We start from the raw sequence: 72,089 nt of genomic DNA on the forward strand, positions 1-72,089 counted from the left end.
CTACAATAGTTTTAATAAATATAAAATAACTACATTACTAATTTTAAAAATATTTAAATTTCTATAATGTCATATGATACAATACCGAGCTTCTTACAAGCCGAGCTGTTTAAAGCTCGAGCTCGGTTCATTTAGTTAATATACAAGTTTTTTCTAGCCGAGTCTCAAACAGCTCACAAGCAATTTGGTTTGTTTACAGCTTTCAGACCTCCCCTTGTTTATTTTTTGTCATCAAGCACGCTTCTTGTCTATCAATAATTTTTAAGAGAGTGAGGCATAGTATCAAAATTAATATATATATATATATAAGAGCTAAATACAAATATATTAAAAAGCGAAACAAGTTCCTAATATCATCACTTTAGAAGATCTAGGGTGCATGAAGTGCTGCCATACTAGGGAGTGGGTCACCCAATTATGTTCTACGAGAATATATTCAATAGATTAGTTCTGAACAGCCAAAATGCATTGCCTAAATTCTTTGCACTTATGTTGACATGGCCAATTAGTATAATCACCATCATGATTATTCAAGAGCAGATAAATGAGATATAGACAGTTACACATGATCTTCAGACCATTCAAATTAGAGTGCTTAACCTTGATCATAGTAGTTAAAACTACTTGATGTTGCTCTTGAATGAATAACATGAGCCATTTTGCTCTTTTACATTCTTGTGTTGAGAGTGTGAGATGCAAACAGCACCACCCACCTCAAAAAACACTTGACATTAGCTTATAAAAATGGGAAGAGATTGACAAAAACAAGAAAACCTCAAGACAATAATAATAAGATGTGTTTAGCCATTTTCAGGAGACCAACATCAATTGCACTAGTTTATATAAATATTATATTTGCTATGAACTTGTGAGCACAATAACCCTTGTTTGAAAACCAAGTAGCTTGCTTAAATGTCCCACGTCATAATTATTCCTATTTAGTCCAATCCCTCTTTCATTTATTTATTTATTTTTTAACCAATGAAATTGAAACACCTTCCCATAATAACCTTCCCCGGCTCTACTTTAGGCTCCAATCTAGAGATGTCTAGATGTACTCGTTCGAGCAATTTTCTTGGACATTTAGTTCAAAAGAAATAATTATATTTTTAATTAAATTACTAGTTATTTTTTTAATTATAATCAAAATTAATCATATATTTCTCTTCTGATTTGGAGATGACTATCAAACTTAATTTACATTTATTTGACTCCTCCTCTGTTATAATTGGCAGAAAAATGATCCAATGGATTTAGTTCCGTAATAACTACGTGACTCATTGATAGATTAGTAATTATATTTAAAACTTAGTATTTTTTATTTTAAAATTTTTTAAATTAAAATAATTTAACGGGTGATAATTTAGGATTATTTCATCAGACAACCACCTATTGTTGAAGTGTCTGCTCAATATTGATTCTGCTCTGAGTCTTCATCCATAGTTGCTATGTCCCCTGCTGCTTTTGTTTAGGTGTCCTTTAACCATCAATGGTGGTCAGATGTCTCATTTTGATATATGAAGTTTGTGTGCGTCACTCTCTCCTCTTTCTTTTGTAATCCTTTCCTCGGGTCTCTGTTTTCAACCTTTTTTTTAAAAAAAAAATATATATTTTGAGTTATTTATTCACTCTTTTGGAAAAATCGTTCCATCTATCTTTTCCACGTCCTTTTGTTTGGACTTAAATTGTCCTATCACAAGCTTTTCAATATAATCACATTACAGTGTTTTGCACAAACCATGCAAGGCCCATGGTGACCAGCAACGCTAGGAATTTTGTTTTATATACTTATTTATTTTTTTAAGCTACTTAATAGAATATTTACTTTAAATTAAAAAAATATATCTTTTTTACAAATACATATTCTTCTTATTATAAAAATATAATTGCTAGATTGACATTATCAATAGTTCATTGTTTTCATAGTTTAAAAGACGAAAGATTTCCTGTGTCTTTCTTTTGTGTTAATTACCTTTGCCTTTAAATAAATGTGATTTATTGATTTTTTTCCAAAAAAAAAAAAAAAATTCCATGCAAGATTGTTTGAAGAAATTACTAGTGATCTATCTCAGTCTACTTTGCTTATCTCATTTTTAGTTTATTTGCAACATCATCCCATTTCTGTGGTTGTTCTTTCAATTTTTTTAAATAAATTTGTAATTTAATTTTTTTATATTTATTAAATTTTTATATTTTGGTACTAGTGAGCCAATTATATATAACTCAAAATTTCCAAACACAAAGCTTAAGCAAAGGAGGTCAAATGGATAGAGTTAATGCTCTGAACTTGAGCCAGTATCTCATTCACAGCAACCTCATCCTTAACAAGTGACATATGAGAAACACCAGAAACCTTAATCACCTTCAACACCTGTTGCCCCTTCAAACCTGACCATAGAGACTCAAGTGCTAACAAGCTCTCCAAGTTCACAGTCCCATCTCCATCCCCATAAACAATCCCAGGTTGCACATCAAACCCTTGATTCCCATAAACCAACTTCTCCGGTGTCTCAACTCCAGTACCAACAATGCATGTCACTGGAACACCAGGAGCTTCCAAACTATCCAACAATGGTTCAATCCTTGTCTTATAAGGACACACACCCTCCCCAAATCCAATGTCCATCAGAAACTCAGGTACATCTGATGCCATGTAACTCTTTTTCTCAGTGATCACAAGAGGTTTTGCAGCAAAGACTTTGGGTGAAGGCATGAGCCATAAGTTGCTCTCAGAGCTCCTTTGTTCTTCTCTAACTACCAATGGGTTCACAACGGGGATACCCAGAGTGTAACCAGAAGCGAAGGTGAGCATTTGTAGGACAGTCCCACCCCATGGGGCTGACACTGAAATAAAGTGTTTGATGTATTTGTGGCGCCAAGACAAAGGACTCCTGTTGAGCAGTTGGAGCACAAAGAGACCTCCAAGACTATGAGAGACGATGATCACTGGCTTCTTGCCATTGGAAACGAATGCTGATTCTATTAGCTTTTTAAGGTCCTGCAAATATTGGTTGCCAATATGACAAGGGTGCCCTTCAGCTGCAAGACCATACCGGAAGTCATATGGTGCACCAAATAAGTTCTTCCCACTTTCATATCCTACTTCTTCCAAGGAGTTCACTAGTGTGGCCATGTACTCTGTTATGTGCCTACAAAACAGAGATTACTCTATGAAATATCATCCATATTCAGCATTTTTAACTAAAAATACTAAAGAAGAAGAAGAAGATTACAATCCATGTGAGGAATTAGTTGTCTAATAAGCATCTAATGCATATAAGTACATAATCTCCTCACCTTATTCAATATAGGATTGATGTAATTCATCTCTTATATAAAATACTGAAAACCCTTATCATGCTATGAAATGCTAAATTCCTATCATATTATATGTTACTCTAATAAGCTTACTTGAGATGAGGGTCAAGATACATAAGTCCTTCAGTAGAGCCAAAGTGGGGAACTCTTGTCTCAACTCCAGGAGCATTATGGTAGTCATCAAGCTCAGGATCATAGTAGAGCATCATCCTCTCAGCGAAGCACTGTGTAAAAGGAGAAATGATAACACTTGGGCTAAACCAGAGCCTGAACCATGAGCTCTTGGTCTGCAGAGCTGATAACTTGCAAATAAGAGTTGATGGCTTGTATTTTGATGTCAGACGAGCTTCTAACTGGTTGCCTCCACTCCCTGGTACTAGTACTAGTGGGTGAAGATCAACAGCAATTGAGTTGTGGCAAAGGCACAGTGAAGCAACCATTAGGAATAGAGTCTTCATTCTTGTGAAGTTCCTCTTTGTTTACTTTTCCTCTCTTTCCTACTGTTAATTATACTCACTGCCTGAATGATGGATGTCATTTGCTTGACTACTCTTTCTGAGATTGAAGGTGCCGGTGCTTAGTTTTTTAGATTGATGGCATGATAGTGAATGGATTAGTTGTTGATGGATTTGTGTGGTTGAAGTTGCTTTGAATGGTTGACATGTTTTAGTTTTTTAGACTGATAACATGATCTTTAATGGATTAGTTTTTGAATTGATGGATTTGTGTGGTTCAAGTTGCTTGGAATACTTGGCATGTTTTTTGGCCTTGTGTTCATGTTTGAAGTCTCTGTTTCTAAGTTTGTTCTTCTTTATTTATTGTCTCTCTCTTATTCATATATGGGCTTCAATTTGGTTGGACCTGTTTTCTAGGGTCCTTGTTTAGCCTTTATTTATTTATTTATTTATTTATTTATTTTGCTGTGGTGCTTAGACATGAAATGAAAGAGTGTTCTTCTTTATTTATTGTTCACCTCTGCAGGACCAATCCGTGTTGAACAAGCTCAAAGCCAATTCTAATGATTTTATTCATTTGGATAGTGATACTATGACCAAAGCTTGTCGTCGTTTCCAAAACTCGTTGTTTGGAAAATTTTTTGGAAAGCCTCCGGCCTTCGATCAAGTCAAGAAGATACTGCTGAATATGTGGAGTAACTTGGGTGAAACTATGATTTCTGATCTACCGAATGGCTACCTTCTAATTAGGTGTGCCTCCCATGAGTCTATGCAGAAGATACTATTTGAGTGTCCATGGGCTGTGAATGGTATTGTCTTACAGCTTGCTCAGTGGCAACCATTCTTTGAGCCGGCCTTCACCAAGCTTACTACTGCTGCTGTCTGGGTGCAACTCCACAACTTACCTGTGGAGTTTTGGGATGGCGAAACCCTGGAAACTATAACTTCTTGTTTAGGTCAGTTGCTTAAAATTGACGAGTTTACTTGTTCTCTTTCTAGGTCAAAATTTGCACGGGTGTGTGTGGAAATTGATCTGGCCAAGCCACTCAAACAAGGTTTTTGGATTGGAGATGATAGCCACAGGGTGTTTGTGGTTGTCCTCTATGAAAGATTGCCAACATTTTGTTACTCGTGTGGTGTCATAGGTCATGGAACTAACACCTGCAGCCGCCGGAACTTGGAAAACCAGAGCTTGTCATCTCCACCCCTTTGTCCTGACCCTGGTGTCAGACAAAGGATGGCGGTTATGGAAGCTCAAGGTTTACAAGGCACTGGCATGGAGGTAGGTGCTGGATCTATATCGATTGACCTGGAATTGGCTCCAGAAAAGCAGGATAATTTTATTGATTCTGATTATGGTCCGTGGATGCTGGTAACTCGACGACGGGGTCGCGGTGGTGGGCGCGGTGGTGCCGGTGGCTCCAGGCCGGAGTCACATGAGCAGCATGCGAGATCACGTGCCCCGGTTAGCGAGATTACCAAGGCCGCTACCGTTCGCTCTGATGCTGTGCGGGCGCCTCGTGGTGGTCTGCTCAGAGGGAGAGGTGGGCACGTTTCGTCTAGGCCTCGGATCTCTCTTGAACAGTGCTCTATTGCCCCACTTGTAGCTTCCGAATCAAATCAGCATTCTGTTCAAGCTCCTCTTTCAACGGTCCTGTCTCCCACTGAAGCTTTGGAAACAGATAGGGGTGATATGACTGCTCCTTTCTCTAGTCCCAAGGGTTCAGCTGGTCTCAAAGGCAAAGGGAAAACTGGTAATTATGATGTCAATATTTCTCCAGTTCTAAGATCTTCTTTAGATCCGGGTATGGGGTTGGAGTCTGGTGAGCCCTCTGATAATCATATTATGGTTGTTGATCGTCTCGCCGACATTCTTCAACCCTCAGCTCCCTCTCAAGATAACACTTACGTTGAGATGAATGACTCTGAAGATTCTTCGGGCTCGGAATCTGACTATGAGGAAGACGATGATGAGAACGATGCAATGTCAGATGATGTAGAAAATGATGAACCTGATGACAATATGACTCTGGATCAATTCCAGAATGGTATTCGGAAAGAAAATCTTGTCCGCCGGGCTTCTCTTGAGGCTCCGTCTTCTCTGAAGAAAGGGCGGCTTGACATGGGTGTTGAGGATGCTTGATGTGTATCCTTTTCTTCTTCTTGCGTTAGACTCTTCGCTTGTTAGTTTACAAATATTTTGTTCTTGGTGTTCTTATTATCATGTCTTATTATATGATGACTGAAATTACTAATATTGTTTGTTGGAATTGTAGAGGTGTGTCGGGCCGGGACACTACTTCTCGTATTTTGCAAATGGTCAGGAAGATAAGCCCTTTGATTTTCTGTTTGGTTGAAACCAGAGCGGATTCGTCCCGTTTGGAGAGATTCTGTCAAATTCTTGGTACTAGTTGGCACTGGGCTGCGCTTCTTTCGCAAGGCTATTCTGGTGGTATTATCGTTTTCTGGAGGATTAACATTGGTTCTGTGACTCCGTTGGTCAAATCACGGTTTGCTCTTCATCTTGTTATTACCACTGCTCAACAACACTCTTGGGTTCTCTCCATCATTTATAACTCTAATCATATTCATGGCCAACGTATTTTGTGGAAAGAACTCTCTGATATTGCTTCGGCTAACTTACCTTGGCTTGGTATAGGGGATTTTAATGAAGTTTGTACTGGTGAAGAGATAAGAGGGGGATCTTTCTGTAACTATCGTCGCAAAGCGCGTGAGTTTTCCAATTTTATCACTATTAATAATCTATTGGATGTTAGATATACTGGTTCCGATTATACTTGGTGCAATAACCAATTAGGGTTAGCTAGGCGATGGGCCCGTCTGGATCGTTGTCTGGTTAACACTAATTGGGCTGCTCACTTTAATAATTATGTCATCAAGCACCTTCCTAGAACCTGTTCAGATCATGCCCCTCTTCTCTTGACCATTATTCCCAGATCTAACTATTACTACAAGAAAACTTTTAAATTTGAGAATTTCTGGTTAGATTATTTGGGTTGTCACTCTGCAGTTAGAGAGGCTTGGCGATTTTGGCCCCATTCTAATCCTTTACATGCATTTTCTCATCTTTTAGCTCGTACTCGTACTAATTTGTTGAGATGGAAAAAGACAGGTATTAACTCGCTGGATTTTGAAATCAAAAAGACTGAACAAGAGATTGCTGAGGTGGAGGTAATTGAGGATCTCAATAGCTTTGATACTTTTACTCATAGCAATTTAAATGCTCTTTATAATAAGTTTACTGCTCTTCAGAGACAAAACTCTTTGAAATGGGCCCAACGGGCTAGACTTCTTTGGGTTCAAAGTGGTGATTATAATACTTCCTTCTTTCATAATTCTGTTCGTATTAGAAATCATGTTAATTCTATTATGCATATTGCTGATTATAATGATAACTGTTTCACTGATCGGTTTGGGATTGAGAGTACTTTTATCAATTTCTTTTCTGAATTATGGAAGGATCCTAATGATATGTCTTTTAATGATGTCCTTCTTGCTCTTCCTAATGATTTACCTTTTGTTGAATCCATAGACAGAGATATGCTTATCAAAGAGGTTACTAAACAGGAAGTATTTCAAGCTTTGAAATCACTTCCTTCAGGTAAAAAGCCCGGACCTGATGGTATGAATGCTGAATTTTTATCTTTTTCTGGGATGACATTGGTGATTCTTTATTTATGGCTATTAAATATTTTTTTGAGAATGCTTTTTTGCCTAAGTCTTGGGGCCAGACTTATATTGTCTTAATCCCTAAAAAAGCCAATCCTAAGCAAGTTTCTGATTATCGTCCCAATTTCTTTTATGTAATGTGTGCTATAAGGTCATCTCTAAAAATTCTCGCCAATCGTCTTAAAAAGCATTTTTACCTAGTTTAATTGGCATTGAGCAAAAGTGGCTTTTGTTTTTTTGTCGCAGATCCCTTCGATAATATCATTGCTCTGCAAGAGGTAGTGCATTCGATGGATAATGACAATTCCTCCCTCCCTAGGATGATTATTAAATTGGACATTGAAAAAGCCTATGACACTTTGAGTTGGAATGCAATTCTTGCCACTCTTCACCGAATGAAGTTTCCTAGTATTTGGATTTCTTGGATCAATGCTTGTCTTAGATCCACTACTTACTCTCTTCTAATTAATAAGCATCCTTCTAGGTGGATTAATGCTTCTAGGGGCCTTCGACAGGGAGATCCTATCTCTCCTTACCTCTTCATTTTGACTGCTCAAAATTTGACGGCAATCCTTAATTTTGCTTTGCAACATAACATGGTTCCTGGTTTTAGCCATTCCCTCTCAAAAAACTTTAACCACCTTATGTATGCTGATGATTTAATTGTTGTTACCCAGGCTTCTAGGAAGTCAGCCCGTAATATCAAGCTTTGTCTTTCTTTTTATCAACGTCTTACGGGTCAACGGGCTAATAGTATTAAATCAGAAATTTACTTTCCCACTAGATTCAATAAGAGGTTGCAAAAGAGTATTTCTGCTATTCTTCAATTTAAAATTGCAACTTTTCCTTTAAAATATCTTGGTATCTTAGTTGCCCCTAAAAGACTAGCTTTAAGTCATTTTAACAACATGTTAGACAAAATTAAAAGGACTATTGCGTTATGGAATCATTCTAAACTCTCTGCAGCTGGTAAAACTATTTTGATTAATTCCTCTTTATTATCTACTCCTCTTTACTATCTCTCTGTCTATCTTGTTCCTGATACTATCTTAGATGGCATTGCTAAGTATGCTAGATTCTTCTTTTGGTCTAAGAGTGGCAATCGAAAGGGCATGAACTCGGTAAGTTGGACTGATACTATGCTTGATAAAGCTGAGGGGGGGTTATCCATCCGGAACTTGCACTTTTCTAAAATCTCTTTGATGGCCAGAAATGTTTTCAGCTATTTGAATAAACAAAATGCTATTTGGGTTGATCTACTTTACCTTAAGTATGGGTCTTTTAATCCATGGACTGATGCTATTAAATCCAACTGTTCCTGGTTTTTTCGTGGGTTATGCCGTACTGCCAAGATTATCAAACCTAACTGCTGGCTCCTTTATGTGAATCCTTTGCGGGCTTCTTTTCTTTTAGATCCATGGTACTTTGAGATTCCGCTTGCTTTTAAACCTACCTATCTCAACATGGAGGCTAATTTCGACAATCTTCAAATTTCTGATTTTCTTGTGGATACTCATTGGAACCTTCATGCTTTACATAATGTTTTTGGTAGTCATTTAAATTCTGATACTCTCAGTCTTGGCAAAATCAGCTTTGACTTTGACAATTGCTTAGTGTGGTTTCCTAAAACTAAGAAATTCAAACTTGCTTCCATTATTTACTCTCATCTTAACAATTCTCATGTTCAGCAGGATTTTTGGGATGGGTGGGGTAACATTTGGAAGCTTCGTGTGGCCCCTAGAACTAAACATTTCATCTGGCTTGTGTTTCATAACGGGGTCAAAACATATGATTATCTTTATCGTCTCAATCTGGGACCTCAAAACTCTTGTGTCTTTTGCAGATTGGAGAATGAAAACATTGAACACCTTTTATGTCTTTGCCCCAAAGCTTTGCTTATTTGGTCCTATATTAAGCTTCTTACTGGTAAATCTTTCTCTTTTGAGGGAGGTTTCATGTCTGGGAATTGGCTTAGCCCCTCTGTGGCTGGCAACGACTCATTCATTCGTTCTACAATTGCTACAACCGCTTGGTATATTTGGAAAGCGAGGTGCAACATGATCTTTAAAAATGTAAATTTGATTGCTGGTTATTGGCATCTAATGCTGTTGCTCACACAAGTGAATATTTTTTTCTGTGCCTGATACTTTAACATGGAGGAACCTTTTCTTGAACAATTTCACTGCTCTTGACAGTCCTTTTCTTGTAATTTCTGCTGTTTGGAACAATGAGACTTTTGTTCGGGGGCTGGTTTCTATATATGTGATTATAATGCAAAAAAATTTCTATTGCAGGTTGCTTTGGTCTACATGCTGACTCTTTATTTGAAGCCGAGGCTGTGGCGTTGAAATCAGTTCTTCAATATCTATATCAAAACAAGTTGAAGCCTAAGCAATTGTTCATCACCCATGAGGAGTTAGCAAGAACTATTAAGTATGGGGTGCTTCTTCCATGTTGGAGAACCACAACTTTGATGGAGAATATTGGTGCCATGATGACTATTCTGGGAGACATTCAGCTGCATACCATTCCAAAATGCTGGGCCAAGGCTTCTTCTGGTTTTAGCTGTTCTTGGCCGTAATTTACATGAGTTGACTCTTTTTCATCATGGCCGTGAGCTACCAAATTGGATCATGAAGATATTTCAAAATTTGGGTCTTCACTACATTTAGTTTCTAGTCTCTTTTGTGTCTAGTTTTTGTGATTAGCCTGTTTCTCTTCTCTAATTCCTTCTCTTGTAGCTTTTGTTTGTTTAGATCTTTGCTTTCTGTTTTTTGTCGGTTTGTTTTTCTTTGCTATGTTGTTTTCTCTGTTCTTTTTAGTTTTCTGCTAATAAAAAAACTTTTTGAGCTCCTTTTTTATCACAACCAAATTGAGGAAAGTGTGAGATGTTAGCATCATCCCATCCACTCACAATGGTATATTAAAATAATAATAATAATAATAATAATAATAATACAAACTTGAGAATACATTCATTGAATCATTTTTGTTAGCAACCGAGTATCTTGGCAAGTATTTATTTTTAAACCTACTTAATATAATATAATATTTACCCCGAAACCCAATACAAGATCTTGTACTAAAAAATAATGTGTTTATTCTAAAATTATAATTGACATATCGACTCCGTCAATGCTATCACTGTTCTCATGGTTTAAAAGATAAAAGTCAATGCAAGATTGTTTGTAGGCAAAGTACACCACCACCCCTTAATTAATTATTGGACTAGGTAGAAGAGTACTTTTGTTCAGAGAACTGGATTTATGAGAAAGGACACTATAATTTAAGGGCAAGTGTGTCCATTAATCAAGGGCAAGTGTATCCATTGATGTATTAAATGTCAACACCCCCACCAGGCCATCTATTGGGAAAAAAAAAAACATTTAAATTTATATAATCTCTTTTTCAAACTTTAATAGTCCCTACAAGTCCTGTGACTCTTTTTGCAATATCACTAAATTTCTAAATTTAAAATTCATTCTCATTTAATCTGATTTATCTTATAAATAAATTATTTTTTTTTTGGCCAATGTCACCCCTGGTGAGCTGGGCATTTTTTTGTTATCTTGATGCTTCTGTCTGTTCTTTTTTTATTTTTAATGCTAACATACTTGTAGTTTATTTATTTTTTTCAAAAAAATTTATTTTATTTTAAATTACTATTATACTCTTGTTTGATATTCATTACTTTCATCTTACCTCTTATGCCAACCCTAACTGTTTTAACGAGCTCGGTTGATCATGCATAGAGCAAACCTCTAAACTAAGTAAGCTTTAGTTGAGATCAGGATAAACTCTCACGGTTAACATGCGAGCAAGCTCATCTCATCAAATTTGATAAGCTCCTCCCAAATCAGACAAATTCATTTCATTAGAGGCAAAGATGAGCTTGCTAGAATTGGGTGATTTTGCTAGATCACAGTGAGCTTGCCTGAAAATAATAATAATAATAATTTTGTACAAGCAAGACTGTCAAAGTTTAAACTTAAAATCTAAGGGCATCAAAGGTCCGGGTGTGGGCGTACCTCAGTAGATTTCTACATCTACTTGAGCTCCCCTTGTCTATGTCACTCTTATGGAGCGGCTGGAGGTCTACATTACATCCCGCGGTCCGGGTGTTTGGGAATTGGATTGTTAAAGCTTTTGTGTGGTCTATTTTGAGCTTTACGCTGAAATGATTATATCTTTGCTGATAAATGTGATAATGCTCTTGTTGTCATGATGAAGACCGCTCATATGCTGTTATCTTGGTTCTCTGCAGCGCCTGAGGGCTTGAAAGTGAAGCTTCCTGAGCCTATCTCTTCCATCAGGCGTTGCTTAGAGCTTGGTGGACCACGTTCTGAGGAGGTGGAGGTCACTTCCTTGACGGAGGTTGTTCAAGATGGTGGGGAGGAGTAGTGATTTTGTTGATTTGGGTCAGAAAGAGACCCGTTGTTCCTCCTTTTATCTTGCACTTGTTTTTGTTCCACAGCTGAGTGGGACGATCGTGTTGTGTCTTTTTGTTTTTTAATGGATGTGGTTTTATCCACCTTTCCAGAGCATCAAAGATATAAATTAATTTTAATGGCTTGTATGTCTGTTTAAATCTTGGCAGGGACTTTCAACTCACAAAAAGGAGACCAAATTATTGTGGCCTGATTTGACCCGTCCGGCAATCAAATTGGGTGCCATCTAGAAGATGATCCGAAAAAGGCAATAATTCCACACCCTTCTTCAAAAGCACAGCATGAAAGTTATGTTCAAAATAATTATGCAGAACTTCAAGCTAGACAACAGGAACAAAGAAATGAGGTTCCTGGGCGGCGCTCGCGAACCGTACGGAGGTGCTCGGCTACCTATCAACGGAGCTCGCGGCCGCACTAGGAATTCTCTTGGTGGTTCTCGTGGCGGTGCTCGGCCTTTTCATGTTGGACATCAAAGAGGCTCTCATACCTCCGCTCTCTCACACCACTTCATCAGCGGTGCACCTTCTGATTATCCCTCCCAGCCTCATGAAGCTAGACCATCGACAAACAAGAACTCCCCGGTGAAAGATGGCGTCTCCTTCGCTGAAGTAGTTCGTCACTCTCCTCCCCCGGAGAGCTCTCGTCCTCCCCAGTCGAAGTTGGATGCTGGCCCATCTTCCTCGTTGAAGCGTCGCCGCTCATCGGAAAATGATGAAATTTGCAAAAGATGCTTAAGATCGGGTCATAAAATCAAAGATTGTCGTCATCAACTTACCTGCCATCGCTGCTCGGGGACTGGGCACTTCGCTGCTAGATGCCCACTGAAATACTCCAGCATCGGACATCTCCCGGAGAATGATAGATCGAAGAGGCCTCCGCCGACATCCAAACCTTTGCTCCATGTTCCTGTTCCTCGTTCTATCACTGAATCTCATTCTCTTAGGGTTTCGTTACCCATCTCTGAGGCCATCATTCAATCTAAAGAAGACTTAAAGAGAAGGGTGATTATCAAAGTGATTTCGGGTAATGCGAGTGTGCGTTCTCTTCATAACGCTTTGCCGGTGCACCTGAACACCGATCAGTGTGAAAATATTACTCCATATGGCGATGATTTCATTCTCAATTAGAGCTACTGTTTCTATTGTTAAGAAGGGCCGGCTTACTCTAAACACCATTCATGGACCTTGCACCGTTAGTCTCTCTCATTGGACGCCAGAATTTGGCTCTCACGCCGTCGCCACCGGTAACTACAACTGGGTGAGAATCTCTAACCTACCTCTCCACTGTAGGAATTGGGACTCTATCGTCACAGTCTTGAAGCCTTTGGGAGATCTCATCTTTGTTCAAAAAAAGGAAGATGTCTCATTGGAACACACGAGAGCTTTGGTGAGACTTCATTCTCCCACATCTTTTCCCTTGGAGATGACCGTCGATGTGGGTGTTAGAAGCTTCAAGGTCCGTCTTGTTGATGACGGTGCTCCAATCATACGCTCCAAGATCGTGCATGGCCCTGTTGCTCAGAAGAACTCCGACGTCTCCGCTTCCTCTGCTATTTTGAAGACGCTACCAATATCCGATAACAGAGCTCCTCCTGCTTCTACAAGCAAGACACGCGCACCTCCTGTTAAGCTCAGACCGGCTTCCATAAGCTCAGACGACATCCCCTTGGCTGAGGGGAGTCGGAGCTCCGGTGATCGGCACAAAGTGGTCCCCCAAATTCCTCCGGTCTCTCGGGCGAGAAACGAGGAAGGGGACACACTGTTAACGCTTAGTGGCTACGTGATGGCTGAACGCACAACAGCCACTCGTGTGCCTCGGGATCGTACTCCTCCAGATCATCTTGGACCCAAGTCGGTGTCTGATGTGTCTCGTGATCAGGATCCCCCCGATTCCTTTATTATTTCAAATCCAATTCCTTCTTCAGATATTAATTCCAGCATTACTTTAGCACCTCCATGTGATAATAATTCATTCATTACCAACATCACACAGGAGAAGGACTCGCCTCGGGAATTGAACCCCACTGAGATCCCAGCTTTTTCTCAAATCGTTGTGGTCCCTGATTGTGAAAATAATTCACTCATCACCAATGTTTCCTTGGAGAAAACCTTACCTCTGGATAAGAACCCCACTAAGATCCCTGCACTCTCTCAAGCCGTTGAGATTCTGCCTCGAGATAAGAACTTTTTAATCAAAACACAAGCTGATTCTATTCAACTGAGTCCACTTCACACGAACCCAATTAATGTTAAGCTTGATTTGATTAAGAATCCAATTTCAGCTCCTATCCAGGATACTATTATTGGTAATTCTAAAGGCAATGAGATATTAATTCCAAATGATTTTGTTGATCCTAATAATGTTGAATTACCATCACATTTGAAATCATAACCTCCGAATATTTCAATTCCTGAGGGATATAAATTGATTTTTATCCATGGAGGTTGGACTTTAGTTCCAAATGTCAATTCAGATAAATTCTACACACAAGATCCATCCCCCCCAATCACTCCCCTGAGTGCTCATTCTGACGATGAACTTGTCGATTGGGGTGATGATGATGATTTCCCTATTGAAGAAATTGCAGATGATAACCTTATTCTCAGTGAGGAGAACCTCTTGCAATTAGATGATAACTCGGAAGATTTATCTGCTTTTCAATTGCCTGATTCTGAGGGGCTTCTCCTAAGTGGTTTGGAAAATCCTACAGACACCAATACCGAGATGGCTCCTGCCACACTTCTACCTGATAAACAAGTTGCTGATTGCTCTTCACATTGCCAGCCTCAGAGGCAAGTTAGAAGAAGCGACAGGCCAAAGAAACCTTCAGGTCGATGGAATGAAGAAGCTGGATTTATTCCCCATCCACCCAGATCTACTAAGAAAAAAATCCCTGAGGATCCAAGAGACGGTACGCCCAATCTTATAAATTATGTATTTACTTCTTGGTCTGATGCTCAATTCTTTAATTATAGCAATGCATGCGGGGTGAAATTCTTAGGCTCACCTGATCATAAATTCAAATGTTTGGATAGAATCCGAAAACTTGAATCTACTAGAACTGAATCTTCTTCATATTCGTCAGGATCTCATTCGAGATCAGACAACTAGACCATCAACTTTTCTGATGTTAGTTTTATGCTGGAATGTTCGTGGTCTTGGCAGACCCTCTAAACGCCACCTTGTTAAAGATATCATTTTTAATTCTCGCGCTGACATTATTTGCTTACAAGAAATGAAACTTCAAGATATTCACTGCTCAATTTGGAGATCAATTGGTGGTTCACGTCTGAACACCTTTGATTTTCTCCCAGCTCAAGGTACTTCGGGTGGTATCATTATTGCATGGGATCACTCTCAAGTTAATGGTACCCTCATTCACAAGGGTACCTTCTCAATTACAATTGAATTCACAAATCATTCTAATAATTCAATATGGGCTTGCACTAGTGTTTATGGTCCTAATGCTAGCTCACTTCGTATAGAATTTTGGAAGGAACTGCATACTATCAGAAATCTTCATGCACTACCCTGGATTATTTGCGGAGACTTCAACACTTTATTTACCTTGGAAGATAAAAATAAAGGAGACTTAAATTCTAGAGATATTGCTAATTCCCAAAAACACCTTGGTGATCTTAACCTGATTGACCCCCCTTTACATGGGTGGAACTTTACATGGACAAATGGACAAGCTGATCCTACCTGGGTTCGTCTGGATAGATTCCTTTATTCTCACGACTGGCCCCTGTTATACCCTAGATCCTTTCAAAGTGCTCTACCTAGAATTGGATCTGATCATTCTCCAATTTTTCTGGAATTTGGAAACCATCAATCCCGCTCCTGTATTTCAGATTTGAAAAATCTTGGTACACTAATGAACACTTTGAAAACCTAGTCCACGGTTGGTGGTCTGCTATAAGCTATGAAGGCTGTGGCGCCTTCATCATTTCTAAAAAATTCATAAACTTGAAAACAAAACTACGCATTTGGGCGAAAGAGACGTTTGGAGCTTCCAATATTCATAAAAAAAACCTTCTTTCTGAATTAAATTCTCTTGATTCCCTACATGAAAGTAGACCCCTCACTGAGCAAGAACTTAATCGTTTATCTCTTATCCGTTCGGAGCTTTATACTATTCTAAAACAAGAAGAAATATACTGGAAACAACGTTCTCGGATTACTTGGCTCAAAGAGGGTGATTCAAACACTAAATTCTTTCATATGCTAGCTAATGGTAGAAAGAACAAAAACTTCATTCCCCGCATTCGCAGTAATGGACTTTGGATTGAAGAAAATCATGAAATTGGTAAAGTCTTCACTGAACACTTCCAAGCCGTGCTCGGTACTCCAATTACCCACAGATTCCTACTCAATTGGCAATATCTATTTGAGTTCAAGGATAGAGTTGACCTCTCTTCCCTCGAACAACCTTTCACCACAGAAGAAATTAAGCAAGCTGTGTTTGAATTAAATGCGGACAAGGCTCCTGGACCTGATGGTTTCCCGATATTCTTTTTTCAAAAGCACTGGAATTTCATCCAGGAAGACCTTATTAAGCTTTGTGGTGACTTCTACAATGGTTCTATTAATTTTGAACGCCTTAATTGGGTTCATATCGCTCTTATCGCCAAAACAAAAGCTCCTACTGAGGTTTCAGAATTTAGACCTATTAGTCTCATCAATTCTACTTGCAAAATCATTTCCAAGATTCTCGCCTCTAGGTTGAGTAAAGTGATTAATCTCATAATCGATAATTCTCAATCTGGTTTTATTAAAGGCAGATGCATCGCAGATAACATTATTGCTGCTCAGGAAGTGATTTTTAATCTTCAAAAAAAGAAAAGACTCGGATTTGCTTTTAAAGTTGATTTTGCGAAAGCCTTTGATTCACTTGACTGGAATTTCCTTCTGGAGATTCTAGCAGCTAGAGGCTTTGGCAATCGCTGGATTAATTGGATACATACCATTCTCAGTACTGCAAAAACACAAATTCTCATCAATGGTACTACCCAAGGATATGTACGCTGTAAAAGAGGTTTAAGACAAGGTGATCCCCTCTCACCTCTTCTTTTTGCTTTAGCGGCTGACGCTCTCAGTGCTATGTTCAATCACGCTATTAATTCCAAAGTTCTGGCAGGAGTTCAAATTGACCATGTTAATAGCATCTGTCATTTACAATACGCGGATGATCTAATAATCTTCTCTGCTGGAGGGCATGATGATCTTCAAATAATCAAATTAATTCTTTATCTCTTTGAAGGTTGTTCTGGACTTTCAATAAACTTCTCGAAGAGCTGTCTATACTCCACAAATTTTGGATTTCAACCTCACTCTTCTTCTGCAAGAATTTTAAATTGCAATAGGGATTGTCTTCCTATTACATACTTGGGAGTTCCCCTCTCTGGAAGACGGCCTAGACGACAAAATTGGACAAAACTTATTGATTCTGTCCGATCTAGACTCACTCCCCCGGAAAGCTTTTATACCTTTCCTGGGGGTCGTCTAACCCTTATTAACTCCGCTCTCTCTACCCCTACCCTGCTTTATCGGATGTCGAGATTCAAACTACCAATTTGGGTTATTCATGAGATCGACAAGATTAGAAGAGATTTCTTTATGGAAAGGGCCCCGATCTTGGATCTAAAGGGTATCGATTAGTCGCTTGAAAAGGATTTGCCGCCCTCGCTTCATGGGTGGATGGGGAATTCTTGATCTTCGGGAGTTCAACAAAGCCTTACTTGGAAAAATGGTGGTGGAAGATCACTACTACATCGAATTCTTGTTGGTCTAAGATCTTAAACGCAAAACTACTCTTTTAATGGATCACCTGGATACCTATTTCAACATCCACCAAGAAATAAATCCTTCTTCTGGGCTGGGATTAACACCGTTCTTACTCCCTTCCGAACATGCATAAATTACCAAGAGGACTCTTATTCTTGGCCACTCAAAAAAAATGGCATTTTCTCTGTCAAATCATTCTACAATTTCTTAATTGACGGAGGGCTTTGAAGTCAACTTTATTCTCATTTTTGGAAATCCAAATCCCCAAGCAAAATCACTTTATTCTGCTGGTTGGTCAGAGAAAACAAAATTCTTACTCTTAACAATCTATTCAAAAAAGGCTGTAATCCTAATGCCACTGACACATGCATTCTTTGTCATAATAACTCGGAAACAGTGGAACATCTTTTTCTTGATTGCAAATATGCGGAGCGTATTTGGTCCTTCTTCAAACAAAACCTTGATGTTGAGTCTTCCCCATCCTCAGTATCTAATATTTGGACCATTTGGATCCCCTCATTAATTTCCTCTCGTCGGAACCTGGGGGACCTCTGTTCTAGAGCCATAATCTGGAATATTTGGCTTGAACGAAACAATCACATTTTTAACCTTACTTGCCTACCTATTATTTCAATTTTATACAAGTCTGCTAATATGCTGCTTTCTTGGCTTTCAACAGATTTAGAGAACCTTCATCAGGATACCACGGAGGCCACTCAGAGGATCAAGCGCTCTCTCAACTTCCTGGGCACTAGACCCACTGATTTCATCGGCGATTCGGTGCACACTGCTGATCAGGAGTAGTCCTCCTATCCTTATTGCTGGGCAGGCCTGTGTCTCCAGACGGTTGACTTCGCCGTCCCAGCTTGTCTCATTTTATCTTTCTTCCTGTCTTGATTTTGCTCACTGTTTTCCTCATCCCTGGTGAGGATTTCAGTTTGTTATTTTATTTTAGACTTTTCTTGTTCGCGACCTTTTCTACTGTACTCCTCTGTTTCCTTCTTTTTAATAAATTAGTGGTTTATCCACTTTATTCAAAAAAAAATAATAATAAATTATGCATACAATTCTTATTAGTTATTAGTGCAATTTGAATTGTTGGACAATGCAACTTATTTATGAGTTCCCAATAAATTTCATTAGTATTTAATATTGTCCTCTTTTGGAAGTTTTTATGATTTCTTTTAATATATTTATTTAAAAATCTATAAAATATTAGATATATTTTCCTACATTTATCTTTTATTTGTAATGTAAATGTTTAACTTTTCTAATATATATTAGTTAAAAGAGAGAATGAAAAAATAATTAAAGTAAAAAAATATATTTTTTTGACAAATTCTTATTTAGTAATTTTCAAAATTTAATAATATTTTCTTTAAATTTAATTTGGTAAAGTAATTTTAACAAGTTTATTATTTGTTATTTGTATGTATTGATTAAAGTAGACCTAAGACCAGCTGAAGTATTTAAATGTGATTAATCCTAACTACTTGATTAACAAAAGTAATTAGTGATTAATTGTGTATCAGCTTTTGTTATAAATTTAAGGTTATTATTATTATTAAGTGGAAAGGTATTGGCCTGATTATGTTGACCATGGTGTGTGTTTAGATGAAGAAAATTGAAAGCTGAATTATTGTACTTCATGACATTAATAACTACCAAACCCACCGATATTATTTAATGCCAAGTATTTATATCCTTTAATTGTTTTGGTCCACTGTTTATATAATGACTTTTTAATTTTTCCTAAAATAAATAAATAAATGAAAGCTTTGAAGTCTAAATGGGTTCCATTCTATAAAATTTTGAATTCACTGGTTTAATGAATGACTCAACAAATTGGTCAAATATTTAAATTTGAATCCGACTCATCTAAAAACATATTAACCTAAACTAATATCTCAACCCATTTCTATACTTCTTTTTATTATTATTAATTATTATTATTGTTTGATAAAACGGATAAACTATATTAAGGATACATATTAATATCTCAATCTACCTATGCATTTATTGTCTTAATTAAGGTTCAAATTAAGAAGACAAACACTCTATATAGGGAGTTTAATACATTATAGTTGGTACAATTCATTTTACTTTATTTTGAATGTTTAATCATTTTACATGTTTTTAATTTAATTACTAGCATAATTACAAAAGTTATTTTTATTTTTTTAATAAACATGGACGTTTGTTTTTAATTTTGGAGGAAAAATGGAATGTTTTTTTGTCCTATTATAGTGGTGCTTTTCATTAATTATCTCACTGTGTGTGTATAAGCAATGACAAAACTTTATTTTTTATTTACTTTATTTACTTTATTTTTTTATTTTAAAGAAAACACATAGTCGCCTAATATATTATTGTGTCGGCCACGGTGAGTGAGTGGGTTATCAAATGACAACGATATAAATTTATGAGCAATAATTCATTAAAAGTTAGTTTTCCAATCTTTATCTTGCTCATGATGTTGGGGAAGTGTTAATATTGATACTCAAATTTATTATAATCAAGTCATTTAATCTTTTTCAAATTAACAAACTTTTTTTTATAAAACTGGTTAACTTGTCAAGACTGTTATCCAAAAACTTATAAAATCTTTTGGTCTTCTTCAATATACTGAACCTTATATTAAACAATTAATATTAATAAAGCACAAAAACTACCCCAAATTGACTGGCATATATAGTCTATATCTTTTTCTCTTTTTAAATAAAAAAATTACAAAATCATTTAAATCTATTAATTGACCAACAAAATATTAACGGCATGATGTTTGACCCTGTATATGTTTAATATAATTAACAATTAAATACCTATTTATGTCTTAATCAAATATGAATAAAAAATAATTATTGTTATTATTGTTATTACTTATTATTACTATTTCGGTGGAATAGAATTGGTCATGTTTGAAACCTCTCAGTTACGTTGATGATCAATGCTTTATTTCCCAAGATACTAAAATTTCTTTTTAATTGTAGTAATACATCATTATTTTCTCAAGCAAGTAAGCTGTTAAGATATTAAAGAAATCATAAGGAATTTAGTTATCTTACAATTAAGAATTACTGTAAATATAACGTATGAACAAACGGTAACCAACTCAAAAGTCAAGACTATATATATATATATATAACATGAGAACTATATATATTGCTTAGTCATTATCCATGTATTGATGTGTACCAAGAAATTGATTGATTGCTTGCCATTAATGATGTTTAATTAGTGTTTTATAATGATAACTTGATAGATAAACTTTGCTACAATTCAATTTTAATCAAAGAAGTTTGTCTGACATCAGTGACATGAATGATTGATTAATTGGCAATTGGCAATATTGTACTGACTCAGTCTTGTTAATTATCAACTTGGTTACATTATGGACTTGGCACGATTAAATACCGTTTTTGTATATTAGTCTTATGTTTACATTATTAACTTAATATATGATAATTAGAGCTCTATTAAAATTTTAACTACTATTAACTTAGGTATAATTTTCTATCATTAGAGCTCTATTAGGACAATGACCTTTTCTATAGAACAATGACCTGTTATATAATTAGTCTCGTGAGAGTTTATTAAAAAAAAAGTCATGTAAAGAGTATTATTGTTTGCTTGTCACTGTGTGGAATGATAAAAACCATATTTTACGTGTAATCTTTTCTTTTAAATTTTATTTTTTATGAGATCTTTATTTTTATTAATTTTATTTTTTTAATAATATGAATAAACCACTCAGCTCAACTAATATTATGAAAAAAAGCCAATTTATTAATCGCTCACTTGATAAAAAAAGAGTTATAACGTGAAAGTGGTCTATTATATTTTATTAAATATTAATTAGATAATATGGAATATATTTTTTTTATTAATCGATGCTATGTATTTAAATAATTAAAGAAATTAGTTTTAACATTTCTTTATTATTATTATTATTATTATTATTATTCATTCTTTTAATCAAAGAAGTAATTGCAGCTCAACAAGTAATTAAAAATTTAAAAAAAAATAAATACATAAATAAAGAGATAGGTAGAAATAAATAAAAATAATATATTATTATACAAAAAAACCCCTTAGATTTAAAAACAGTGAAGCTTCAAGTGATCCAACTCTGACTGACTTGGCCTTATCAACTGACCCAGAATGCGCGGCAATACCTTGACTGACCCCACCCAAATCCCTATCCATGTCCATCCACACAAAACAAGATCATGTCAATGAGACACACACACACACAAACTTTCTAACCCAACCGACACAATACGTTACATGCAATTGAATTAGATTCGATTAATAAAACTCTTTCCCCGTTTCCAAGTTACACATGACCCAGACTAAAAACCTTTGAAATGGTCCAATTCAATTCCAAGTCCTCCATGAAAACCATATAAAACCTAACCATAAACCTCTTCGCCTTCCTCCAAAATAAATCTCTCTCTCTCTTTCTCTCCAACACAACCTTCCTTCATCTCCGGTGTATCATCATCATCATCATCATCATCATCATCATCATCAGCAAGAAGCTAACCAGCACCATGACTGACCAAACTACAAGCTCAACTCCAACAAACCAAAACCAAACACCACAAAGTACCAACAAAACAACCAAAAAAGCCCAAAGTAACAAGGAAAAGACAGCCATCAAGTGCTTCAAAGCACCATACCGGATCCTGCGCAGCGCGCGGGACTTCTACGTGCGATGTTTCACTGGTTGTGCTGGTCGGTCACAGTATGGGTCGATGATGGGTAACCCTGTGCGCGCTGTCTCGGCCGTGCCACGTGGGTTTAGTTTTCACTCGCAGTCTACGCATAGCCAAGAGGACATAAGTGAGTTGATCCGTGTGGCTTCTCGAGGGAGTCTCGGTAGATCACCCGCGCAGAACCAGGGCAGTAGTAGTAACGTAGATGGGGTGGTTCCTCGGAGCCAGAGTGTGGCAATTGGGCGCATAGATGAAGACAAGCCTTGTGAGTTTGGTGATGATGTTGGTGCTTTAGGGTTGCATGGAATGTATCCAAGGAGTAGGAGTTGTGCTGTTGTGACTAATAAGAGAAGGGTTGGGATTGTTGCTTGATTTCAATGAGTCTCTCTTTTCTCTTTTTGTTTGTTATTAATACGGTTTGATGTTGTCATATATAGGTTGCCATACATGTAGAGTTTGAAGAGAAACTCTTCTTCTTTTTCTTGTGGTAACATTTAGCAGTGTTCATTCTGTTTTTCTCTTTTTGTGTGAATTTTGGTTAAGTGTTTGTGTTTCTATGCTTTGCTTTTTTTGCTCTCTTTTTTTTTTCTTTTGTTGGTGAAGGACGAGGGATCTGATTGAAGAACGTTGACATTTGAGGATGTCCTTGGCATTGTATTTGTGGGCTGTACATGTGTTTTTTCTTTGGTCATGATCAATGCTTTTGTGATTTTTTTTTTCTTTCATTTACTGCGATTTAATTGTTTTCTAAGCCGAAATGTTTGAGAGAATAAAAAAATTAGAGAAGAGATTATAGAGACCAAATAAAAGAGTTTTTTTAATACTACAACACATCAATTGATCAATGATGGTAAAAATTTTAATTATTACATTATATAAATAATTCATTAAAGTATAGTGCTTAATATCCATCAATTTCTTGGTACGAGTTTCTTATTATGCAGATAAGACCTTATATGATTGAATCGTAACACACAGGGTGAAAACATAAATATATGTCAAAAGATTAATTTTTTTTAGTTTTTACACGTAATTCATATATGACTTATTCAAGTTTTGTAATATATATATAATTTTTATGATTGAAGTGAAAACATTTAAAATAATAAAAATAACAAGAAGTTAACATTCTTCATAGATTATCGCTGTCATAATCGAGTTATTAAGCAATAAACCGTGAGAAAAGAAATATCAAATATTACCATCATCTTCTCTTGAAGACTTGGACATGCCCATGTGATTTGATTGTTTCCCTACTCACTCTGTAATTGTCATAAAGACAAACGAGTTGTTGGTTTATTTTGGTGGTCATTATCCAGAAAATAAAGTCATTAAAGGTCACCAATTCTTTTTTTTTTTTTTTACTTTTTCAAAATTAATGTGAAAGAGACTATATATTCGTTTGAGATAAAGTTGCTTTATTTTATTCATGGAATGGAGCTAGATTCTTTTTTTGTTTTTTTTTTTAATAAAATGGAGCTAGATTCTTGTTGTCAGTTTTTATCTTATCTTTTTTTTATATATAAAATACACACATATACAACCCTAAGAAACCAACAAGTTGGATATCTAAAACAGTTCAACAATAATATGATATGAGTACACATGTTTAGATGCAATGTCTTGACTTTCCTTTTTGCACAATTCTTTCATCCTTCTTTTCCTACACATCCACTTGTTCTCGTGCAACGCAACAAATCCGGACTAAAATTTTATTAAAAAAACATATCAAGAAGCAAATAATTATGCATCTTTATTTTTATTTTTTTTTGCATTCTTATTTGGCCTTTTCTTTTCTTATATACTCTATTTCTTTATTAGCATCCTTGGACCATTAATTTGTTTTAAAAAAAATGTTAAACCCTGATTTTATTTCAAAAAAAAAACCATTAAATGGTGAATAGTAAAGAAAAATTTTAAAAATTATAAATCAATTAGTGTTGGTGGATAAAGACTATTAAAAATGAGAGTATAACCAAAATTAGTGCCCCTTTAGAGATAACCAATGAGGGAATCATCCAATCAGGGTGGAATGCTAGCCGAATCCTTTGTTGGTTGTCTCTCCAAGATCTGTGATGGTGATGCAAGAGCCAAAGAACTCTAGACTATTAATTATTTTCAATATGTTAATGATTTTTTTCGTTTGTAGTTGTTGTGATTTTTTTTAGAAATAAAATATAAACCATCGAAAATATAGGTTGTTTTCAATAAATCAATGATTTATCCATTTTTTTTCAAAAAAAAAAAAATATAGGTTGCTAAATTTCTCTTATTAATTAGTGAATATAATTTGTATTTTTTTTTCAACAAGATAACATCTAGGTCGTTACTAAGACATACAAGCTTCAAGCTTCGGGGAAATAAGTGAAGGTGGGGTTTTCATATACATAGATGTTGGGACCATCCATATACAACCACTACTCACACCTCTAAAAATATACCCTTTAACTCAAAAATTTCAAAGACCTGAATATCATACAGACCACTAAATAGTGGCACTCCATTTTACCCATTAAAATTAGTTTATGCATAATATGAAAAAAAATAAAATTAAATAAAAAAAATTTACATAAGCTGGACTTTAACTACTTGTTGGGCTTTTTAATTTGTTTTGTGGTAAGATCTTTTCACTTAACAAACAATAATTTGATTAATTTCATCAATAAATTTTTTTCAACATATACTTAAATTTTATAATACTTTACACAAATACAAAAGATGAAGCATACTAAAATTTATTCGAATGCTACTAATTTCATAAAACAAAATTATTATCCCCTTTTAATAAAATTAAAAATAAATTAAAAAATTACTTTAAAATGACTCTCAATTCATGTAAAAGATTATAATACCTACCAGCAATAGAATGCATATATGGTGAATTTGGTTATCATTAACAAACTTATATGTTATACCGCATCATAAAACATAAACCCAATGTGATGGCCTAAGCTGCATAACATGCCAGTCCTAGGTTTAGTCCAAACTTTAAATAGATAGATAAATAAATAAATAAATAAATAAATCTTAACGAAATTTAAAAGAAATCAAAATATTTATTAAAAAAATAATCAAAATAAAACAGTAAACAAATCAATTAGGTTCAACTAAATCAGATTATATATTTATTTTTATCAAACTGCAAGAACAATAAATCACATAATTTTTAGCTTATTGACTCTAGCAGATAAATCCCTTGATTTTGTAAGAGCTTTTGGCATTTTCATCTACTCAGTGCTTACTTACTAGGGGGAGGAGCATGCATCAATGGAAGCATTGTCAGAATTGAAGGGTTCCTGTACTTTACGTTGAGGAAGCCTAGAGATGATGGTCAAATTTTTTTTTTTTACCACGCATATCATTACCAAAAGGAAAAAAAGGAAACAACAACAACGATTAGAGAACAAAAAACAACACAGATCACCAGAGGTACAAAAATAAAATGCTGATTTTGATAGAATATATATATAAGCGGAAGAAAACCATTTAGCCATATCTAAGAACAAGGCTTGAATATATGGATCGGGTAATCATTATGTTTACCTGTTAAACAAACCACTTTGCCATGAAATATGAGCAGAAGAAAACCATTTTGCCATATTTGAAAAAAATCAAATTTTCATAAGCTACTTTGAATAGTTGTTGAGCTGTTAATTAGTTTTGTGTATGATCTTTTAACTTAACAAACAATAATTTCATCAATAAAATTTCTCAACAAATACTTAAATTTTTTAAAACCTGACACAAATACCAAAAATTAAGCATACTAAAATTTGTTTGAATACTACTGATTTTACAAAATAAAATTATTATCCCTCTTTAAACAAAATTAAAAAATTACTTTAAAAAAGGCTCTTCGGATTCATATAAAAAAAATTATAATACCTACTGGTAGAAGGGGCACGGACCGACATTTGGTCCGGCCCAGCCCGGAAAAACCCGCCGGGCCGGGCCGCCAACCCAGCGGATTGACCTGCCGGGTTACCGGGTCGATTTCTTTTTTTTAAAAAAAAAATTTTATGTATAAATCTCACGTTTGGGGCTTTGAACCCGTGACTTCTTTGAAAGTCAATAAACTACTATAACCAACTCCAACCAACACTCATTTGTTGAATATGTGTGTATATATATATATATATAATTGTTAGATATTATTAATTGGAATATTTTTGTGTTTGCAATAAATTATAATGAGTAAAAACATACTTAACAAATTCTTAATTGTCTTCATGGATGTATAAATTTATTTCACTAATTAGAAGCATGCTTTAGTGTTTTTTTAAGGCTACGAGCATTTGTCGTTTATAGAACCTGATTGTGGGTTAAAGATATCATTGTGTGTTGTTTTTCTTTTATTAAGGATTAGAACTCTTACCACTTTGCACACCACACAAAAAGTTAATTTTAATACCACTAACTAATTGAATTAAGTAGTTTTAATTTAATAACTAAAAACTTAAACAAGAAGTTATGAAAGTAGTGATTTTTTCATCGATAAACATATTGAGAATAAAAAACAGCTATACCTCATAGTTGTAGACCAAAGGTAAAGCTTAGATAGATCTCAATGGTTATAAATAAGTGATTAACAACTCCAATAAAAAATTTAAAAACTAATATTTATTAAAAAAAATATACCAACCGTTTAATTAGATAAATAAATGAATTTAGTGCAAAGGCCTTTTTTTTCCAAAATTATTTTGAATTTTTTTAATTTTGTCAACTTCATCTAATTTATTAAAATTATTTTTTATTTTTAGAATTATTTAAAAAACTCTATTTAACATATAAATTTATTTATGGTTTTACCAATCATGTGAGATAAGTTTGGAAAGAATGGTTAGAGGGTGAAAGGGTTTTGTAACGGGGCACGGTTCGCGGGTTGGCACTATTTCACGGGGCGGTTACGGGTCGACCAAACACCGAGCCGGACCCGCCAGATCCGCCGGACCCGGTTAACCGGCCCGTGCCCCCCTCTACCCACTGGTAATAAAATGCATATCTTGTAAATAATAATTTTTATTAATAACTCATAAGACATATATATATCTATATTGTCTCTAAATTTGAAATATATAAATGTCTACAATAGCCGTTATTTTAGTATCCAATGGTTATGATTTATTTATAAAATGTGCGAAACAATTACAAATAGTTATCTATATAAATAATAGTCGTTGAATCATCATCAACTGCGGTAAACAAATAGTTATATATATATATATATGTACGCAATAATTTAAACCTTATAAAATATACCCAAACTCCACAGCCCAATGCATAACTCCCAGTCCTAGGCCTGGTCCAAACTTTAAATATATAATTAAATAAATCAATCTTAACGAGATTTAAAAGGAATCAAAATAAAACAGTAAACAAATCAATTAGATTCAACCAAATCACATTCTATATTTATTTTTATCAAACCGCACGAGCAATAACAGAACAAAATTACAAGTAAAAGAACAAGAATGAATCAATGACGATGATCCCGTGCAAATGAAAACCAATCTAACCTTCTTTTTGTTTCCCAAAGATGAGAACAATCAACCCAATTCTGTTAGGTGTGAGATAAGAAACTCAACGTGTTCTTTGACTTGCCTTTCTCTAAGTTCTAGTAGGTCAGTTAGAGGACCCCCTTTGCTTTCATGGTCCTCAAGTCTAGACGGACTTCCTGGATTCATTCTAACCCTTTTTTAATTGGACAACAACCTTTCATACATGCCTTCACTAAGTCCTTGACACGCAACTATTCCACGCCATTACCATGGTGTTGACTATCATGCCATTTTTAATTTAATTCTTTTATAGAAATCAATTGTCCTCCATCCTTAAACCAGCCCTCCACCAAGATTGAGTTATAATATTGATTCCTTTTTGCATCTGTTCTTCTTCTTCTTCTTCTTCAACCTCCCAAAAGTTGCCACGAAAGAGGAATAAAAAGAGAGAAATATATATTAAAAAGGTGAGTGTCTTTGAATATTTTGATTGTTTCAGTAGGTGGTGGTGGTGGTGGTGGTGGTGGTGGTGTGATGACAGAAAGCAAGACATCCTTGGGATCTATAGAGAATAATAAAGATTCAATCCAAAAGGCTAAAGGAAAGCTTCTCCCATTGACAATAGTTAAGATAGTTTTAGTTTTCTTAGCTTTGGGTCTTGGTTTCTCAATAGTGAGTATGAGCATGGCCAGGTACTTCTGGGACAAGAGCCTGGCCATGCAATCCATAACCAGGTTCCAACCCTGCATCGGAGAAGAAACCAGTCTGGAAAAGTGGATTAGACCTCCTCTGAATTTGATGCACAAGATGACAGATGAGCAGCTTTTCTGGCGTGCAAAGTTTGGTCCCAAAGGTACATAACTTTCCCTTCAAAAGAGTCCCCAAGGTTGCCTTCATGTTCTTAACCAGAGGTCCTTTGCCTTTCCTTCCTCTCTGGGATAAGTTCTTCAAAGAACAACCACATACTCTTTACTCAATCTACGTTCATACTCTCCCTTCCTACAAACCTGATTACCCTTCCTCTTCTGTGTTTCACAACCGCCAAATTCCAAGTCAGGTACTAATCCCCTCTCTGTTTTTTTATTTCTGTCAAACAAACATATATATATATATATATATATATGAATGTGAACTTTATTGTTTTAAGGTTGCTGAGTGGGGGAAGATGAGCATGTGTGATGCTGAGAGACGTTTGCTAGCAAACGCACTGCTTGATCTCTCCAATGAACGTTTTGTACTGGTCTCTGAATCTTGTGTCCCAATAGTAAACTTCAGCACCATCTACAAATACTTTGTGAAATCTCAACATAGTTTTGTTGGATCATTTGATGAACATAGTCCACATGGAAGAGGTAGGTACAATTGGAACATGGCACCAGAGGTTGAGGCAGACCAATGGCGCAAAGGTGCTCAATGGTTTGAAGTGAACCGTGAGTTAGCTGTTACTATAGTTGAAGACCATAAGTACTACCCAAAGTTTGAGAAGTTTTGCAAACCATCTTGTTATGTGGATGAACATTACTTCCCAACAATGCTAAGCATTGAAACACCAGCTTTGATTGCTAACAGGACTGTAACGTTTGTGGATTGGTCTAGAGGTGGTGCACACCCGGCAACGTTTGGAAAGCATGACATAACTGAAGGTTTTCTTAGGAAAATCACACAAGGACATTCTTGTCTTTATAATCATCAGAATACAAGTCTTTGTTTTCTGTTTGCCAGGAAATTTGCTCCTAATACTCTTGAGCCTTTGATGAATTTGGCTCCCATGATTTTTGGATATGGTTAATGAGTTTTTGAAACTCATTGTTATTGTAAAGAAAATTGAGAGTTTTAGTTATTAAGAGGAAGTGATTCTTTTTAGTGTTTGCTGTCTGCTGTTAATTAATCATGGTGACTGATATTATCATACTCTATACCAGCTTTTCTTTTGTTTGACAAGCCTTCATAATGTTTTAATCAAAGGAAAGCAAGAATGGCAATTCATGGGCCAACAGCCCATGTTTTCCTAAGCAGATGAAAGATGGTGATTTGGGGGCCTATTCATTCCCCTGAAAAATGTCAACAAGTAAAGATGTGGGACTTTGCTTGATTTCATGACACTTTTCCGCATAGTTAAAAGTAAGTCAGTCATCATTTTTTCTTTTCCTAGAATTCAAGTCGAGAATTAACTCCTTTTTCAATATTAATGGTTGAACATTGGTAACTTGTTCACTTTTATGAAAAAAAACTAATAATAATAATTAGTCATCATAATAATACATAATGAAAGAAATAAAATAGTTAAATCTAAACATGGTATTATACATAACAATGACAATGAAAATATGGTAATGGATCAATCAACTAGCTAAACATGGGGTTTTATGCAATATGGAAATTAACAACGATATGAATGATATTTGTCATTAGTTGAATTGATATGTATGGGAATTATCTATATTATAATAATTGGATAATATCTTGATATATAATTAAACCAATTGAGGGAATCAGATTCCTAGATGTATTGATAAAATATTTAAAATTATAAAGGAAAAAAATTGAAAATCATGGCCACGAGTAGCATTCTATTCCATGAATTTTTCTTTCTATTATTGGATCAATATATTCTTTGAATTACAAAAAAAAAAAAATGTCTTCTATAACAACTACTATTAAAATTAACTACAATTTTTTTTATTTATACAGTTTACGAAAAAACTAAAGCTAAAGGATTCGATTGATATTGTGGATAGAAATCAGGAGTTCCTTAGATTTAGTGAAAATGATTGTAGAGATTTGATGACAAACATGGTTATTACGTGGTTGATAGATTTGCCTTTTGTTCCTTTTTTTTTTTTAAGTAAATGTGGATAAACCACAGATTTATTGAAAAGGGAAAAAAATAAGACATAATCAAGAGCCTCTCACCGAAGTGAGGGGAGCAACAAAACACAGAGAAAATACTAAAAATGCGAGAATAATAAGAGGGAGTCTGAGAGGCGGGAAGGCACCATCAGCAACTCGAGCCTGTCTGCAGGCAGTAGGAGCAACTACTCCTGAGCTATATCATGAGCAACTACTCCTGAGCTATATCATGAGCAGGATCGCCTTTTGTTCTTTTTTATTAGGTGTCCTCCTTTGTTAAATTTTGTTTTATTAATAAAAACTTTGTTATTTTTTTGTGTAATATCCTTTATTTTTTTCTCTCTTTTTTTTGGTCTATCTACTCAGAAATGTGCCCCATTAATTTTTTGACTCTTGAAAATGGTTCTAGTTAGTCTCTTCTACTCTAAAATAGGCCAATTAGTGGCTGTATTTTTCAAGAGTAGAGGGACTAGATAGAAAGAGATTAAAGGTATATAGACTAAATTTGATCATTTTCAAGAGTAGATGAATTAGTGGGGCATAATTCTAAGTAGAGGGACCAAAAGAGAAGAAAGAGAAAAGTAGAGGGACAAATTCAGGTATTATATCTTATTTTTTTTACTTCTCTTTATGTATTTTTATTTTTTGTTTTTTTTAAATCCAACAAAATTATAGTTTTTTTTTTTAAAAAAAAAGAAACTTCAAGCTATATGAATATTGTACAGAGATCAAGGAGCCGTGAAACATCATGTTGTGGAGCTGTGGAATTTTGCATTATTTAAGTATTGTCGTTTGTAGTCTTAATTCAACTAAACAGAGCATTACTTGATTGACTTGAACATGCAGCATTTTTTGATTTCCCAAACAGAAGTATATCTTAAATAATTAATACGTGTCTTTTTTTTTTAAAAAAAAAAGTAGTATTCATATAGGAAAGATTGTAAAGGTGTTTAGTGAATTCTAAATAGTCATATCTTTTGGTTTTTTTAGTTTGTAATTTATTATTTATGTTTATTTATAATAAAATGGGTAAATCACCTATAAAAAAATTTAAAAAAATTGAAAAAAATATAAAAAATTAAAAAAACATTAAAAAAATAAAAATAAAAAAATTACAAGAATATAAATACTATAAATAAAAGTTTCAAAATAAAAAAATATTCATGTAAAGATGTACCCGTCTTCTGTCACAATTAGAGAGTCCACTCGACAGCTCTTTAGTAGGTGATTTTTTTTTTCTCTAGGGTCCTTTTTTTTTTCTTTTTATCTTTTTGTACTTCGGGTGACAATGGATACTTTATATATTTTTCATATGTTTATTTTGTCCTCCTTTATTTTACTTTTCTTTATGTTGTTTGTTGTACTGTTTTACCTTTTTATTTTTCTAGTAATCCACTTTATAAAAAAGAAATTCATGTTGTCATCTAGACTCTAGTTGATAATTTTTGAATATATATATATATATATATATATTCTATATGGATGTAGAATTAACTTCTTTTGCCCTTTTGAAGATGAGTCATTTTTATAAAAGTGGATAAATCACAATTTTATTGAAAAGAGAGAAGTACAAAAATAGCTAGGTTGCTGAAGACCATTGTCTGGCAACACAAATCTGCCTAAGCTATCTGGGTCAGTGAACTACTCAAAGGCTAAGTCATGGTCTGTATCGCTGATATGATCTAAGACTCATGCGCGCATGAATTTCAGAGGCACTTAATCTTCTGAGATGCTTCATTTAAAGATTGTTGCTGAGGGTCAGTAGCTGTAGAAAACAAATAAAGAAGCATATTAACAATTTTAATAATAGCAGAATAAAAAGGTAATGTAAGTAATTGAAAGATATTATTATTTGGTTAGAGCCATATATTTTAGATAACGACTCTAGACTAAGGTCCCAAAGCCGTTGTCGAGAATTTAACGACTGTAGCCAGGAGGTCCAAATCTTAGAAATGGTTGGTGGAGGTGAGTGTAGTTCTAAGATTTATTTAAAGAATGACCAAATCGGCTCTCAGTATTTGAAATTAAGAAAGAGATGTTCCACTGTTTTAGGAGCTTTGTGGCAGAGAACACATGTATTTGTGGCGTTTTGGAAGTTACAACCATTCTTGAATAGGCTTGTGAGAGTTAGAATTTTATCATTACACACTAGCTAACAAAACAATGAGATTTTGCTTGGACATCGGATTTTCCAAAATTGAGGGTATAACGGGCTACTCGCCCTCCATCTATTAGAAACTTGTAAAAGGATCTAATTGAGAAGGTTTCACTTTTTTCCAGTGCCCAGATGTTGATATCACCCTGATTGTTAGAGCAGCCTGGGATTGAGTTCAATAGTAGGGATAGATAATTTATTGTAGCTGTGTGAAAAAGGCTCTCTAGTGAAGTGAGATGTTGAGTGAATTGTCTTAGAGTTATCCAGGGGGGTGGTGGGCGGTACTATCATTGAAAAGAGAAGACCATAGATCTTTAATTAAAAGTTTTTCCAGAATGCCATCTATCAAACCAAAAAGTAGTGTTTGCACCATTTCTAACAGATTTGGAAATACACGAGCGAAAAGAGGGCAGAGTGGTGTTAACTCCTTCCCAGAAGAAGGACTTGTTTCTAGGGTGGAGTTTGAAATAGAATTCCAGGAGAATTTCTAATCAAGTAATTGCATGGTGTTGATAATTTTGAGCCGACAGACTATTTGGATTGGATGAAATATTCCACCACCATTTTCCTAGTAAACATTTGTTGAATTCCTGAAGATTAAGAATTCCCCAGTCACCCATGTTACGAGGTCTGCAGATCCTTTTTATATTCAACCGGTCTGATTCTTTTGATCCCGAATCCGGTCATTTCCAAAGAAAGTCCCTTCTGATCTTATCAATTTTTTTTTTATCACCCATGTTGGGAGTTTGAACACCAACATCCAGTAAACTGGAATTGTGGATAAGACCGAATTAATAAGAGTTAGACGACCACCTAAGGAGAGTTAAATTGCTTTCCAAGGAGTAAGTCTAGATCGAACCATTCCAATAAGTTCCGTGCAATCTTGATGTCTTAGTCGCCTTCCAAAAAGGGATAACTCCATGTATGTAATAGATAGGCAATTTCTAGTGCAATTTAGGGTCATTGCAGAGGTGATGTTTGGTTTTTAGCCATAATTTGTAGAGTATAGGCAGCTTTTCGAGTAGTTGATGGAGAGACACGAAAACCCTTCAAAAAGATAGAAAATTAATTTAATTATATGAAGATCTTCTTACCCTCCTGCTAAGAAAATGATGAGATCATTTGCATAGTGTAGGTGATAGATGTTTTTTAATTTGATCTAGTTAAACACCTACCATGACTTTGGATCAAGGGTGTGATTGAACATTGCACTCAGAACATCTGCTGCTAGTGCAAAGAGAAGAGGGAAAGTGGATCTCCTTGATTTAGACCTCTTTTACAACGGATATAACCCTGAGTTATTCCATTAATGAGAATCTGAGTCTTCACAGTTTTGAGAATAATATGTACCCAAGTTAACTATCAGAAGCGAAACTCCTCGTTAGGTTTGTTACAATTTTTAATGTTGATGCAGCGTTGACTATCGATTTTAAAGCTATATGAATTTGTATAATAAAATTTTGAGAAGAAAAAATAATAATAAAATTGTAGTTATCACTCAAAAGCACTGTTTTGGGACTTCAGTTTCATAATAAAACTATCTTATTCAGTCCATTATAGCGCAACCTCTCGAAGGTTTCATGGGGCACTCGAATACATAAAATTCTTATCCACACTTACTATATATATATTTATTTGCCTCAAACATGTATATGAATCATCACCAACTACTTAAATAAAAAAAACAAAAAGTTCAAAAGAAACAAAACACAATAATAGAAACCAAGATGCATTTGATGCAATTCCCTCCACCAAAGTCTTGAAGTTCTATAAGTGCAATTCAATGGATGTTCTTAAGAGCATTATGAACTGAAATGGATGGTGAAGCCTCACACATCTCATTGTCGCATAGGCATAAACATAAACATTAAACATTAGCATAACCAATTTATGCCATGCATGATTACCTCTCCACTTCAATTTGTGCAAATGTTGTCACCTCCAACTTCCTCTCCATTAGTAAGAACTAGTTTGTAAATGTTTCATTGATGTGATTTAACATGTTAAATTTTAATTAAGTAAATGATTTGTCCACTAAGATCCCACATTTTTTTTTGACAAGGTATCCAACATCTTCTTTTACTTGTGATTTAAGTTATAATCACCCACCAAATATCTATTATGCCTTGAGGCTTTCTAAGTCATCACTTGAGTGTAGTTTTAGGTCACTAAATGCTTTTCATGGTTAAAAGTTACATTGTCCTTTATAGGCCTTCCATGTTTATTGACTATTTTCAATTTCATGCTAATGCAAAAGTTAGTAAATTATCCAAAATATATTAGAAATATAGTTGTTACAATTATAAATATAAAGAACTATAATACAGTAAAAATGGTAGAAGCGAGTATAAGTAAATTACATAAAACAAAGTAAGGAGAGTATATGAATCACCCCTAACGACTAGAGATGGAGAAAAATGTAAAAAAAACCAAAACAAAATCTTTAAAAAATAATCGCTCATAAGATCATTTGTCCATGGATACACCCTCAAATTAAGAAGTAAGAAGTTTTTGATAGTCTACTTTATTACAAAGGAGTTTCTCCCATCTCTACAAGAAGTGCTCAAAATTAAAATTTTATTCGGTGACAGTCATAGGGTACTAATCAAAATATTTCAACCCTAAGCAAAAGCCAAGCAATTTCCATGCAATCATCTTCCAACACTTGTGAATCCAGTATATATATATATACATAAAAAAATGTTTATGTTTATGTGGATCTCTTAAGTTTCTCATTGGTTAATGTTTAATTCCCTTGTTAGATAGTGAGTGATGTGTGCCATAAAATTAGCCCATGACTTGGGAGCATGCTAAAGTTGACAACAAGGGACATGGAATCTTTTGAAGAATTGGTAGACCACGTGGAATCCGACTTCTCGGAAAGGTTCCCTTGATTCACGGTACTACATCAAGAATCTTCCAGAGATCCTGATTAATCATAGAATCATACAAGTCTCATAGACTCTCCACTAAGCTTATCCTCTTTTTAGCTCAAATAAAAAGATACCTTGATCATCATCCATAAGTTAAGAAAGTTAAGTTATTTCACACTCAAATCAATTGTCAAAATAAATATAATTAAACAAGAATATATATATATATAAAGGATGAATAATATGATTTAATAAAAACAATAAGCAATACAAAAGTGAAAAAAATAAATATGAAATGCACACAAAAACACTAATACCCGACAACAACACAAAGAGAAAACAATCAATGGAGAACAACACAACTAGCATAACATAAAAAGAAAAAAAAATAAACAAAAGTCTAATAAATTAGGGAAAAAGATATCTTTCCTTAGGGAGAGAAAGCGAATAGCTCATTGGACTGTCCTCACTTGTATTACAAGGGAAATATTACAAGAAAAATCTTTTAGAGAATTTCATGGAATAGAAATTTTAATTAGTCACATATACCCTACTTGTATTACAAAAAAAAAAATATTGAATGGAAAAAAATTGTTTGGGAATTTCATAGATAAAAAAATTTTAGTTACATATTCCGATCACAGCATTCATAGAATTAATAGGGTTGATAGTAAAATGTTAAATGAAATATAATTTTGTGAATTTAAATTTTAAATTAAAATCAAACCATTCCTCTCATACACTGATTTTGAAAGCAACCTATTGACTAATTCATAGTTTGGAAATTATGAAGAAATTCATTATGGTCCTGTGCCGCCTCCCCCACTTGTATTGTTTTGAATTGAATAGAGAATTGGTCTCTTTGATGATGGGATAATTAACTTGTCGTGCTGTAATTTTTATTAAATAAAATAAAAATATTTCGTTACTTTTACATTAAATTTCCAAGCATGCATTTTGTCTAATATTGATGCCAGCTTCATTGACGTACCGTATAATATTCCAAGTCATAACATTGCTTGAATATGAAATGTATTAATTAAATGGTTTTCTTTATAAATAGTAAGCAATTTTCCAATATGGTTGAAAAAAAATAGCATGCTTTTACTTGTATATCCCCACTGAAGTGAGGTTTTTTTTTAAAGCACAAAGTAAACAAACCAAAAATTGGCCTACTGAGTTATTACTAACATGTCTTATAAAGAAGATATTAATATACCCCTATAATTATTATTTAAATTTTTTAGCTAAAATATATTAATAAATGAATAAAATAAAACCAAACTATTATGTTTCTTCACTTCAACCATGATGTGGATGAGAGGAAAAAAGATAATGGGGAAATTTTAAGTATAAGATCCTCTAGGCAAATAAAAGTGTTTGTAAATATTTATTAAATTTTTTCAATTATAATAAACATATTAATAATAATATTATTATTATTTTATAGATTAAAGTAACATCCACTGGCTCACAACCCGCCGAAAGAGAAAGAATCTTGACTAGATTCTCCAGAGATCCTAAATGAAATCGCCTGCATAATTTCATGTGAGATACCTCTGAACACCTCCTGCATTTTTTTTTTAATTTTATAAATCTAGATGATAGTTGATAAAATAATTTAAAAACTTTACTAATAATTCTAAAAAAAAAAGGACTAGAATGAAAAGAAGAAATCTTGATGGTTCCTTATCAATTTAATTAACATGATTTCATTCATTAAAAAATAAAATGGGTAGTTCATTCAGCCCATAATAAGTGAAAAATGAATAACAATCTCCAAGGAATCTCTCCTTCTTTAGATTGAACTACTCGATATTTTATGTGGATCTATTAATTTTATCTATTCCATATCTAGTGGTCTTTTATATTTATTTTGTTCCTGTCACTTGTGTTTTGTTTATTTTACAAATGTGATGTACTATCTTTTATTTTTAATAAATCTAATTTATCTATTTTATAAAAAAACAAAAAAGACTGGGCAACAAGCCTAGAGAACACTTCATGGATTGAGTGACACTTGTCACAAATACAAATACAAAATCTTTCATGTTTGATATATATCGCCGACCTTGTTTTCAATGTCAAGTATCTTCGTCTAGGTTTTATTTGGTTTAACCCCATAAAAGCTTATGATTCTAGTGTTCTTTATCTTATTTTGGATGTATGAATTTCTTGCACATAAGTTCCAAGCAAGCTCTTTATTAACTAATGTGTAATTTTAAGGAATAAAAATATCATTCCAACAAACTAGATTTTGATAAAAAGTGGATAAACAAACTAGATTTATCAAACTGTATTTTCAATTTATTTATCATCATTCAATTTATCTAGATATTTTAATACTGATGATTTTAAGGAAAAAAAAATGGTTATGAATGTTTTATTTTATTTAGTGTTTAAAAAAAATAATCATGTTATCTATCTTAAAATTTTGATGCAGGTGGTTTAAATAACATAATGGTCATTGATAATTTATGAAAATAACATTGTTTTATAAAATTATATCTAATTTGTCGGGTGAGATATTAATAATAAACAGCATGAGACACGCTTTAAATACATACTATACCTAGTTTATTTATTTTTATTAAAAAATAAAATTAGTGGTCCATATATATAACAGGTATGACCGTATGAGACACGGTTTAAATTCAATCAAAATTTCAATTGCGCTCGTGATTTATTTGATAAATAATTAAAATGAGACGTATATTAACAAGTATAAGGGATTCCTGATTTATTCACTTTCTTATTAAAAACAATAATAATGAGACATGATGGCACAACATTGTACTAAAAAAATATAGAGAAGATAGAAGATAAAAGTTGTGGTACCCTCTATTATTGGCTAACCAAATTTAAAAAAAAAAAAAGAAAATAGATAAATTATATGCATTAATAAATATTGGTTAACCAAGTTTGTACCTTAATGTGACCAATCTCTTCTTTAAAAAGAAAATCTTTCTCTAGCAAAGAATACATGGTTGATATCATCAGGGAGCGAATGGCTTTAGATTTAAAAAGAAAAAAGATAAATGAATTAAAAGAATTAAATTGTAATTTTGGGTCAACAATATTACTAATAAACACATATTGCTTCATTTACTTAGGCAACAAAAATAATGTATATATACACAGAACTTAAACAAATGGGTGAATTATTATTCTAAACTACCATATAGTTTGCCACTTTCTCAATTCGTGTGTTTGATTGTTAACCGATTTTTTTTCTATGATTTTTAATCAGTTTATAAAAAGATGCCAAAACACTTGACTACTTAATCTTTATTAAAATGACATTTTAAAACACATAAATTTACATTTTTACCTTTATATATTTTAATAATAAACTGTTTAGAACATACAACGTATTTAAGTGTTTTAGTATTTTTTTTTTTTTGTAAATAATTAAAACTATAAGGTATTAAAGTGTTAACAATAAAATCATAAGTACCAAATTGAGAAAGAGACAAATCACAAGTTAGTTTAGAATAGCTTTCCGGAAAAGATTAATTAAAAATTACATCATATCTAAATGGATATTTTTAAAAACTAATTTTATTAATTATATATAATGAATAAAATAAAATTAATATTTAAAAGAATTTTAGGTTTTCAAAAAATTAAATAATTTATTCAATTGATGTAGCATGAAACTCAATCGGGTACCAGTACTCCATCAATGTAGAACCGAACAACGTTGGCTTTGTCAATACACAGTGCAAGCACACAAAACATAAGGAGTAAGGGCAATTTTGGTATTATGATAATGTACATATATATAATAATAATAATAATAATCTCTTTAAGCGGTCGGTCAGGGGTGAAAAAGAAAGAAAGCTCCTTTAATTAAGGACTTGAACGTGATCAGAAAAGACAGTAAGGACTAAATGATGAAATTAAAAAATTTCTAAAGGACTTTGAAGTGATTTTCCAGTAAAATTACACAGTGATGTCAGCGGACCTACATGGACTTCGTCTCTCTTCTTTAAACCATCTATAAAACCATCAAACCCTCTCACACTCTTCGATTCATCTTCAACCTCGGCTCCCAATGTCTCTCCGGAAAGCCTTGACCCATCGCTTCAGCAGCCTCACAAGGGCCTCAGCTTCACGATCTCAGATCCGCCCGCCAGTTCCCAGTCCGGAGACTGATCGCCGCCGCCACTCCTCCTCGGCGAGTAGCGTTGCCAGTCGGTGATGAGCTGATGGAACGGTTAAAGGGGATGAATCGGGACAGGATTCGGCTTGAGGGAATGGTGAGGCCGGCGGCGGTATCGGTTGAGGAGGCGAAGAAGGTATTGAGGGCGTGGGAGATGGAATCGGTTCGATCGAGGCTGAGAGGGATGGCGAGTTCTAGGGTTTCGTATTCGGAGTTCTTGCGCATCTGCGGGGAATCAGCGGGGTTCGATCGGGGCCTGGAGATCGCCAGGGATCTCGATGAGTCCGGCGCCGTCATCATTTTGGGCGGCCTCGTCTTTCTCCGCCCCGATGAGGTAATGCCCTTTTTAAATTCTTTTATGTAAATATCTCTTAAAAAGATGAAACTTTTTTCTATATTTTAATATATATATATATATATTTTTTTTTAAATATACGGTAAATTAAAGGTAAAACTAGAAATGAAAGTATTCAATTTAAATAATTGAGTATTAAGAAAATATATATATATATATATTTATTTTTGTAAGTGACTCTCAGTATTTCACCCAGTTTTGTGGGTCAACATTTAAAAATAAACACAAGAATTGAAATGTCAAAATTTTTTAAGTATGAAAATATATATTAAGCATTTATTATTTATATAATTTTATAAAAAAAATTAATATGAACAAAAGATTATATGTATAAAGAGAGGTGAGATTCTGAATTTTTTTTTTAAGAATATATACAATTAGATATTTGTAATTTTTGATGTTATATAAAAAAATCCTTTTTATTTGATTTTTGGAGATATTTTTTATTTTACAATATAAATGAGTAATAACACCATGGTTGAAAATCCAGGTTGCAAAAGCCATAGAAAGAGTGCTGCCAGTGAAGAACGAGAGTGAGAACAAAGAGCTAAAGGAGATGGAGAAGAAGAAGGCAGAGATGGAGGAGAAAGCAGAGGCAGAGGTGAGGAGGGAGTTATGGGCAGGGTTAGGTCTTCTGGTGATGCAGACTGTTGGTTTCATGAGGCTCACTTTCTGGGAACTCACATGGGATGTTATGGAACCCATTTGCTTCTTCTTCACCTCCACTTACTTCATGGCTGGTTATGCCTTCTTTCTTAGTACCTCCAAAGAACCTTCTTTTCAGGCCATTTTCCAGTCTCGTTTTGAGGCTAAGATGGAGCGTCTAATGAAACTTCATCACTTTGATGTTAAACGCTTCAATCATTTGAGAATGGTAGTTTCTTCATCATCCTCATTTGATTCTCATCATGCTGATAATCCTTGTTGTTGACAGTATTAATTTGTTACTCTTTCAGTGTTTTTTTCTTTTTTTGGATAAATATGGAGATGACACAAACACAAGAATTCAGGCTCACAATTTGAGGGCGGAATGAAATAGCAACCCTACCCATGATTTTTAAATGTATACGTTTTGGAGTGATTTGTTCGTAGATGTGTAATTGTTTATGGCCAGATGGGTGGGATATCATTTTTATTTATTTTATTTTATTTATTTTTATGGAGTGGATAAACTAGAAGACAACAGTTTTTAATAAAAGCAAATAAATCACAGTTTTATTAAAGAGAAAAAAAATGGTACAGATAAATCCTAAAACAAACAGAAGATAGAAAAAAAATTATAAATGAAGAGAATCAAACGAAACCTAAAGTTCCTCAATCCTAGGGATGCGACAACCCATCCCCTGAGCCCCCTCTCCGAACGCGTCCCTAAGGTGTTCTTCCGTGTTGGTCCCCTAGAGAGTTGTTCTCTCTAGTTGGGTTCCCAGTTGTGTTTTGTTTTTTATCTTTTGTGGTCTTGTTTTATGCCTATTTTGGTGGGTTTCTCCACTTCTTGTGGGCTTTCATATATGTACTCATTTTCTCTTGTGCAATGAATGTGGTATATCCACTTTTTCTCAAAAATAAAAAATAAAAAATTATAAATCGGACAAGAAACAGAAAACAATCACTAGAGGTGAAGCAAGCTTGAGAATAATTACATAATACAAGACACACAAACAATAAAGAAAAACAATTAAGAAAGCGAGATCTATCTTTTAGTATCCGAGGCTTCCTCAGCAGACAACAAGAGTTGATCACTCTGGGACAGTAGACTTCCTCTCCACCTTTAGTTTTTATTTTTTTTTAAATGAATTATTTATTTATTTTTTTTATCTATAAATTTGGTCCTAGACCGATTGTTGAGGGTTTGAATTTTATTTGTGGCTTAGATCATAATTTAAAAAAAAATTTAATTTCTTGGAGAGGTGAGCTCTTGTATAGCTGTGCAATGGTATTTAAATACTTTTCGAAAAATACATTAAGTTTATTTTTGATATAATATTTATATTTTTTTCATTTTTAATAAAGATTTTTATGAAAGTTTATTTCACTACAAGAGGACTAAACTTTAATATATTCTTTCTATATAATTTTGAAGAGAGTCTATACTTTATAATTAATTTCTTGTATTTTTTTAATAAATAAAACTTAAATAAGTAAGGCACTTAATATGTTTAGGTTCAGTCAAAGCTTGAACTAAATTTATTCTTTTGGGGATGGGTTGAGGACATAGTTCTTGTCCTCACTTTTGTGGTGGGTTGTATCTTAAGTGCTGTATGTTAGTTGCTATTTCACTGTTTGTGGTATCTTATAGCCCCTAGTGACTTGTTTTGTAGGGACAATCGCCTTATCTATTTTTGTTTGGCAATCGCTCTATCTGTTTCTATTGTTTTTTAATATATGTGGTATATCCACTTTTTCAAAAATAATAATAAAAAAATAAATTTATTCTTCTCAAATGAACTCAAATTTTGCCTCATTGGTGGATTGAGCCCAACTTGATTACTATTCTTTGTTCTATGTGGCATGTCAAGTCAATACAATGATATGTAGCATTGTAATTAGTTTAACCCCAGTGTGTTATTTCCTTTGTCATATTGTCTTTTAGGAATAGCGGTTCATCGTCATGTTAAAATTCTTCAATTTTGAACTAAATATACTTAAAATGGTGAATGCCAGGAAAGCCACAGCCCAACTCCAACACAAAGAAAGAAAACAAACAATAATAAGTAGCATTTTTTTTTTTTGAAAAAAAAAATCAGTATTTTAATGGATAAAACAGAACAATTCTTTAAGAAATGATAAAAATATCAATAAAAATCTCATAATATTATCTTTAATAGATATGGAGTTTGATCTAAAGTCGGTCATAAATTTGTGATATTTTTAAAGTGGGCCTAAGACAATTCTAGGGTCTCCAATGAGATATATATAGTTCCAATAAAAAAAGTTGGGTAAAAAGCGAGAATTCTGAAATAAAATTATTCTATAAAATGATGCTTTTGAAATATTTAATATTATATTATTGGGATTATTAATATTATGTGATTAAAATTATAATATTATTGTTGGGTAAATGAATACTTCTATGGAGTAAGAATTTTTTTTTTACAAGGCGACAAAACGCAATCCATTAAAAATTTGTCAATAGACAAACAAATACAATAGTGCATTAATTATAGTGACTCATTGATCACTTTAGAAATTTATTTTATTAATCTGATTAGGTGTCACATGAGGCAGAGATTTTTAAAAACGAAACCAAAATTTTCATTGATGCTGGAGATGTGGCCAAGGCTGGAGATGCTGCTGGAATTTTGAGTTGTTTTACTTTTTATTTTTTTTAGGTTTTTAATTAAATAAATTACTCTACCATGCAGGTGTGGAGGAGAGGGATATAACACTACTCATAAGAGATCCAGTACCGGTGATAAACAGTTGTGTCACAATGCTTCGGCGCATTGGGTCGAAACCTTGTGTTTTACCCATCACAACCTTGTTACAATGGCACTGATAGCCCAGTGGCTTGTCATGGAGTAAGATTCTCATCATCATTCTCTTTATTTAAAATAAAATAAATGGAAATCTTCATCTTTTGTATGAGTTCCACTTGGGTATTTGTTGGTGCTGAGTGCTATCTTTCTTTCCCATTTGTTCAAGTTCTCTCCAGCTGAAATCTAAAGGTCCTTGTTATGTGAGAACGCTCATCTTCAATAATGGTTGGAATTGGATGCGCCTAGACTTTGTTGGCTAATATTGTAATCAACATACACACACAGAGCATCAATGCCATCAATCTTTGAACTTGCTTGACCTCAACGAACATTATGCTGAGACAAGTATAGAAATTTCACATCACAATCTTTTAATTAACCGGGATTACAAACTTTGATTGCATTAAATATTCTTGGAATTTATTCTTCATGATATATATATATATATATACCCATGCACTTCTTCCTAATATTTGCCCTTTTTTTCTCTGTTCTCAATGTTCTATGTGTTCTCAAAATTGAGAAAGAGTGGTTGCATTGAAACAAAAGAGAAGGGTTGTGTCATTAAACACAATGGTAGCTTTATATCCTGATGATATATTCTCCTTTTGGGACAACTATATATGCTTGTCATTGTGTACATTATTATCAAATACGGCCTCAAGTTTTGTCATCCCTTAATGTCACTTCTCCAATGTCACTGTTTTATAATGAAAAGGAATAATTCTATGAGGATGCTCTTTCCACTTGTTGCTATTTAGAAATTCAACAATATATATTTAATTTGTTATATTATAGACAAAGGCTGAGTTGCAGCAGTTTTGTCTTTTACTCTACTTTTTTTTTTTATTTCATTTTCCAAATTTCACCTTGGTTTCAATCCAATGTATACATGAAAATAACCACATATATTGGAATAAGTGAAAGTTAAAGAGGTTGCATGGAAGAGAAAGATGATACACACATTTCACTAATAATGGAGATACAACTACCAGAAAGAATAAAAAAACACACACACACAATTCACTAATAATGAAAGTATAAATACAAAAGAGCAAATATGCTTGACAATAACAAAGGGTACCCTGGGGGTAAGTAGAGCTTCTTCCAGGGTGATAGGATCAAAATTAGGGTTTTCAGACCTGGACCGAGTATCGACCTTGAGAAGGGTAAGGGTCGAGGGGTTGAACTGGGGTTGAACCGGGATCAATAATTTTTATTAAAAATAATATAATTTTTAATTATATATAATTAATAAATCAAATATTGAAGAATAAAAAAATAAAAACATGACTTTTAAAATTTTAAGTAAGTATTTTACATAAATAAATATTGAAATACACCACATTAAAAAATGTGAAATACACCAAATAACATAAGAATAAACTAATACAAAATTAATTGAGAAACATAAAAATATTTACTAGAAAATAGTAGGTTCTCATACAGAATTGGGCATCGACACAAAATAGAGGGTCGGGGGTTCAACAATTATTATTAAAAAAATAATTTAAATTTTAGTTATATATGATTAAAAATAAAATATTGAAGAATAAAAATTTAAAAAAATAAAAAAACATAACTTTTTAAAACATTAAGATTTTTAAGCAAGTATTCTACATAAATAAATATATTGAAGTACACTCGCATTCAAAAATGTGAAATACACTTATACACCAAATAACATAAAAAAATAAACTAATACAAAATCAATTGAAAAAAATATAAAAAAATATTCAACTAAAAAAATAAACAACTAAGAAATCCATAAAAAGCATAAAAATTATTTAATCTTCATAAATTCAAATACATCAAATACTATAAATATAAACTTGTTCAAATCTCCATAAATTAAATTATAAACATGAAATAAACAACTAAATAATCCACAATTATAAACAATTAAATAATTCATAATTGAATACCCTTTGTTTACATTTTTTACATTTTTAACCCCCCAAAATATTAATATATTATAACATAGAATAAAAAAATTGAAAAAAATTAAAAAAATTATGCAAACTCGGGTTGGTGACTGGCCGGTCACCGGGTCACCATCCGACCCGGCCGGGTTATCGGTTCAATCCCGGTTTTAATAAAATCGGGTTTATATATAGGGACCGGACCCGGTTTTGAAGCCCAGTCGAGTCAACTGAGTCCGACCCAGGGCGGTCCGGTCCAGGTCTGAAAACATTGATCAAAATTCAATACATAAAAATTAGTCAATTTCAAGATCAAACATATGTTTTTTTAGGATCATTTGACCCATTCGCATGGGAAACCAATAAACTTTAGGCTTATCTTCACTGTATTTGTCAGATCCTCTTATTTTTATCTTTTTTAAAAACAACATTGATTGTTTATGTACCCCTTAAAAAAAGCCCAATATATATATATATATATTAAGTTGCCTTTTTTTTATTATCATTTTATTTTTATTATTACCTTAATCTTGCTTTTACATATAACTAGATAATTTTTATTAAAAAATGTGTGATGTTTGTTTGTGTGGGTAAAATTCTCAATTGATCATAATTTTAATTTTAAATTTATTTTTAAATTATATTTGCATAATGTTGTTTTCTCTGTTCACAGTGGTCCTTAATAATTTACTCTTCAATCAATATTACAAAAAACATGGTTTCAACTTTAATTTTATTTTATCAAATTACTTTATAAAATTCTTCTATAACAACAAAGTACGTGAATTATTTCGAAGAATCCAGCCCATTAAAATCCCAACAGTAAGCCCAGAGTAATAAATTGGGCAAAGGCCCATGCTTAATTATAAATACACATGCATGCATGGTTTCAAAATAGACAACGTGACACATTGAATGCTTATCCAAGCGTACATTTTTCACTCACATACATGTCATACAGACACGTCCAAGTGAAGGACAAATACATCATCTTTGAAGGATCATTTGTAATGTGGACTAAGGATTAGGATTGAGTGTATTTAATGACCGTGCAGGTGGACCTCTATATATTTCTGAATATATATACATGGAGATGTGGACTAGTGATCATAACTTTTGTTAGTACTCCATTCTGAATTTTTTGGTCCGTGACACAGTTAAGCTAGGCCATGTGTAATGTGTTGGGTCATTGAAATGGAGTATTTGAGGTAGTGAATGCTCTTGAGGTTGGTGGTTGTCACCCATTATGAAGACTTTTTATGATTTGGATAACATAATTGATTCTTGTCACACATGATGATGATGATGATGACGATGAATAAGGGGAGCGGGTAACGTTAATATTTTTAAACAAGTCAGGTGATATCTATTTATTGTATCCCAATGGTTATTTTTATATATATTTACTTTTGAAGTAAATAATGGAGTTATTGTTTTTTATTTGCGCATTTTTTAAAAATTTATGATTTGAATTATAGTTTTATTTACTTCATTTCTAAGATGAGAGGCCAAAGGTTATATAAAAGATAAATATTTTATCAAATATTTTAAGGATAAATAAGTATAAAAACTTAAATATAGTTAATTAATATAATATTAGTCAGGTTTGATATCAAGTCTGGGTGGTGTAGTTGGTTATCACACCTGTCTCACACACAGGAGGTCCCCGGTTCGAACCCGGGCTCAGACAAATTTTATTTTATTATATAGTTGGTCTGTCTATTTTTAAATAAATTTATTTGGTTATTAATTGAAGAATATCAATTTAATGTGTCGGCAGTTATGAGACTATCATTACTTTAATATTCTCGAACTCTTCATTCAAATTTTTATTTTTTTTAAGTAGCAAATTTATATAAATTAGGCCAGTGAAACTCAAACTCATGACTTATCAAATGTCTCACATTTAGTAAATTTATATCCATAATGAAAGTCTATTATTACTTATTAGACTGGTCTGTTTATTTTTAAATAAATTTATTTGGTTATTAATTGAAGAATATCGATTTAATGTGTCGGCAGTTATGAGACTATCATTACTTTAATATTCTCGAACTCTTCATTCAAATTTTTATTTTTTTTTAAGTAGCAAATTTATATAAATTAGGCATAAATTAGGCCAGTGAAACTCAAACTCATGACTTATCAAATGTCTCACATTTAGTAAATTTATATCCATAATGAAAGTCTATTATTACTTATTAGACTGGGTGTAGCAAAACTTAAACTTGATAGTTCTTAGTTATCTCACACTCATTAGTCATAATGAAATCAATATCACTAGGCTATCAACTCATTAGTCCGAGCTCTTTGTTCAATTTGTTAAAAATTTTAATGATTATATTTTTAAAAATTTATGTTTCTCCCATTGTATTCATGTTTTGTCTAAAATAACTTTTTGAGAAAGGCGATGACGCTAAGCCCATAGATGAACACGTGGGGAGCCATGCTCACTAGCATGAATCGCCTCACTTTCATGCGAGATGGGGATTGAGCTCAGGGAGGCCCACGCAGCGCACCTCGAGGTGAACAGCCTCTGAGGGCCGTCTTGACCGATCGCCATGACCAACGAGTTGGCATTGTCTTAAATAACTTAAAGTATGATGTGAAAAAACGTTTTTTTTATAAAGAAAAAATAAATAAATAATAAGTGATTTCTTTATTAGGCATGATAATAATATTTAAAAGCATGGAGACGTTAATGAATCTCATTTATTCAAGATTTGTTTCACTTTTATATTTTTAAAAAATTATCTTAATTTTTTTTTCACTCTCCCCCTTTCCTTGTTAATGATTTCAATTGTTAATAAAATCCAAAATATATGTAGTTGTTTTACATAAACTATCAAACTTATACGCCAACATCTCATAAATTACTTTAAGATTTTTTTTTCAAAATATTTTTATTAAAAAATAAAAAGATAAATTATTTTGGATTGAATGTAAAAGCCAAAATCATTCTCAACATATTAAATATTTTAAAATTCTCAGTTCAGTCAATTTATGGGAAGCCAAGATTCAAAAAGAATTAAGTTTAAGGGATCATATATATGATGATTATAAAAACAACTTCAATTTTTTGAGCATCTCTATGATACAGGTGAGCTCTTTTCCAATCGTGGATTTAATGGAATATCTTTAATATTCATGATTTATAAAGTGGTTACGGACAAATCATCTTTTTTTCGTGCTATTTCCTTTAAATCACATCATTATTTTTTTCTATTTATTTATTTTAATCAATTAAGTATCACCTAACCTTTTTTTAAGCGGTTTAGAGCCTCATTATTCTTTTATAATGCATGTCCTTAACTCTTATCATGCTCATGTGCTTGTACTTGTATTCATTTTTTTTAATATATTTTGAATAATTTATTTTTGAAAAAAAATAAATAAGATATATATATATATATAATTCATATTTTGGCTATGGACCCAATTGAGAATTAGATAGAAGATCTTTGAAACCCTAAATTGACATAATGATTATGAACTACTGATTTTTTATAAACCCCATTTATATATAAGAACTTGTACATGTAACGTTATGTTTTTAATATATTTTTCTTTTGTAAATTATCCATTTTTTTAAAAAAAAATCCTATTTCCTTCCATTGTTTGGCCTGCATAGTGTTAGGTCACCAGACGTACCTATCACCTTTTCATTTCACTTTTCAAGGCAAGCATTGGCCATAACTTAATATATAGAAATGGGACCTCTTTTTTATTAGTCAAAAGAAGATGAGTGAAACTTAAAGCACAAGGACTCATCTTGGAACCTCTTTGAGTGAAAAATCAACAACATGAAAACAAACCAAACTAAATTTGTTAGTAGTACACGCTTCTCTTTTCCCCATTCTTTTTTTCTTTTCTTTTTATGCTCCTTTTACCAAATCCTTTCTACTAACAGTGCAATAATTTAGGAAGATGCATTATCAACTACTCACACCACTCTTCTCCATATTTCACCAAAATGAATGGAAATAAAAAACATATTTGCTTGGTGCTTGACATATTATATAATACTAAGGATTAGGATGTACATATATATGGTGTTATATATATATATATACACGAGCATCTATTATTTATGAACATCTGTAAATTCAAAATCTACTGATGTTCAGTATGAACTGTTAGATTTTATTCAAATGGTTATCCACTGTGTGATGAACAGTATCACTTTTTGTTTATGAATAGTAATTCAGTGTTTTGATCTAAATCATTTAATCAATTTCAGCATAATATTTCAATCAATTCGAACCTACTTTAATTTTACTAGACCTACAACAATTTTAAAAAAACAAAAAGTATAACTAATCAACCCAACTAATACCCATTAGAGTTTGAATTTTTTTGTATTTTTTTCGGTGTCTATTGATGGAAAGACTCTACGTCATCTGATTTTGTATCTTTGTTAATTTGAATATTTCTCTCCTGTGAGAATGGAGTTGTGGTTGCATTCTCTTTTATTTATTGTCTTTTTTTAATTTATTAGAATTTATTTATTTATTTTTTCTAAATTGTACTTTTGTGAATGAATGTGCAATGCAAGATATAGATTTTGTCCCAAATTTGAGAAGATTATAATTAAATATAGTTTGTTGTTGGACCGTCACCATCATGCCTTTTTTTTGTTAATTTTATTTTTTATTTTTTGTATTTAATAAATTATTTTTAAAAATAAATAAAGACATATTTTAAAATAAAATACGGCTGGGGCAGGTCGATTTGAGAGAAGCTACAGAACAAAGAGGAAAATATACATTCTCTTTTGTAGGTTTTAAGCGGTTGCCATAATATGACAATTGATACATGATATCAGTTGTACATGAGAAGATTAATAACTTATAAAATGATGAATTATTAATTTTCTCTCATAATATAAGTTCAGTAACGAGTGACTTATTCACCTTGTAAAAAAATTTCACATAATATTTGAATGATGTTTTTTTTTCAATTACAATAATAAAAAAATAGAATTATCAATATATCAGAATAATTGTAATGAAGAGAAGAAACTGTGAGCTATCAAACTAAAAGTAATGAAATTCTCTTAGTTAAATTAATACGGATATAAGGATAAATAAATGTAAGAGAAAAAAATTTTACTGGCCAATGACCTTTTAATCTATTACCACTGGATTCTCCATGCAGGATATTTGTGTCATGTTAAAAGGGTAAGTTTGAATCTTGACTAACACAAGGGGAGAACACAGGCGTATTGAGGTATTTACTCCACACGTCTATGTTGGTCCATAATGTTATCTATTTTGTAAAAAAAAAAAACCTAATGTTTACAAAATTATAAAATTACAAAATCACATTATCTATTTTTATACATAATTATCCATATAAAAGCCTCAGTAGAAATATTTAATAGTAATAATAATGAGTCAATCAAAACAATGATCAATTGTATTTATATTATCATTGAAGTTCGGCAAGTACCCTTTGCTTAAAGTTCTTATGAGTTGCAGATGTAGATCAAATCAAATATAGTCTTACTATTATGAAGTAAACAATAGACATGGCTCTTGTTACAGTCACATAAATCACAGTAATCACTTGTCGGTGATGGTCCTCATCTGATAAATTCACCCGTGACTTTTTTAATTGAACTTTGTTTGAAATCTTGATGCATTAATGTGTATTTGCAGTACTTCCAATGAAAGTGATTCCTCTCTCATGGCTTGTTGACATCTTCTGCTAATTACTAGACTAATAAATGATAATTGTTTTATAATTCAAGTTATCCAAGTTTTTAATGATATGCTACAGTAGATTCAATGTTACAGACAGTTGCACATAACTGTTTAGTTTGGTTTAATGTTAACAACTCCGTGGCCCCACTGATCTGCTTTGAAATGAAGAAATGAACATGGTTTTTTCTTCTGCTTTTTTTTGGGTTAACAACTAGCAGTTGAATCTGTTCATGATTTTCAATGACTGTCACTTTAGCATTGAAAAACTGGGAGAACGCAAGTATTGGTTTTGCTTCTATGAGATGAATAATTTTCTTCACCAATAATTTTTTTTAATAATGTGAATAAGTCATCACTGATATTTACTATATATTAATCATGTATTGGATGAAAGTTAAACTTTTGATTTTTAATATAATAGTATTTTATTACTCTTTTAATTTTGACCCTCATGTAATGGGCGAGAGTTAAAACTTTTGACTTTCCGCATAGGGAGTATCTTATTACTTTTTTTAAATTCGATCCCTTATTTTGTAAGTAATTAAATCATATAAAGTCAGCTAAAGTTTGTGTTTGTTTAAAAAGAAATTTGAAGAACACATTCACATCAATATTTTTAAAATTTTATATCATTAGTAATCATATCTAGGCTTATTCATTTTTTTTCCTTAAATGCATTTTTTCCCTCAAGTTTGATGCCATAGCTTGTACTATTGGGGCATCCTGTAACTTCTGTTTAATTTCATAAATTTATGTTTTTGTTTACGTTTTTTTAAAGTGAACTTGCAATATATCTATATTTAAAAAAATGGTTTTGATTGATATATATGATGGGGTTAAATAAACTCAATCATTTAATGAAAAAATATAGAAAAATATATATGAGAAAAAGGGAAAATAACTAACTGAAGAGTCTTCAGGATTGCTGGTGCTCTTTTCTCCTCACCTTATAAGTAAGATTTTTCCAAGTAGTTTTAGAAAAAAACAAAGTTTTTATTATAAAATTATAAAATTAAGAGAAAATAATGTATTTACGAAACTGTGTTTGATTATCATCACAGTTTCTTTTAGATTGAGTCTTAAATGTTTTTAGTACAAAACCAACGACCCAATGGTCTATTGGTATTCTGGGTCACCGATAGAACTTTTCATCAAGTGGTGAGAGTTCGATTCTCGGTTGAGAGTACATTTATGAGAGATGTGAGTGGTGGTTGTGTGCGGGTGGTCCCAGCGCCCATGTGTATATGGATCCCGTCTTCATTTGCTCCACCGAGGCTTGTGCATCGCCTCTGACGGTTTAACATTACCTTTGGGTTGTCTGTTCCTTTTGTCATGTTTTTAGTATATAGTGTTGATAATTAAATAAATAAATATATATATATATATAATATTTTCATTAGAATTGAAATAGATGGGAAGATGCTTATAATGAATATGCGTTGTTTATTATATCAAAAACTACAATTAAAATTCTCGGAGGAGATTTGTATTCTAGCAAAATCAAGTTTCAAACTGCTTCTTTCAAATCTAAAGCCAAAAGTATATGGAACCCAAATTATTCAAATGTGACCAAAGGATGGAACGAACATGAGGTAATATGATAGTAACTTTCATTGAGGAATTTATAAAAAAATAGTAACCGTGTTTGGCTAAGTTGGCAAGAGAGAAAATACCAAGGAGTTGGTCAATTCTTCACGCCATCCATCCTTCCTGGTTTGTAAAGAATCAATACCTTTTACTCTTTGAAGAGTTGGAGTTAGTATTGGAGAGACAAGTACATGGCCTATGTTTAAATTAATTAGTCTTTACAAAGTTTATTTTATGGTTTGGTTGGCTAACAGAACGTTATCTCCTCTTCTTCCAATGCACACCCTCCATGACCCACAAATTAAAAGATAATAATAGTCCAAAGTGATTGGTTTAGTTCAACTACATGATCTGGACCCAACTAATCCCACCATTTAACAAGTATTAGCATCAATGGGTTGGTCATTGGTGACCACCTTATTATGAAAGCAAAGAGAAAACGAGGCAAAGAATACAATGCAAAGAAAACTAATTAAGTCTCTTATCAATCAGTAGTTGAAGCCATACCATGCCATCCCTTGATGTCAAGGAATCTCTCAAACTTGTGAAACATGTCTTTTGGTTCCACAAACATCATGGAGTTGAAAAACAAAAACCACCTCTTCTTTGTTGTTTAAATTTTCTTTTAACGAGTCTCTAGAAAAATAAAAAAAATAAAAATTGGATGCTTGACATTTTTCCTTTTTTTGAATAAAAGGGATAAACCACTTTATTGGATAATGGTTTATAAATACTTCATAATTTTTTAAAATATAAATACTTCACACTGATAAAATGTAATAAAGAAAAATAGATTAAATCTCCGTGGCTATACATTTCCTTTAATTCTCACACAAGCAATGTTCTTTTAATAATATAAATAATTTTATAAATCATACAAATGTATTATAGTTGATCTATTTTTTAATGATTATTTTTTAAGTGCCACTTATATCATCTATTTGTTTGAATATTTATTTTTAGTCAAGTCTCATCTTTTAATAATATAAATAATTTTATAAATCATACAAATTTATTATAGTTTATCTATTTTTTAATGATTATTTTTTAAGTGCCACTTATATCTTCTATTTGTTTGAATATTTATTTTTAATCAAGTCTCATCTTGACTTCTGGTAGAATTTGATGTTTTAAATCATAAGTAGTTTAGTCGTGTTCTTCTTTTTATACACAACTCTCATTTATTTTTTAGTAGTTCATCTATTTTATTGAAAAAAAAATTGAGGTAATACATACATTATAATGCTATTTCAAAAACCTCTCGCTCTCCCAATAATCAATTACATAAGAAATTATAAATTGATGGTGGAGGTTGAACGGAAATGGTATTTTCACGATGAAGTCTTTCTACTCGTTTCTCATTGATGGTCGTGTGCGTTGCCCTATTGCTCGGTTCTTCTGGAGAAAGCCATGTCCGAAGAAAGTTAGTCTGTTTAACTGGTTAGCTGAGAAGAATAAGATTCTCACCATGGATGTTCTTGCGAGAAGGAGTTGCAATCGCCTCCCTACAATGACCTGCGTCCTGTGTAATTCGGCCTTAGAGTCGCCTGACCATCTCTTCTTACATTGTTTGGTTGCTAAAAAGGTGTGGGGGTACTTCGTGCAGTTACTGCATCTTCCAGACCCTCCTGGGTCTATGCAGGAGATCTGACGGGGTTGGCGAACCTCGATTCGGGCTAACTTTAGGTAGATTGGGGGCTTAATTGCTAAGGCTATTGTGTGGAATATTTGGCTTGTTAGAAATGATTGTATCTTTAATGCCAACTGTTTGTCTACGCATGCTCTTGTTTTGAAGATTGACCGTATGTTGATATCTTGGCTCTCTTCAGTTGTCGAAGGTTCGCAAGAGACGATGGAGGATACTATTGCCATGCTTCGGCAGAGCACGGAAGCCCTAGGGACCAGTGGAGTGGAGTATGGCGGAGATCCTCTCGCCGGAGTAGATCATGATCTTCTATCGGACTAGTCTGTTACTGTAATCTGTTGGGATGAGAATCCTTTGCTGATTCTCATCCGGCGCTGTTTTGTTATGCCACTTCTCGTGGTGTTTTGTTTGTCTTTTGTTGGCGCTTGCGCTCAGTTTGTATCCCTACTCTTTATTTAATTAATGGCAGTGGTTTATCCACCTTTTCAAAAAATAAAAATAAAAAAATAATAGAGAAATAATAAAAAATGAACGTTACTATATATTTCAACAATTTTGCCTAATTTTTTTAGCGCAATATTGTCTGTCGGTATCCAATGTAAATTGGGCTCAGAATCAATTAACAATGACCAATGATTTCTTATTAATTACAATTTTTATGTAAAAAAATCTAAAAACCTAGAAATCATTAGTTAACTTTGAACACTCACTTAAGTCAAACACAGTGGTGAACTTTGCAAATGATCACCTACTTCATTCGGCTTTATTTATTGTAACCATGCTGCTTGTGTTTAGTTGTTTCATGGGGGATCAAGGCTGAACTTTTTACAATGCACATTAGAGTGTCACGTAGATCTCAATTGATAGCTATATTTATTCAATCAATTATTATTTTTTAAATAATTATAAATAATTTATAAAATCTCAGCCATTGAGATAGGAGAGATTTGAAACTATTGATTTAGGCTTTATTTGGATTGGCTTTTGAAAAACTCAGAAGTGTTTTTTTTTATAAGTTGAGCACTTCTGGATTCCAAAAATATTGTTTGTATTGGTTTTTCTGAAAAAGCAGAAGTTGTAAGAAAAACTGAAAAACAGTTTTTTTTTCAAAAGCTAGTCATGACCATCTTATGAAAAAAAGATGTTTTTTAGCTTATTTTTACAACTTCTGCTTCTACATAAAAGCTAATCCAAACAAAAAATACAAAAAAGTGCTTAACTTACTCTAGAGAAGCATTTTTTTTCTTCAGAAACACTTCTATTAAACTAAAAAAAAAGCTTTTTTTTTTATAAGCCAATCTAAACAAGACCTTAAAGTATCACTCTCGGCTATTGACAGAGCCGAAATTTAAACCCTCAAAATGAAATACCACTCTCGTGTTGTCAAATGTAGGGCTGTTCAAAAAAACCGGTTAAACCATAAACCGGACCGGACCGGTTTTTTTTGAACCGTCGGTCCGGTTCCAACCGGTTTCATTATTAAGCGGTCCGGTCCGGTTTTGAAACCGGTTCCAGACCGGTCCGGTCTGGTTCCAGTTTTTGGTACCGCGGTCCAAACCGGACCGGACTGGTTTGCCCAGTTTAGTTATTTTTACCTTAAACTCTCTCTCTCTCTCTCTATATATATATATATATATATATGTAAATTTTCTATTGCTAATGAGGCTGATTGTTTGTTTTTAACTCTATATATTAAATGACCACTCTATTAATTTAATTTTAATTCATAAAAACCGGGACCGAACCGGATTAGACCAAATTGGTCCAAAACGGTCCAAACCGGACCGGACCGGTCCAAAACGGTTTGGACCGGTCCGGGTTTCTCTGTTATTTGGTCCGATCCGGTTCCAATAATAAAAAAACCGTTTAACCGGTCCGGTCCGGTTTTGGACCGTGCACAGCCCTAGTCAAATGCGGTCATATATTATTATTATTATTTTTTGTTATTTATGTAACACAATGTACTGTTTTCCAAGTAGATAGCCAATTCTCTGATTATATGTGAATTATATTTTGAATTTTAAACTATTACTAGAAAAAGGAAACCAGAGTCCTTGTTACTGAAATTAATTAAAATTGCACGGAGATGGTACTTTTGTAATTAAGGAAAAAGGGCTTAAAAGAATAGGGCGGTAATCTCACCTCCAGGTAATCTCACACGCCTCTCTCTCTCTCTCTCTCTCTCTCCTCTCGCTGCTCCCTCTTCTTTAGTCCTGAAGACTAGATTTTCTTCAGAGCCTTGCCCCAACGCCAATCTTCTCTCGCTCTCTCGCTTCCCCCCTACTTCAAACCTCCGTTTTCTAAGAGCGTAACTGATTTCCAATCCGAAAAATCCCAGCTTTTTGAGTGTGTGTGCGTGTGTGCGTGAGAGAGAGAGAGAGTGAGAGATCTCCATTTGAATCTCTGTTTTTTGTTTTGTTTCATTCTTATCTGGTTTTAGAGGAGAAAAAGGTGGCATTTTTTATTCTCGTTTCTCGCATGTGGAGGAAACGGCTGTTTAATTTGGAGCAGAGCATTGGAGAGAAGCCTGTGATTTTATGGGCGCGGAGTTGAGGGGCATGCCGGAGTCCTGCGGGCCGATTGATGGATTTGAAGCCCTCGGGCCCGTTGGTGACTTCCATTCCAGCTTGGGCTCGCCTCGGGCTGCTCGCGATTCAGGTATGCGCTGCTGATCTGCGGAGTTTTGGGGGTTTTGTGAGGACTTTTTGCTGAAAGGCAGCCACTTGTGGATTTTTTTCGGTGATTTCTATTTTTGAAGTTCAGTGAAGCCTTTGTTGGTTGAGGATATTGTGATGCTTCTTTTTTTGGGCTTAATGTTAGATTTTTAGAGGAATTTCAGATTTTCTCTCCATTGTTGAAAATGCGGGGATTTTGTTTGTGATTTCTTGATGTTTGCTCATAGAAATTGTGTTTAGTCTTTCAAATGGATCTCTTTTAGTCGAAAAATGCGTCTTTAGTTCTTTGGGGGAAAAAAAATTCAACTCGTCGCTGTTTTCCGCTTATTTTTGGTATTTTTTCTGTTTACCAGTATCTAGGGTTTACAGGTTTGTTTAGGCTAGTTTCATTTATGGCAGTAATAGTACCTGGAGTTATGTTTCTTCTTTGAAATTTTTTAGCTGAACATATCCAAATACTTTTGCTACGCTTGAATACCTCCATTAAATTGATTTCTATTTATTTATTTTTCTTCGTTATAATACTTATATTTTTTTCTTTTTCTATAGTGTTTTTGCTCTTGTTGCTAATTTATGGACTGTCTTTTGATGATAGGCACGGAAAAGTTTGGCTGATCTGGTTTTGGATTTGCGGCTCTGTTATACTTTTATACATGTGTTTACTTTTGCTCACTTTTTTTGTTTGTTTTTGTTTTGGTTCCTTAGCCTAGATTGAGCTATTGCTTACTGGAACAAAGAAATTGAGATATACATTTCCCTTATATGCAGATTGTGGTTTTTTTGCTATGGACTGGATGCATTGATGCCAAATACGAAGACAAGGCTCCACTACATTGGCAAATTTCTGAACTAGATCTTGGTAGTTCTCATCTTTTACACTCCTGCATTCATGACCAGATACTCCATCAGAGGCGGCGTCCTGGTCGTAAGGAATACTCGGTTACCCCACAAATATATGAAGGGTCTAGTTCATTGAAATCCCTACATCACAAGGGAAGATCATTGCTTGAATTTTCCACACCAGCCACTCTACAGAAGGATGCAAAACATCCTATCAGGATATATCTGAATTATGATGCTGTGGGACACTCAACAGACAGAGATTGCCACAGTGTTGGCGATGTTGTGAAGGTGTGTCCAACTATCAAATATCTGTTGCACATTATAGATCTTGCCTATTCTGATGATTGCATACCCTTACAGCTTGGTGAACCTCCCACGACTGCAGTACCTCGAACTCCTACGTGCAATCCTCATGGAGATCCTCCAATTTTTGGGGATTGCTGGTACAATTGCACAATGGAAGATATTTCCGGAGAGGATAAAAAGGAGCGGCTCCGCAAGGTTTTAACTTTTGGACCAATGCATTTGTACACTTTACTGATAGGATTTTATGTGCATGTAACCAATGCAAAATCTCAATGTTGCATTGTGAACCAAAAAGAAGTTCAAGTTTGGGTTTCAGCCTTTTGTTTTATCGTAAAACCTAGATGCTGACATGCATTCTAGAATCTGTAGTGGGAGTGCTGAGCCTTGGCCTTTTCATATGTGTGTTCTTATCAAAGTGTGTGAAGCTGTTACTTTTGACAGACCTTGCTATTTATATTCTTGTACTAATTCTTTGAATAACTACTTGGAGTAGGCACTGGGGCAAACTGCAGACTGGTTCAAAAGAGCTCTAGCTGTGGAACCTGTCAAGGGGAACTTGCGGTTAAGTGGGTACTCTGCATGTGGTCAGGATGGTGGAGTTCAGCTTCCCCATGAATACATTGAAGGCATCTTTTCTTTTCCTTTATTTTTTATGATGGCAGAATGCAACATTCATTGAAATGCCTCAAGTGTCTTTCAGTAACTGAAACAACTCTCTTCCATGTGCAGATGGTGTTGCTGATGCTGACCTAGTTCTACTTGTTACCACTAGACCCACCACTGGCAATACTCTTGCTTGGGCTGTTGCTTGTGAGCGTGATCAGTGGGGCCGTGCCATTGCTGGTATTTTCCAATTTGATTTTTGTGCCACATTGTGAAATTTCACTTTAACCATATTATGTGTGATGAATCCATTTGTGGGATAATTGCAAATTTCCATGTCTGCAGGGCATGTAAATGTTGCTCCTCGCCATTTGACTGCAGAAGCAGAATCACTTCTTTCAGCTACTTTGATACATGAGGTTGTAAAACCTTCAGAACATCAAATGGAATAGAGTATATGTATCTATGTATATGATTTCCATGGCTGATGGCTGATAAAAAAGTTCTCCTTTCAGGTCATGCATGTTTTAGGCTTTGATCCTCATGCCTTTGCGCATTTTCGTGATGAAAGAAAAAGAAGGCGCAGCCAGGTGATCAACTTGTGATAAGATAAATACATTTCACTCCAATTACGGACTTTTAGTGCGTACTATTTTCCTGCAGGTCACTGTGCAAGCTATGGATGAAAAGCTTGGACGGATGGTGACACGTGTTATTCTTCCCCGTGTTGTTATGCATTCCAGATATCATTATGGTGTAAGTTTTTTGCTGCAAATGAATTGAGATAAAGAAAAAGGCTCTTGGTAGGCTTTTTATTTATTTGTGGTCACTAGCTTTTTTCCTCACAACATCTAAATGTAATATATGATCAGGCTTTCTCCGAAAATTTTACTGGTTTAGAGTTAGAAGATGGAGGAGGGAGAGGCACTTCAGGTATTCACTCATGTCTTAACTGTAACATGGATGATCACCACAAAGGTTTTTTTTTTTAAATTAATATTTGAGCATGATTGACAAATCTTGCACTCTTTTGTTTGCAGGATCTCATTGGGAGAAGCGGCTTCTGATGAATGAGATAATGACAGGCTCAGTCGATACTAGATCAGTGGTTTCAAAAATGACTTTGGCTTTGTTAGAAGACAGTGGATGGTACCTAGCTAACTACAGCATGGCAGACCGCCTTGATTGGGGTTGGAATCAGGGAACAGATTTTGTTACCTCCCCATGTAATCTTTGGAAGGGGGCGTATCATTGCAATACTACGCAGTTATCTGGCTGTACATATAACAGAGAGGCTGAAGGGTATTGTCCTATTGTAAGCTATAGTGGTGACTTGCCTCCATGGGCTCGCTATTTTCCACAGGCCAATAAAGGTATGTCCTCTTGTTTTTCAGCAACCTTGTATGAAATGGTAAATATTGTTTTGTTAGTCCTGTAGCTTAGGGATCGGTTTTGATAAATTGACCGACTTTAACTCCATTGATGACAAGGCGACAAACTACTAATCTGTATACTTATGGAATGAGTTTTGTCAGTTTTTCTGTGTCATTTACTTGTTCTCTCAACTATCTTGATTATGTTTTTTTGTGCCATGTTACCAGCTTTTTGTTGTCAAAAGCACCAATTATGTGATCGGGTTGCAGTCTGATGTCTAATCTTTTAAATTAATGCTAGTTTCTATTGCATGTTTGTGACTTCCCAAAGTTGATACTTCCAAGGATGTCATCCGATCAATTATTAACTATCAAATTGGATCTTGGCCTCTATGGGAGTATTATTGCTTGATTGTTAAATTTCATCCTAGTTTTGATTTATGTTTCTTCTGAGTAAGAATTTTGCTCTAATTTTAAGTGACTTAGCAGCTTAGTTGTGAAGGTTGAACTCTAGGGCTGCCTGTATTTTTTTTTAAAGACATTTATTATACTTTTCTAAATGATTGCCCACATATGGAAAAAATACATGTTTAGTTTTGGTTTTTATTTTCCTGAGTATGATTGTTTCTCTAGTTTTCATTGGTTTAGCTGTGATGCTTCAGCTCCAGATATGTCTGCATCTTCTTTTAAGATATTACTGCTCTTCTGAATCTATGCCCATTGTTAGAAGGAAATGCAATTAACAAGAGTTATCATAATCTAAACAGTTTCTATATTCAGAGACCTTCCTGTTTTTGGTTGGCATAGGTGGACAGTCATCACTGGCTGACTATTGCACATACTACGTAGCTTATTCTGATGGTTCGTGCACAGACATAAATAGTGCACGACCACCTGACAGAATGTTAGGTGAAGTGCGAGGAAGCAACTCTAGGTGAGTTCTATCATCATAACATCATTAATGCATAATTCTCATTCTGTTTTTGTCTAATGTGATGCTTATTATTCCAGGTGCATGGCTTCGTCATTGGTGCGGACTGGTTTTGTGAGAGGATCCTCTACACAAGGGAATGGTTGCTACCAACATCGATGCACCAACATGACTCTAGAGGTTTGGTTCTGCCTTGTGATATGGCCCCAATGATGAAAAGACTGTTATAGGCTTTTGCTTGTGGTTTATCAAGTTCTTTGAGATTTTCTTGTCAGTAAGATATAGCATCCCTTCCCATTGCATGAACACATGTTTGGATACCTTTCTTTAGGTTGCTGTCGATGGGTTGTGGAAGGCATGCCCTGAAGCTGGTGGTCCTATTCTATTTCCTGGATTTAATGGTGTGGTTATTTTTTTGCGCAAATATTCTGAGATGAAAGTATTCTCATGATTTTACCTCTTTCTAATTGTGGTATGCTATTTGTGTTCACTAGGTGAACTGGTTTGCCCTGCATACCACGAGTTATGCAGCATGGCTCCGGTGCCCTTAAATGGCCGTTGTCCTGGTTCATGCAATTTTAATGGTGATTGTATAGATGGAAAGTGCCACTGTTTTGTTGGTTTTCATGGTCATGACTGCAGCTACCGTGAGTCAACAACTCTTTATTGGTTGTTATAGTTAATTTCTACAATTAAGCAACAATGTTTTAATTTTGTATGGGCCTTTCTCTTTGACCATGTGGTTCGTGTTAGTAAGCCATTATTTTCTTTCCTTTGCAGGTGCCTGTCCTGACAATTGTCATGGTCATGGCACATGCCATGCTAATGGGATTTGTGAATGTGAAAACGGGTGGACCGGCATTGATTGCTCTACAGGTAATTCATTTCTCATCTTTGACTTAAAATTCTCATCAACTTGGAAGTTGGAAGTCCTCTGGTATTTCATCTGTTCAGACTTCGAACTGTTTATTGGTCCTAAAAAAATTTGTGCTTGAAGAATTTAAAACAGTAACATGGATCTCATTGTGCAGCAATCTGTGATGAGCAATGCAGTTTGCATGGTGGTGTTTGTGACAACGGTCTCTGTGAGTTCCGTTGCTCTGATTATGCTGGTTACACGTGCCAAAACAGCTCCGCCCTGCTTCCCAGCCTATCAATTTGTGGGGATGTGCTCGCTCGAAGTGCAGTTGGGCAGCATTGTGCTCCGAGTGAGCCCAGCATTTTACAACAGTTAGAAGCAGCTGTTGTCATGCCGAACTACAAGCGGTTAATGCCCGGGAGATGGTTTCCCTTCGGCTTTCTCAAGAGTGATTATTGCGAGGTTGCTGCCAAACGACTGGCCTGCTGGGTATTTAACTTCCCTGTCTACTTTTATCTTAGTTTCATTGCATTACCTAACCTCTACTGAATCATTAAATGCTCGTTGCCGTTTATTGGAATCTTATCGTCCCCATTCTTGCTGCGTCGATTGGTAGCATTGATCATATGAGTTTCATTCGTTGTCTTACAGTCTTAGTAATCTCTCCTGAAAATTTCTTGTTTCAGATATCGATCCAAAGATGTGACAGTGATGGGGACAATAGACTTCGAGTGTGCTATTCTGCTTGCAAGTCCTACAACAGAGCATGCAGTGCGTCCCTCGATTGCTCTGACCAGACCTTGTTTAGCAGTGAGGAGGAAGGTGATGGGCAATGCACCGGCTACGGCGAAATCACACCGTCATGGTTAGGCCGGTTCAGGAAGATATACTTACAGTAGCAACCAGGTCTTTGTGTAGTGTCAATTTGTATTTGTAGATTTTCTTTGTATTGTAGAGAACCCTTTTAGGTTTTGATTCCACCCAAGTTTAGAATCCTTAAAGTCGGATTTTTGGGTGAAAAGATATTGTATTGGGCTTCATCTAAGATCAAGCCCCATTCCAAAAAACACGAAAAAAAGGAAACATAATGTGAATTATGAGTTGATTCCAAATGCTTCAAATCAGTCTTAAATTCATCAAAAACATAACTAAGTGGTGTTTAGAATTCATTTTTCATGTCACACGCCTCGCCGGAGTGGAGACCGAAGCGACGGAAGTGTGAGTTGATGTGACATTTTCACTTGTTTGATTTCTGAAGTGGAGACTGAAGTGCGGAAGTGGTCATTTCTAAATCTTTTTGCTTCACTCTTTGATTTCGGTTATAAAATTTTGACTGAAGTGGGACTTTTCACTTTCTGCGTGGTTTCACGTGGGTGATTAAAATCGTCCATTTTTATTTATTTATTTATTTTATTTATGCTTTTATTATTATTCTATGGTTTATTTTTTATTTTTTATTTTTAATTTTTATAATCTTTTATTGTTTTTATTATTTTTTTATCTTTTATGGTTTTTATCTTTTTTTATCTTTTATTTTATTATTTTTTATCTTTTATTTTTATCTATTATTGTTTCTTTTTTAATTTTTTAATTATTTTTTATTGTTTATAAAAAATATGTTTTATTGTTTTAATTTTTTATCTTTTATTTTTATATATTATTGTTTTTTTAATTATTTAATTATTTTTTATTGTTTATAAAAAATATTTTTTAAAATTATAATGTTAAATAATTATAAGCTCAATCTAACAAACACAAAAAGGTAACGTCACCCGTGATGAAGTGATGAGTAGAAGTTCATTTCCATCATTTTCTAAATTTTAATTTCCACTAACCAAACAAAAAAAAATAGTTAATGATTTGACACTTCCCTTTTCAACCAAACACATGGAACCGAACACTTCAACTGAAATTTTTACTCCAGCCGAAGTGGTACTTCAAGACTTCCACCACTTTGGTGGACTACTTCCGAACCAAACGCACCCTAAGCGTCAGCGACGGAGGGCCAAATAGTGATGATGTAATCAGATTGTAATGAACCTATCTATACTCTCATATTGGCTAATTGAGGGAGTAACCATGTGCATATAAAGGTGGGGTTAATCTCCATCGTTGGACTTGTTTTTTGTGATGTGGATCTCACCCTTGTGTGCACAACAATGATGTTTTCATTGAGATCGGTCGGTGTGGGGCCTGAGGGGACATTCCAGCTAGGCTACTTATCCACTTGTTCTTCCCTCCACGCCACGTAAGCGCTAGCTCAAAAACCCCTTTTCTCATTCTATCCCCGAGAACTCCTTCCTTTTTCTTCGTCCTTTGCCTTAACCTCTCCCATACCACCGGTGACGGCTGATATTGTCACTCCTCTGCGACTGCACATGCACACGAAGTGACCTAGGAGGCCCGCATATCCGCATCCTGTGTTCGGGAAGGTTGCGTAGTAGCTGAAGAAACTAGATCCTTCATCGGAGGAATTGCGACGGCCATTATTCATGGAAGTTGATTGGGTGATAAGGCCACTAGACGCATGATCGTCAATTTACAATAAGACATTAGATTAATTGTTGTGAAGTTTGAAATGTATATCAAACTTAGGTTTTCAATTTGGGATGAATTTTGTTAGGGGGAATTGAAATGGAGTTTTGGATGAATTTTGATTTCAAATTATTGGTTGTGGGAAGATGGGTTCTTTGGTTTTCAGCTTTCTGGTGATTTTAGGTATTTTCTTGACCTAAAGATTTGATTTTTTTTTTTTAGTTTCATTTGGATTGTGTATTTGTTCTTGCCTTATTATTTCGATATCAGTCTTTTAGTGTTATTGGAGAAATTTCTTTGGAGTTAATTGGATTCAAGATGAGTTCTTTCTTTTAAATTTCATGTCCTAAGGGTATCCGTTTTAAGTCACTACTTAGATTTGCATTGGTTGCTCATTGGGTTATTTTGTCAGTGGACTGGCGTACTTCTGGCTTTTGTCAAATACCATACGTTTTGTTTGCCTTGTTATCTTGGGTTTTCAATACTTAAATTGTGATCTTGCTAATGTTGCTTGATGAAACGAGTTTGTTTAAGTTTTGGTTGGGTATTGCTAAATTATAAAGTGTTACCTAAATGGAGTTTGATAATTTTTTTAAAGATGTTAATCATGTATTAATGAAAACATAATTAATTGTGATTTGTGACTTGTGACCACACTGATTACTAATGGGGTTATTTTTGTGACAACACCTAATAGTGAGTATTTCACAATAAAATTGTGTTACACATTTGGTGTACTGCAAAAGTATGATGGCCGTAGACTCGCTAGGTATGTAGATTTTTGCTGCCTGATAAAATGTCTTGATTAGAACTTACAAGTATGGCTAAGGAGATGGGTTTGCAAATAGAAGTGTGCACATTTTTGTGGTTGAATTTGTGTGATGGTAATAGTGGGTTAACAGAATAAAAAGTGATGCAAATGCTTTACAATTGGCTTCAGTTGTAGATCATAGAAGGTTGATACTTGTATATGTTAAGATATCCAATGTAGGTGCAAATGACAATGATATAATGTTGCATGCTAGTGGATGTGAAGTATCCAATGCCATGGAAAAGGGAGATAATGATGGTATAAGGGAAGATGTTCAAGAATAGGTCATGGAAGAGAATGTTGAGATGCATGCTGCTTCTCCTGTATAGCATAAAAATAAAAATGACGATAGTAAACTACATGATTCAGAGTATAATGAATTTCAGGCCTAGTAATAAAAGAGATGTAAAGAAATATGTAGAAAAGGATGTCCTTTCTATCTATGGGCAGATCCGATGATTAAAGATAAGAACACAGTTCAAATAAAATCTGGGATTCTTAAACATGAGTGCACAAGGGATCGCAGTGGGAGGCATGTGAGTGCAAATTGGGTTGCTCATCACTACTTGGATCAATTCAGAGCTGGCCCTTCATGGTTTGTGGCATGTATAATTCAGGCTATGAAACATAATCAACAAGTTGACATCAATAGGCGTAAGGCATGGAGGGCAAAATGCATTGCAAAAAGGTGCATTTTCTATTTTTTTAATGAGATTTTCACTTATTAAGATGGGTAAAATTTATTGCTACATATTGTTTTATTTTTAATTTTTTTTCTTTTATTTGCTCATTTGTTGTGTTATCCAAACAATATATTGGAATGTGATGAAAGTGAATAGGTGAGGAGGTTGTATGACAATAGAATTGAGCTCATAAGGACACATCCAAGATCAACTATAATGTTTAAATGTAGTGAAGGCAGATTCAAAGGTATGGATGCTTGCTTGTCATCATTGAAAGCAGGGTTCTTGGCAGGATGTAGGCCAATCATTTCAGTAGATGATTGCTGGCTCAAGGGCTTATTTGGAGGGTAACTCCTCATAGCTGTGGGAATAGATGCAAATGATTGCATTTATCCCATAACATGGGTTGTGATGGAGAAAGAAAATTATGATAACTGGACATGGTTCTTGAAGTTACTAGCTGGGGATTTGGAAATCAACAATAGCTACCATTTTGCTTTCATTAGTGATCAACTAAAGGTTAATTGTCTAAACACTTCTACACAGTTATTCATTTAATATCTTTCATTTGTAAACTAACTGATGCATTGTTGTCCTATGTTTTTTTTTTCTTGTTTGTTTTACCTTATTCATTATACCTTGTGTGCCAAAATAAATATCATCATAAGGCCTAATACTTGCATTATAATAGTTATTCCTCAATAATGAGCATAGATAATTTGTTAGGAACATACATGGCAACTTCAGGAGTAATTACAAAGGGAAAGCTTTAAAAGATCAGTTATGGAGATGTGCTAAGGCTTGTTACATCCTTGCTTTTAACAAGGAATTGGATACCCTAAATGGTATGCCACCAGATGCGTTTGAGTTTTTAAAGAAAATATCCCCTAAACATTGGTCTAGGGCACACTTTAAAGCTGATTTTAACTGTGATATGCTTTTGAACAACGTATGTGAATGTTTCAATAATCTAATTCTTGGGGCTAGAACCAAAGGGATATTCACATTGAATGAAACAATTAGAACAAAGTTGATGGGAAATATTCAGAAAGAGAGGGATGCCATGAAAAATGTCAAACTGTGTACTGTCCTAGGGTTCTTAACAAATTGGAGAGGGCAAAGGCAATGAGTTTTTCTTATAATACAACATGGTTAGGGGGTGCCTAGTATCAAGTTCTAGGCAATGATGGAAAATTTGTTATTGATAAAAATAAAAAATCATGCACTTGTAGAAGGTGGCAACTCACAGGAGTGCCCCTATGCTCATGCAATTTCTGCGATTTATTACAACTAGGACATGCTCGAGAACTATATTGATGATTGTATAAGGTGCCAACATTTTTAGGGATATATAGCAATATTCTATATCCTACATAGGGCAAAAATTGCTCGCCCAAAAGTGACCAATGCCCTATGAACCCACTACACCCTTTAAATAGGAAAAGGTGCATGAAAATAATAATGAGAAGGAGAGATGCAAATGAGGAGATTGGCTTCACTAAAGGCAAGGTGAGCAGGAAAGACACAAAAAAAGGTGTAGTATGTGTGGTGCTGTAGGCCACAACAAAAGATTTCATGGACTACATGTATTTGAATTTTATTCTTCTTCTTTCCATGATTTCAGTCTAGATCTATTATGCGTTAATTCATGATTTCTTCAATTGTACACATGTATATATCATAAGGCTAGAAGCCAGCATGGTAGAGGACAACTAGGTGTCCAGGTTACCGAACCTTTTGGAACAACTAATGACAATGAGGTGAGCACTTTTTAGCTATGGTTAATTTACATTGTAGCATGAAATTTGGCTTATATTAATCTTATGCCCTTCATAGGTAAATGGTAATGACCCTATGGATGAAATTGATCCACAAGTTTTGGAAGAACATTTGCAATTGGTATGATTTCCATTGTGTTAATTTTTTTTTTTGACATTTTCCATGCTAATTTGGTTTTTCTATATTGTGTTAGGTTGATAACTTAGTTAAAGCCCAATTCAATGGTGAAAATGAAGCACCTCAACAAATGCAAGTGGAACCTATGGAACCTATATTACAAGTAATATTAGTGTAATGTAACAACAACACACACATTCATCTTGCTCAGGTGATTATGCTAATGTGTTTTTCAATGATGCATGTTATTAATGTAGGTGAGAAAGATCACCATAATGCAATTAATGTATGTGAACTTAGGACAAGCAAAACAAAAATTCAAACAAGAGGAGGAAAAAGAAAGGCCACAGTTGGAGTTGAGACTCAAAAGTTAAATCTTGGAGAAAAAGAGAAGGTGCAAAATCCTATAGAAATTGCAAAGAACCAAAACCCAAGTAAAAAGAATCTCACAATCTCAGGAACTGGAACAAAAAAAAGAAAGTGATGGGTGCCACCAGGTGTTGGTGGTGCTTCTGGTGCTGAAAAAGCAACTTGAAGAGAACACTGAACTTTGTTTTTTTGTTGTGTTGTTCTTTATGTTGTATTTGGGAGCATGTGGGCATTTTTGATACCAATGTATGTTACATACAGTAGAATGTGATTTTGTTCTAAAAACATGGTGAACCAATGAAATATACTAATGCATTTTTAGTAGAAAAATGGAATGTGATAGAATTCACTAACAATAAGAAGCATTAAAATTGTTGTATGATGGTCTTTTCAATTGAGGCATTCAGTACATATATGCATGTTATAGCATTAAAATTGTCAGTGAACATTATAACCTTCACTGGCAACAAAGAGCATTGTGGCTTTGAGAAACATCTGCAACATCTAGTATTTTTTGTATATTTGCAGGAATATAGTATTTTTGTATATTTGCAGGAATTTCATATATTTTTATGAATCCAGTTATTTTGTAGAATTATGTATTAGTATAAATTTAATTGTCTATACATGATAAACTAGAAATCACAACAACTCATTTAAAAAGAATGGTGGATTAAATTTTTAAAATTATAAATTCTTTGCAACATTCTTCATTAGTCCAATTCCATCATTATATTGATGTTGGTTTCAATGTGTTTACATCCACAAAGGAGATATGGAGAAGGAGAGCATTAAATCTTGAGAAATTATAAATATATATTTATATATATATAGAGGGTTTGGTGAGTGTTGGATCAAAGAAAGCATTATACTTTTGTTCTATAGTTTTAATGCTGTGGAGGTCCCAGTGAACATAATTCCATCTTATTCTTTAGATACTATTGCACCTTAGTATTTGGACCTCTAATTAGTTCTCTTATAGTAGTCTAATGCAATGCCAGTGAATGAGTCAGTTTAGAATTGTTTAATTTTTTAGATAATTCCATGTTGTTGTAGAGCTGTAAGGCCATAGAGGTACTATAGTTCTTCAATTTCTTGCAAAGTTAGTAAGCCTGTAAATTTTTGCGTGGGCTATTAATGTTAATATTTTGAAATGCATTAGGATTAGAATTTAGGATAATTCAATTTGTCCTTAAATCCCATTGCTTATCTTGTAAAGGTTTTGACACCTCGGAACTCACAGTCTAATATAGGGCATTTTAAAAAAACTTGTTTGATTTGAGATTCAGAGTGTTTGGATGTTAATTAGGTAAGTAACATCACATATAAATGTATATATGTATACATATATTCTGATTACTAACAATTGTGAATTATTCTTTTATTTTATTAAGTTCCTTGGTTTTGAAAATGTTGCTTATATAATATTAAATATTTTTTTTGGGTTTTAATTCATTTTATGTTTTATACATTTATTAAAATTTTGAATTATTTTTTTTTCTCTAAAACTTTAATCATTTAATTATATTTGTTAACCTTTGATATATTAAGCTTTTTAATTATTTTGAATATAGAGATAATGCGTATGTTGATATTTTTGCTTGGCAAATTATTCTGCAAATTTTGACCTGTCTGAAATTCTGTCTAAAATTTTGATGTTTTGTTTGGTGTTTGAATAAAAAGTTTATTTTGATATTACTACATTTAGTCTCCAATTAATAAGGCACTAACCTTGTTACTGGGGGTTAAGCACTGACCATGTCGGCATGAACCCCTGACTTTGATAAAAAATTATAGTTTCGTACTGTACCGTAAGTGAAGAATAATGGCCTGTGATAATTTGGCTTGGGTCGCTGAGAATAAATAAATGAGCTCTAAAAATTTGACTCGGGTCATCGAGTTTAAATAAATGATCTTTGATATTTTGTTCAGTCTGTAGTGATTGGGAGACATATATTTTTGATTGTTATTGATCTATATTTTGTTGAACCACTTTGATTTCATGAACTAGTATTTTGCCAAATATTTGAATTATTTTATATGATTTGTTTCTGTTTCTGAATTCTTCAAATTTTGCATGATCCCAATGTTTTAGTAGGTTACTTACTGGGTTGTCAAGCTCATAATATTGTTTTTAATTCTTTTTTAGATCAAGAGTAAATAGTTTGATAGCCAATTAAGTGGGCTAGCGAGAGCTTGTGTTCCCTGTTTAATTGAGTTATTATTATGTCTGTGTTAGTATATGGATTTTGTTTTATAAAATCTCTTTGTTTTGAACCTTGTTATATTCAGTTTGTATTTGAGGTTGTAATTTTGAAGTCTATATTTTCGTTTGTAAGACCAGTTTTGAGGCCTTGCATGTCTATTGTGTTACCACTGTAAGTGTGCTGCCGTTTGTCGGTGAACCGGGTGTGGGAAGGTGGATTAGGATATGACAAAATAGGCAGTGACTTACTGGTGTAACTAAATTAAAGAACGGTGACCAAATTAATTCAAATTGAAATTTGGTGACCTATTTAAAACAAACTAAAGTTAAGTGACTACATAAAATAATTTAGCCGCCATCTATAGTTGCACTTTCAATCTAATTTAAATTTGAGTAAACACCCATGACCCAACTAATTTAATTTATGAATGCATCACTCATATTAAATGTAACAAAAGCAAATCATTTGACTTTCCATCCTGGGACAAATTAGTTTAAATTAAAGCTAAGGTTGCATTTGATGCATGGGTAAAGTACCCAACTTTTCCCCAAAAATAACACATGGAATGACTCTACCATGCTTGGTAGAGTTTTTTTTTTTGTTGGAAAGTAGTTTACCATGCTGAGACAAAATCTATCAAAATGTTGGAAAGCCATTCCCTCATAAAGATGGTGGGAAAGTTTGTTTCCCGTGAGAATGGAAAGTAAACAAATTTTTTAGACTAAAATACCCTCAACTATTTTCTAAAATTACTTTTCCTTGTTAGGTTTTGTTCAAACACATAAATTATTTAAATAATTCTTATTTAAATATTTAATATTAGAAAATATTTAATATTTAAATATTTATTATTATTTTAAAACATTTTGTTTAAAAAATATTATTTATTATTATTAAAACATATTATTATTATTTAATATCAAATTTTTTTATATATTTAAAAAATTTTACTATCATTATTTTAATATCCAAAACATTTTATTATTATTTATTATTTAAAAATATTTTATTTAAATATTTAATATTAAAAATATTTTATACAATTAAAATATTTTTTATTATTTTAATATTAAAAATTGATTGATGAATTTTTGATAAGTAGAATAACACAAGCGCATTTATGTCATTATTCTAAAAAAATTCATAAGAATTTTTTCAAATGTCAAACATAAAAATATTACTTTACCATCAATTTAAGTAGATTTAGCAATGCATGCCAAACAAAAGAATGTTATTTTTTTCAAAGGAATTACTTTCCCATCAATAAAATTTCATGACAGCTGGTAAAGCACCAAACGCAACCTAAAAGAAAACTCAAGATAAACTCAAAGTAAAAGTCATCCCTCTTTTT

General features: G+C 33.6%; 5 protein-coding genes and 1 non-coding gene across 6 annotated transcripts; 5 read left to right on the top strand and 1 right to left on the bottom strand.

Moving 5' to 3' along the window:
- Nucleotides 1–2,191: 2,191 nt before the first annotated feature.
- Nucleotides 2,192–3,955, bottom strand: LOC120274980 (lecithin-cholesterol acyltransferase-like 1). The gene is made up of 2 exons (XM_039281508.1): nt 3,412–3,955; nt 2,192–3,149 (listed from the first exon to the last, which is right to left on the bottom strand). Exons 1-2 carry the CDS (start codon nt 3,774–3,776, stop codon nt 2,246–2,248), a joined length of 1,269 nt encoding a protein of 422 aa, XP_039137442.1. The 5' UTR covers nt 3,777–3,955; the 3' UTR covers nt 2,192–2,245.
- Nucleotides 3,956–22,041: 18,086 nt separating this feature from the next.
- LOC120274795 lies at nt 22,042–22,789 on the top strand. Its single transcript, XM_039281333.1, has one exon. The coding sequence runs from the start codon at nt 22,252–22,254 to the stop codon at nt 22,786–22,788; it is 537 nt and encodes a 178-aa protein (XP_039137267.1). The 5' UTR covers nt 22,042–22,251; the 3' UTR covers nt 22,789.
- A 5,618-nt stretch (nt 22,790–28,407) lies between these two features.
- On the top strand, nt 28,408–29,777 carry LOC120274538 (glycosyltransferase BC10-like). The gene is given in 3 exon segments (XM_039281079.1): nt 28,408–28,751; nt 28,753–28,971; nt 29,062–29,777. Coding segments are annotated over 3 exon segments (1,164 nt in total). The 5' UTR covers nt 28,408–28,448; the 3' UTR covers nt 29,704–29,777.
- Nucleotides 29,778–39,806: 10,029 nt separating this feature from the next.
- LOC120274810 (calcium uniporter protein 2, mitochondrial-like) lies at nt 39,807–41,279 on the top strand. Its single transcript, XM_039281345.1, has 2 exons — nt 39,807–40,291; nt 40,803–41,279. The coding sequence occupies exons 1-2, from the start codon at nt 40,004–40,006 to the stop codon at nt 41,241–41,243; spliced, it is 729 nt and encodes a 242-aa protein (XP_039137279.1). The 5' UTR covers nt 39,807–40,003; the 3' UTR covers nt 41,244–41,279.
- Nucleotides 41,280–47,326: 6,047 nt separating this feature from the next.
- Nucleotides 47,327–47,400, top strand: TRNAV-CAC. Its single transcript has one exon. It is a non-coding gene; the product is annotated as a tRNA-Val (tRNA).
- A 9,449-nt stretch (nt 47,401–56,849) lies between these two features.
- Nucleotides 56,850–63,358, top strand: LOC120274715 (leishmanolysin). The gene is made up of 17 exons (XM_039281244.1): nt 56,850–57,305; nt 58,091–58,453; nt 58,526–58,666; nt 58,965–59,097; nt 59,201–59,314; nt 59,420–59,493; nt 59,590–59,664; nt 59,738–59,830; nt 59,947–60,007; nt 60,115–60,447; nt 61,255–61,381; nt 61,459–61,558; nt 61,710–61,779; nt 61,873–62,025; nt 62,159–62,254; nt 62,410–62,726; nt 62,924–63,358. Exons 1-17 carry the CDS (start codon nt 57,231–57,233, stop codon nt 63,134–63,136), a joined length of 2,538 nt encoding a protein of 845 aa, XP_039137178.1. The 5' UTR covers nt 56,850–57,230; the 3' UTR covers nt 63,137–63,358.
- The last annotated feature ends 8,731 nt before the right edge of the window (nt 63,359–72,089 follow it).

The sequence above is a fragment of the Dioscorea cayenensis genome, chromosome 13, assembly GCF_009730915.1.
Source record: "Dioscorea cayenensis subsp. rotundata cultivar TDr96_F1 chromosome 13, TDr96_F1_v2_PseudoChromosome.rev07_lg8_w22 25.fasta, whole genome shotgun sequence".
Classification (NCBI taxonomy): Eukaryota; Viridiplantae; Streptophyta; class Magnoliopsida; order Dioscoreales; family Dioscoreaceae; genus Dioscorea; species Dioscorea cayenensis.

Coding starts and splice junctions, on each gene's coding strand:
- LOC120274980 (XM_039281508.1), bottom strand. CDS start 3,776: ATGAAGACTCTATTCCTAATGGTTGCTTCACTGTGCCTTTGCCACAAC. Junction 3,150..3,411: donor TATCTTGACCCTCATCTCAA/GTAAGCTTATTA, acceptor TCTGTTTTGTAG/GCACATAACAGAGTACATGG.
- LOC120274795 (XM_039281333.1), top strand. CDS start 22,252: ATGACTGACCAAACTACAAGCTCAACTCCAACAAACCAAAACCAAACA.
- LOC120274810 (XM_039281345.1), top strand. CDS start 40,004: ATGGAACGGTTAAAGGGGATGAATCGGGACAGGATTCGGCTTGAGGGA. Junction 40,292..40,802: donor TCTTTCTCCGCCCCGATGAG/GTAATGCCCTTT, acceptor TTGAAAATCCAG/GTTGCAAAAGCCATAGAAAG.
- LOC120274715 (XM_039281244.1), top strand. CDS start 57,231: ATGGATTTGAAGCCCTCGGGCCCGTTGGTGACTTCCATTCCAGCTTGG. Junction 58,667..58,964: donor AAAAGGAGCGGCTCCGCAAG/GTTTTAACTTTT, acceptor TACTTGGAGTAG/GCACTGGGGCAAACTGCAGA. Junction 61,559..61,709: donor GCACCAACATGACTCTAGAG/GTTTGGTTCTGC, acceptor ACCTTTCTTTAG/GTTGCTGTCGATGGGTTGTG.